At 45.6% G+C, this 72,089-nt stretch overlaps 1 protein-coding gene across 3 annotated transcripts; it reads right to left on the reverse strand.

The window, feature by feature from the left end:
• Positions 1–3,318: 3,318 nt before the first annotated feature.
• CHKA (choline kinase alpha) lies at positions 3,319–58,804 on the reverse strand. Of its 3 annotated transcripts, none has more exons than XM_063945065.1 (12): positions 58,348–58,804; positions 48,894–49,002; positions 39,784–39,837; positions 35,623–35,736; positions 34,772–34,905; positions 19,819–19,923; positions 19,483–19,541; positions 19,125–19,212; positions 6,144–6,252; positions 5,817–5,923; positions 4,351–4,432; positions 3,319–3,613 (listed from the first exon to the last, which is right to left on the reverse strand). In XM_063945065.1, exons 1-12 carry the CDS (start codon positions 58,608–58,610, stop codon positions 3,554–3,556), a joined length of 1,284 nt encoding a protein of 427 aa, XP_063801135.1. In that variant the 5' UTR covers positions 58,611–58,804; the 3' UTR covers positions 3,319–3,553. The 3 variants fall into 3 exon arrangements, with proteins under 3 accessions (XP_063801135.1, XP_063801137.1, XP_063801136.1); XM_063945067.1 differs by lacking the exon at positions 58,348–58,804 and adding an exon at positions 58,033–58,093; XM_063945066.1 differs by lacking the exons at positions 48,894–49,002; positions 58,348–58,804 and adding an exon at positions 39,932–43,045.
• Positions 58,805–72,089: the final 13,285 nt, after the last annotated feature.

Here is a 72,089-nt window from a genome sequence, read left to right on the forward strand (position 1 = left end):
GGGTCTTGCCTGACTTAGGGCATTGTAAATGGCCCTCAGTTCCAGAATTTATATGTAAGGAAGTCTCCTGACTTGACCATAGGCCCTGTAAGTTTCTTCCCTGTGTGACTGCTCCCCAGCCTCGAAGGCTGGCATCCGTGGTCACCAGGACCCAGTCCTGTATGCCGAAACTGCGGCCCTCTAGAAGATGAGCACCCTGCAGCCACCACAGTAGAGACACCCTGGTCCTTGGAGACAGGGTTATCATTTGATGCATTTGAAGATGCGATCCCGACCACTTATCCAAGAGGTCCCACTGGAAAGTCCTCGCATGGAACCTGCCGAATGGAATTGCTTCGTATGAAGCCACCATTTTTCCCAGGACTCGTGTGCAACGATGCACCGATACCCTTTTTGGTTTTAGGAGGTCTCTGACTAGAGATGACAGCTCCTTGGCTTTCTCCTGCGAGAGAAACACTTTTTTCTGTTCTGTGTCCAAAATCATCCCCAGGAACAGTAAGCGAGTGGAAGGAACCAGCTGTGACTTAGGAATGTTCAGAATCCAGCCATGCTGTTGTAGCACCTCCTGAGATAGTGCTACTCCGACCAGTAACTGCTCCCTGGACCTTGCCTTTATAAGGAGATCGTCCAAGTATGGGATAAATAAAAACTCCCTTTTTATGAAGGAGTATCATTATTTCTGCCATTACCTTGGTAAACACCCTCGGTGCCGTGGACAGTCCAAACGGTAGTGTCTGGAATTGGTAATGGCAATCCTGTACCACAATCTGAGGTACTCCTGGTGAGGAAGGTAAATAGGGACATGCAGGTAAGCATCCTTGATGTCCAGGGATACCATGTAATCCCCCTCGTCCAGGCTTGCAATAACCGCCCTGAGCGATTCCATCTTGAACTTTGTTATGTTGGGTCTCACCGAACCGGCTGGTTTCGGTACCACAAACAGTGTGGAATAGTAAACCCCGTCCTTGTTGAAGTAGGGGCACCTTGACTATCACCTGCTGGGAATACAGCTTGTGAATTGCCTCTAGCACAGCCTCCCTGCCTGAGGGAGTTGTCGGCAAGGCAGATTTGAGTAAACGGCGGGGGGGAGACGCCTCGACTTCCAGCTTGTACCCCTGAGATATTACTTGAAGGATCCAGGGATCCACCTGTGAGCGAGCCCACTGATCGCTGAAATTTCTGAGGCGGCCCCCCACCGTACCTGGCTACGCCTGTGGAGCCCCCGCGTCATGCGGTGTACTCAGAGGAAGCAGGGGAAGAATTTTGATTCTGGGAACTGGCTGCTGGTGCAGCTTTTTTTTTTCCTCTTCCCTCGTTTGACCCGCCTGCTTTTTTGAAGCCGAAAGGACTGTACCTGATAATACAGTGCTTTTCTTAGGCTGTGAGGAAACCTGAGGTAAAATATTTTCATCCCAGCTGTTGCTGTGGATACGAGGTCCCAGAGACCATCCCCAACCAATTCCTCACCCTTATAAGGCTCTATGTGCCTTTTAAAGTCAGCATCACCTGTCCAGTGTCGGGTCTCCAATACCCTCCTGACAGAATGGACATTGCAATAATTCAGGATGCCAGCCGGCAAAATATTCCTCTGTGCATCCCTCATATATAAGACGACGTCTTATGTTCGCAAAATAGTATCCCTGTTTGAAAGGGGTACAGACCACGCTGCAGCAGACTGCAGGTCTCAGTCTAGTACCCGAGTGTGTAAATACAGACTTCAGGATAGCCTCCTGCTATTTATCAGCAGGTACCTTCAAAGTGGCCGTATCCTAAGACGGCAGTGCCACCTTGACAAACGTGTGAACGCCTTATCCACCCTAGGGGATATCTCCCAGCGTAACTTATCCTCTGGCGGGAAAGGGTACGCCATCAGTAACTCGTTAGAAATTACCAGTTTCTTATCGGGAAACCCACGCTTTTTCACACTTCATTCACTCATTTGATGGGGGAACAAAACACTGCCTGCTTTTTCTCCCCACACATAAAACCCTTTGTTTTTAGTGGTACTTGGGTTAATGTCAGAAATGTGTAACACATTTTATATTGCTGGGATCATGTAACGGATGTTCCTAGTGGATTGTGTACATGTCTCAACCTCGTCGACACTGGAGTCAGACTCCGTGTCGACATCTGTGTCTGCCATCTGAGGGAGCGTTGATGGCCTTTGAGACGCCTGGGCAGGCGCAGGCTGAGAAGCCGGCTGTCCCATAGCTGTTACGTCATCCAGCCTTTTATGTAAGGAGTTGACACTGTCGGTTAATACCTTCCACCTATCCATCCACTCTGGTGTCGGCCCACAGGGGCGACATCTCATTTATCGGCATCTGCTCTACCTCCACATAAGTCTCCTCATCAAACATGTCGACACAGCCGTACCGACACACCGCACACACACAAGGAATGCTCCAATGAGGACAGGACCCACAAAAGCCCTTTGGGGGGACAGAGTGAGAGTATGCCAGCACACACCAGAGCGCTATATAATGCAGGGACTAACTGAGTTATGTCCCCTATAGCTGCTTTTATATAATTTATACTGCGCCTAAATTTAGTGCCCCCCCCCCTCTGTTTTAACCCTGTTCTGTAGTGTAGACTGCAGGGGAGAGCCAGGGAGCTTCCTTCCATCGGATCTGTGAAGGAGAAAAGGCGCCAGTGTGCTGCAGGAGATAGCTCCGCCCCTTTTCCGCGGACTATTCTCCCGCTTTTTTCTGGATTCTGGCAGGGGTATTTTCCACATATATAGCCTCTGGGGCTATATATTGTGGTATTTTTGCCAGCCAAGGTGTTATTATTGCTTCTCAGGGCGCCCCCCCCCAGCGCCCTGCACCCTCAGTGACCGGAGTGTGAAGTGTGTATGAGGAGCAATGGCGCACAGCTGCAGTGCTGTGCGCTACCTTGGTGAAGACTGATGTCTTCTGCCGCCGATTTTCCGGACCTCTTCTTGCTTCTGGCTCTGTAAGGGGGACGGCGGCGCGGCTCCGGGACCGAACACCAAGGACTGGGCCTGCGGTCGATCCCTCTGGAGCTAATGGTGTCCAGTAGCCTAAGAAGCCCAATCCGGCTGCAAGCAGGCGAGTTCGCTTCTTCTCCCCTTAGTCCCTCGCTGCAGTGAGCCTGTTGCCAGCAGGTCTCACTGAAAATAAAAAACCTAAATCTATACTTTCTTTCTAAGGGCTCAGGAGAGCCCCTAGTGTGCATCCAACCTCGGCCGGGCACAAGATCTAACTGAGGCTTGGAGGTGGGTCATAGTGGGAGGAGCCAGTGCACACCAGGTAGTCATAAATCTTTCTAGAGTGCCCAGCCTCCTTCGGAGCCCGCTATTCCCCATGGTCCTTACGGAGTTCCCAGCATCCACTAGGACGTTAGAGAAACAAAGTTATTTATACTGGTTTATGGACATTTAGAATCTGTAAACTGAGCGACGTTTCACAGCAATATTACATTCATACATGACAGTAATGGCCCAAAGAACACTGTATTGTATACGTAGAGAGAAAAACAAAAAGCTTAAAAGCTGGGATATTTTTCATGTCATTGTCCATGTAGGGAGGAATCACAATCCTAACTTCCTCTTCTGTTGGAAATAAGCATCAAATCTAGACACTGCGTATTCCTAAAAGAGAAAGCGAAACAAACGTTAAGTCTCAAGTTATCATTAGAGCGCTCTTGGTTCTCAATCATTATTGGACAACGCTACATAGTTCAAGAATTATTTGTTGAGCTTTTACACTAACACCATGCAGCTAAAAATATTATTTTTGGATTTAAGTAAAGCAAAACCTTATACAGGTTGAGTATCCCTTATCCAAAATGCTTGGGACCAGAGGTATTTTGGTTATCGGATTTTTCCGTATTTTGGAATAATTGCATACCATAATGAGATATCATGGTGATGGGACCTAAATCTAGGCACATAATGCATTTATGTTACACATACACCTTATACACACAGCCTGAAGGTAATTTTAGCCAATATTTTTTATAACTTTGTACATTAAACAAAGTGTGTGTACATTCACACAATTCATTTATGTTTCATATACACGTTATACACACAGCCTGAAGGTCATTTAATACAATGTTTTTAATAACTTGGTGTATTAAACAAAGTTTGCGTACATTGAGCCATCAGAAAACAAAGGTTTCACTATCTCACTCAAAAAAGTCCGTATTTCGGAATATTTGGATATGGGATACTCAACCTGTAGTCACTGGTAACAAGTTATAATTCCTAGCATGCAGCTCTCAGGCACACACGCTAGGAGCTGAACACCACAACCACAAAACGGTTGTTTTCAGAACCTGCAATGTAAAGCTTTCTTCCTAAAAGAAAAGTCAAACGGTGCTCACCATATAGCCAAACTCAATGGAGGAGATTTTTGCCTGTACAATAGCCCAAAGACCCCACAAGAAATGTGACGCAAGTGCAAACCTAAGAGAAAAAGACCAGAAACTCAAGTTATAGAACTATTTTTTATATGACAGTTATTCACTAATATTACTGTGCTAACAGTGGTGTCGCAGATGCATGACAGTAAAACAGTGTTCTGTGTATCCCGTTGCGTGTCACTGCTAGTGCCAGGAAGAAGTAAATAAATTGGTGGTTTTATAACTGCAAAGGGGGTTGAAGATTCTAGATCAGTGGCTCCCAACCTCGGTCCTCAAGTACCCCCAACAGTTCATGTTTTCCAGGTCACCTAGCAGTTGAACGGGTGTATTAATTACTGACATTTTAAAAGACCCACAGGTGGATCAAATTATTTCACTTGCAATCTTGTGAGGATACCTGGAAAACATGAACTGTTGAGGGTACTTGAGGACCGAGGTTGGGAACCACTGTTCTAGATAACCAATGTTTATAGAGTCCCACAGCAACATCCCCTTATTTATCAATTTACACTGGACACACAACTTCTATAGCATTCAGACTCTTGCCTTCAGGTAAAACATGGTAGCCAAAGCAGTTTACAGAGTGGGAGGAATCAGTCTTCAATGCCGATTCAATCAGGGCAGACTAAATCAATGGAACACTTGGCTAGACATGAACTGCAAACATTCCCAGAGGTGCTACACTGGGAGGAGGGGGTGCTAAACTGAATCCGCAGTAACGATGGCAGGAACCAGCTCCTAATTTCAGGTAGCAGTGATGACCCCTGTACAATTCTCACTTTTATTTATACAGAGGAGCAGAAAATTAAGTGGAAGAGGGATGGTAAAACTGGACAACCCCTTTAACTGGTTTGTTCAGTTCCGTCATTTTCTCTAGCCTAAAGCTGTGTACACGCGGTGAGATTTCTCCTTTCGATTTTGACTATATAATCAAAATCACAAGGAAAGTTAGTGCAAATCGCTAGGTGTTAGCCACCTTGCGATCCCAATGCGCACTCCCGCGGGTCGATATCGCATGGCTAGATAGACTGTGCACTGTGTGCAGGCAAGTCAGTCTTGACCATCTAGTACAAAGTATAGTCAAAATAATACATAGACAAAATCGAAAGTACAGATAGTCAAAATCTGTGCTATCTGGACTCCGGGGGAGTTCAAGGGAAATCGCATAGTCAAACTCGGCATAGCAAGGATCTCACCGTGTGTATGCACCTTTAGGTCTATAGCAGGTAGGAGACTAATTCGAGAAGTCTGCTCATATTTGGAATACAAGAAGCCACAAGCTGCCAACATGGAGGAAATGCTACAACTGAAATGAAATGCTCACTAACAGGATAACTACTAATATTCCATGGTTAGCTCGGCGAGATTACCCTACCATTAAAGATTTGTCTTTCCTTCCAAGAATAACAAACCACTATCACACTCACCTGTTTACTTCAGTTAGAATTTCATGCTCAACTTTACTTCTCTCTTCATTGCTCATGTTCTGAAACCCAGGCTGAAACTCCGCCATGTAGTTGGATATGAAATGAAGCTAGAAATCAAGACACCGCCAAGTTATTTGTCAGTGGCGGACAGACTATTTACAAACCCACCCACTTCCAAAAGCTATGACCCCAACCTGCTAATCCCAATCACATGTAGTGTGCCCCCATTTCCCAGGTCTTAGAACACACTGGAATATGCAGATGACAACTGAAAGCTTCTAACCCTTACCCCTCTATACCATGTTTCAGATATCGTCATATTTGTACCTGTTGTTTCTTTGAGGGATAATTTGAAAAACTGGCTTTGAAGAATGGAAATTTCTCACAGGTGTAGTCGTATGTCCATTCACAGAAATGATTCCCAATGTCAAATCCCCTAGACAGACGAAAATAGTCAGGTTAATAAAACCGGTTCTGGGCCAATATTACATAATATAATGCCGCTCAGATCTACTTCTGTGGTCACAGTATAGTGTGAAATAAGAATTACTACAGGTCACCAGCTGCAGCAATCACAAAAGGTGACGAGCTAGCATGCACTCCTTTGGCTTTATAGCCTACTGTGCGCAGCAACACAGCAGTTCTTAATCCTATTCAGATGATATGTGCTTTCTTAACCAATCAGAGCACTGAAGCCTGCTCAATAAAATATCCAGCACAACAAGGTCCTTCGTGTAAAGTGCAGTTAAGGTTCTTAGGGACTGTTCAATACAGCAATATCTAGTCCTCATATATAGTACACAATATAAGGAGCTCTGTGCATTTATCCAACTGCAAAGCCAGTGTGTTTAATGCACTTCCATTCTGATTCATTAGAACATTACATGTGTGTGTTATGACCAGATCAAATATCTCAATAAAGAGGGTTCCAGATTGACCTAGTTCAGGAAGATGGACTTTGTCTACACACAGGCAAGCTGTTCGCCAAACCACATGTAAACCTGCAGAATCAGTAGCCAATACACTTAGGAAAAATATCTACAAGTGAAGTTCCTGATGTTGCACATCACATTTAAAAAAAAAAAAAAAAAATACAATAAAAACAGATTTGTACTTTTATTTCCCCAGTCTAGTTCAGTGATTACTAACCTTGACACTCCAGCTGTTGTTGAACTACACATCCCAGCATGCCCTGCATCAGTTTTAGCAAGGCCAAATAGCAAAACTGTAGCAGGGCATGCTGGAATGTGTAGTTCAACAACAGCTGGAGTGTCAAGGTTAGCCATCACTAGTCTAGTTCAAAGTTTTTAAAGTTTTCGTTTATGGTCATCAGTTTGACAAACAAAAATTGCAAAAGTACATAGCACCCAGTAGCAGACAACACAAATCATAACATACATAAAAACACATATAAATAATACACTCACACAGTTAGCATCCATACTGCAGATGGGAGAAAGCCATTTCTAAAGCGACTTGTGTGTGCTAGCAAGGTAAACCTCTTTTGGGATGGTGACCTTGTCAAAAACACTCAGTAAAAGGATGGCCACGTTCTGATAGGATACTTCTAGCTTTCGTTAAGCCCCCGAGACTATAAAAGCTCACAAAAGGTAGGCAACAGCATGCCAATGATTTTACTAGCAGTCCTACTAATCTGCTCTAAAGCACTCTGATCATTGGCAGTGCAGCTGCATACCATGTAACTATTCCATAAGTTAGGATACTCTCAATCGAGCACCTGTAGAAGTTTAACATGGTCTGCACACTAACACCTGCGGCTCTTAAGTGTCGCAGGAAAAAAAGTAACTGCTGAGCTGTTTTAATGATCAACTTCAAGTGTGTAGACCATATAAAACAAGACGAGACCTGAATGGCCCGAAAACGGAATGTTACAACCATTTCAACACCTTGAATGCGGATAAACACTGGTGGTTTCTGCGATAACCCTCTTTCTAAAATCCACAATTAGTTCCTTGGTCTTCCCACCATTTAAGAATAAATGATTTTCAATACTCCAAACAGCTAATTTCTCAACTTCTGTCCTGTAAGCGGACTCATCATGATCATTAATTAACCCCACTACAGCAATGTTGTCTGCAAATTCAATCATTTTTACAGATGTATCCGCCGACACACAATCGTGGGTAAACACTGACTATTAAAAAATAAGAATTTACTCATCGGTAATTCTATTTCTCGTAGTCCGTAGTGGATGCTGGGGACTCCGTAAGGACCATAGGGAATAGACGGCTCCGCAGGAGACTGGGCACATCTAAGAAAGATTTAGGACTATCTGGTGTGCACTGGCTCCTCCCCCTATGACCCTCCTCCAAGCCTCAGTTAGGAACTGTGCCCGGAAGAGCTGACACAATAAGGAAGGATTTTTGAATCCCGGGTAAGACTCATACCAGCCACACCAATCACACCATATAACAGTATGATAACAAATGGAGCCTCTGAAGAGATGGCTCACAACAAAACCCGATTTTTGTAACAATAACTATGTACAGGTATTGCAGACAATCCGCACTTGGGATGGGCGCCCAGCATCCACTACGGACTACGAGAAATAGAATTACCGATGAGTAAATTCTTATTTTCTCTGACGTCCTAGTGGATGCTGGGGACTCCGTAAGGACCATGGGGATTATACCAAAGCTCCCAAACGGGCGGGAGAGTGCGGATGACTCTGCAGCACCGAATGAGAGAATTCCAGGTCCTCCTCAGCCAGGGTATCAAATTTGTAGAATTTTGCAAACGTGTTTGCCCCCGACCAAGTAGCTGCTCGGCAAAGTTGTAAAGCCGAGACCCCTCGGGCAGCCGCCCAAGATGAGCCCACCTTCCGTGTGGAATGGGCTTTTACAGATTTACACTGCGGTAAGCCTACCGCAGAATGCGCCAGCTGAATAGTGCTACAAATCCAGCGCGCAATAGACTGCTTAGAAGCAGGAGCACCCAGCTTGGTGGGTGCATACAGGATAAACAGCGAGTCAGTCTTTCTGACTCCAGCCGTCCTGGAAATATAAATTTTTAGGGCCCTGACTACGTCCAGCAACTTGGAATCCTCCAAGTCCCTAGTAGCCGCAGGCACCACAATAGGTTGGTTCAAGTGAAAAGCTGAGACCACCTTTGGGAGAAACTGAGGACGAGTCCTCAATTCTGCCCTATCCATATGGAAAATCAGATAAGGGCTTTTACAAGACAAAGCCGCCAATTCTGAAACCCGCCTGGCCAAGGCCAACAGCATGACCACTTTCCACGTGAGATATTTTAAATCCACAGTCTTAAGTGGTTCGAACCAATGTGATTTCAGGAATGCCAAAACCACATTGAGATCCCAAGGTGCCACTGGGGGCACAAAAGGAGGCTGAATATGCAGTACTCCTTTGACAAAAGTCTGAACTTCGGGCAGTGAAACCAGTTCTTTTTGGAAGAAAATCGACAGAGCCGAAATCTGGACCTTTATGGACCCCAATTTGAGGCCCAACGTCACCCCTGCTTGCAGGAAGTGCAGGAATCGACCCAGTTGAAATTCCTCCGTCGGGGCCTTCATGGCCTCACACCAAGCAACATATTTTCGCCAAATGCGGTGATAATGTCTTGCGGTGACATCCTTCCTGGCTTTGATCAGGGTAGGGATGACTTCCTCCGGAATACCCTTTTCCTTCAGGATCCGGTGTTCAACCGCCATGCCGTCAAACGCAGCCGCGGTAAGTCTTGGAACAGACAGGGTCCCTGCTGCAGCAGGTCTTGTCTGAGCGGCAGAGGCCAAGGGTCCTCTGTAAGCATCTCTTGAAGTTCCGGGTACCAAGCTCTTCTTGGCCAATCCGGAACCACGAGTATGGTTTTCACTCCTCGCCTTCTTATTATTCTCAGTACCTTGGGTATGAGAGGTAGAGGAGGAAACACATAAACCGACTGGTACACCCATGGTGTCACTAGAGCGTCCACCGCTATCGCCTGAGGGTCTCTTGACCGGGCGCAATATCTTTTCAACTTCTTGTTGAGGCGGGACGCCATCATGTCTACCTGTGGTTTTTCCCACCGGTTGACCAGCATTTGGAAGACTTCTGGATGAAGTCCCCATTCTCCCGGGTGGAGGTCGTGCCCCGGAATGAACACTGCCGTCAGTGCTAACACATGATTCTCTGCCCATCTGAGAATCCTTGTGGCTTCTGCCATCGCCATCCTGCTTCTCGTGCCGCCCTGTCTGTTTACATGGGCGACCGCCGTGATGTTGTCTGACTGGATCAGTACCGGCTGGTTTTGAAGCAGGGGTCTTGCCTGGCTTAGGGTATTGTAAATGGCCCTTAGCTCCAGGATATTTATGTGAAGAGAAATCTCCTGATTTGACCACAGTCCTTGGAAATTTCTTCCCTTTGTGACTGCCCCCCAGCCCCGAAGGCTGGCATCCGTAGTCACCAGGACCCAGTCCTGTATTCCGAATCTGCGGCCCTCTAGTAGATGAGCCCTCTGCAGCCACCACAGCAGCGACACCCTGGTTCTGGCTGATAGGGTTATCCGCTGTTGCATCTGGAGATGGGACCCGGACCATTTGTCCAACAGGTCTCACTGAAACGTCCTTGCGTGGAACCTTCCGAATGGAATTGCTTCGTACGAAGCTACCATTTTTCCCAGGACTCGTGTGCATTGATGTACCGACACTTTTCCTGGTTTTAGGATGTCTCCGACCAGAGATGACAATTCCTCGGCTTTTTCCAGTGGAAGAAACACTCTTTTCTGGTCTGTGTCCAGAATCATTCCCAGGAACAGAAGACGTGTCGTCGGGACCAGCTGTAACTTTGGAATGTTTAGAATCCAGCCGTGCTGTTGTAGCACTTCCTGAGAAAGTGCCACCCCCACTATCAACTGTTCTTTGGACCTCGCCTTTATCAAGAGATCGTCCAAGTACGGGATAATTAAAACTCCCTTCTTGCGAAGGAGTATCATCATTTCGGCCATTACCTTGGTAAAGACCCTCGGTGCCGTGGATAACCCGAACGGCAGCGTCTGGAACTGATAGTGACAGTCCTGTACCACAAATCTGAGGTACTCCTGGTGCGGAGGGTAAATGGGGACATGCAGGTACGCATCCTTGATGTCCAGGGATACCATGTAATCCCCCTCCTCCAGGCTCGCAATAACCGCCCTGAGCGATTCCATCTTGAACTTGAACCTTTTGATATAAGTGTTCAAGGTTTTTAAATTTAAGATGGGTCTCACCGAACCGTCCGGTTTCGGTACCACAAACATTGTGGAGTAGTAACCCTTTCCTTGCTGAAGGAGGGGTACCTTGACGATCACTTTCTGTGAATACAGTTTTTGAATAGCCACCAACACTGCCTCCCTGGCAGAGGGAGTTGCCGGCAAGGCAGATTTTAGGAAACGGCGGGGGGGAGACGTCTCGAATTCCAGCCTGTACCCCTGAGATACTACTTGAAGGACCCAGGGATCCACTTGTGAGAGAGCCCACTATGTGCTGAAAAACCTGAGACGTGCCCCCACCGTTCCCGATTCCGCCTGAGCAGCCCCAGCGTCATGCTGTGGACTTACCGGACGCAGGGGAGGACTTCTGCTCCTGGGAACTAGCTGTGCCGACAGGGAGTCTGACAACGCAGCAGCAGCACTGCACATCCAAGCTGATGCAATAGCGGGTCTCAATATAATGCCAGTGTGTGTGTATATAGCTTTTAGGGTACTTTCCAGCTGTCTATCAGCAGGTTCTTTTAGGGCGGCCGTATCCGGAGACGGTAGTGCCACCTTCTTTGATAAGCGTGTCAATGCTTTATCTACCCTAGGGGGTGTTTCCCAGCGTGACCTATCCTCTGGCGGGAAAGGGTACGCAGCCATTAACCGTTTAGAAATGATCAATTTCTTATCTGGGGAAGTCCACGCTTCCTCACACACCTCATTTAATTCGTCAGATGCAAGAAAAACTACTGGTAGTTTTTTCTCACCAAACAGAATACCCTTTTTTTTTTTGTGGTACCTGCGGTATCATCAGAAATGTGTAAAACATTTTTCATAGCCTCAATCATATAACGGGTGGATCTATTGGAGGGTACACTCGTCTCATCATCGTCGACACTGGAGTCGGTATCCGTGTCGACATCTGTATCTGTCATCTGAGGTAGCGGGCGTTTTATAGCCCCTGATGACATTTGAGACGCTTGGACAGGCACAAGCTGAGTAGCCGGCTGTCCTATGTCGTCAAACCTTTTATGTAAGGAGCTGACACTGTTACGTAATTCCTTCCATAAGTCCATCCACACTGGTGTCGACCCCGCAGGGGGTGACATCACATTCACAGGCATTTGCTCCGCCTCCACATCATTATCCTCATCATACATGTCGACACAGCAGTACCGACACACAGCAGACACACAGGGAATGCTCTTACAGAGGACAGGACCCCACAAAGCACTTTGGGGAGACAGAGGGAGAGTATGCCAGCACACACCAGGGCGCTATATAACACAAGGATATCACTATACAGAGTGTTTTCCCCTATAGCTGCCTATAATATATATATACTGCGCCTAAATTGTGCCCCCCCCCCTCTCTTTTTTACCCTTTCTGTAGTGCAGGACTGCAGGGGAGAGCCAGGGAGCTTCCTTCCAGCGAAGCTGTGAGGGAATAATGGCGCCAGTGTGCTGAGGGAGTTGGCTCCGCCCCTTTTTCGGCTGGCTTTCTCCCGCTATTTTATCGTTTCTGGCAGGGGTTAATATACACCTATATAGCCTCTGGGGCTATATATGGTGTTAGTTTTGCCAGCCAAGGTGTTATTATTGCTGCTCAGGGAGCCCCCCCCCCCCCCCCCCCCCAGCGCCCTGCACCCATCAGTGACCGCAGTGTGTGGTGTGCATGAGGAGCAATGGCGCACAGCTGCAGTGCTGTGCGCTACCTTGGAGAAGACAGAAGTCTTCAGCCGCCGATTTTCCGGACCACCTTCTTGTTTCTGGCTCTGTAAGGGGGACGGCGGCGCGGCTCCGGGAACGGACGACGAGGTCGGGTCCTGTGTTCGATCCCTCTGGAGCTAATGGTGTCCAGTAGCCTAAGAAGCCCAAGCTACCACCACTTAGGTAGGTTCGCTTCTTCTCCCCTTAGTCCCTCGTTGCAGTGAGCCTGTTGCCAGCAGGTCTCACTGAAAATAAAAAACCTAAACTATACTTTCTTCTAGGAGCTCAGGAGAGCCCCTAGTGTGCATCCAGCTCAGCCGGGCACAGAAATCTAACTGAGGCTTGGAGGAGGGTCATAGGGGGAGGAGCCAGTGCACACCAGATAGTCCTAAATCTTTCTTAGATGTGCCCAGTCTCCTGCGGAGCCGTCTATTCCCCATGGTCCTTACTGAGTCCCCAGCATCCACTAGGACGTCAGAGAAAAAAATAAGATTTTACTTACCGATAAATCTATTTCTCGTAGTCCGTAGTGGATGCTGGGACTCCGTCAGGACCATGGGGATTAGCGGCTCCGCAGGAGACAGGGCACAAAAATAAAAGCTTTAGGACTAGGTGGTGTGCACTGGCTCCTCCCCCTATGACCCTCCTCCAAGCCTCAGTTAGGATACTGTGCCCGGACGAGCGTACACAATAAGGAAGGATTTTGAATCCCGGGTAAGACTCATACCAGCCACACCAATCACACCGTATAACTTGTGATCTGAACCCAGTTAACAGTATGACAAACGTAGGAGCCTCTGAACAGACGGCTCACAACAATAACAACCCGATTTTTTTGTAACAATAACTATGTACAAGTATTGCAGACAATCCGCACTTGGGATGGGCGCCCAGCATCCACTACGGACTACGAGAAATAGATTTATCGGTAAGTAAAATCTTATTTTCTCTGACGTCCTAGTGGATGCTGGGACTCCGTCAGGACCATGGGGATTATACCAAAGCTCCCAAACGGGCGGGAGAGTGCGGATGACTCTGCAGCACCGAATGAGAGAACTCCAGGTCCTCTTTAGCCAGGGTAACAAATTTGTAGAATTTTACAAACGTGTTCTCCCCCGACCACGTAGCTGCTCGGCAGAGTTGTAATGCCGAGACCCCTCGGGCAGCCGCCCAAGATGAGCCCACCTTCCTTGTGGAATGGGCCTTGATAGATTTAGGCTGTGGCAGGCCTGCCACAGAATGTGCAAGTTGAATTGTGCTACAAATCCAACGAGCAATCGTCTGCTTAGAAGCAGGAGCACCCAGCTTGTTGGGTGCATACAGTATAAACAGCGAGTCAGATTTTCTGACTCCAGCCGTCCTTGAAATATATATTTTCAATGCCCTGACAACGTCCAGCAACTTGGAATCCTCCAAATCGCTAGTAACCGCAGGCACCACAATAGGCTGGTTCAGGTGAAACGCTGAAACCACCTTAGGCAGAAACTGAGGACGCGTCCGCAGTTCTGCCCTGTCCGAATGGAAAATCAGATATGGGCTTTTATACGATAAAGCCGCCAATTCTGACACTCTCCTGGCTGAAGCCAGGGCCAGTAGCATGGTTACTTTCCATGTAAGATATTTCAAATCCACCGATTTGAGTGGCTCAAACCAATGGGATTTGAGAAAATCCAAAACTACATTAAGATCCCACGGAGCCACTGGGGGCACAACCGGGGGCTGTATATGTAGTACTCCTTTTACAAAAGTCTGGACTTCAGGAACTGAAGCCAATTCTTTCTGGAAGAAAATCGACAGGGCCGAAATTTGAACCTTAATGGACCCTAATTTGAGGCCCATAGACAATCCTGTTTGCAGGAAATGTAGGAATCGACCCAGTTGAAATTCCTCCGTCGGGGCCTTCCTGGCCTCACACCACGCAACATATTTTCTCCAAATGCGGTGATAATGTTGTGCAGTCACCTCCTTCCTGGCTTTTACCAGGGTAGGGATGACCTCTTCCGGAATGCCTTTTTCCCTTAGAATTCGGCGTTCAACCGCCATGCCGTCAAACGCAGCCGCGGTAAGTCTTGGAATAGACACGGTCCCTGCTGAAGCAGGTCCCGTCTTAGAGGTAGAGACCACGGATCTTCCGTGAGCATCTCCTGAAGTTCCGGGTACCAAGTTCTTCTTGGCCAATCCGGAGCCACGAGTATCGTTCTTACTCCCCTTTGCCGTATAATTCTCAGTACTTTTGGTATGAGAGGCAGAGGAGGAAACACATACACTGACTGGAACACCCACGGTGTTACCAGAGCGTCCACAGCTATTGCCTGAGGGTCTCTTGACCTGGCGCAATACCTGTACAGTTTTTTGTTGAGGCGGGACGCCATCATATCCACCTTTGGTTTTTCCCAACGGTTCACAATCATGTGGAAGACTTCTGGATGAAGTCCCCACTCTCCCGGGTGTAGATCGTGTCTGCTGAGGAAGTCCGCTTCCCAGTTGTCCACTCCCGGAATGAACACTGCTGACAGTGCTATCACATGATCTTCCGCCCAGCGAAGAATCCTTGCAGCTTCTGCCATTGCCCTCCTGCTTCTTGTGCCGCCCTGTCTGTTTACGTGGGCGACTGCCGTGATGTTGTCCGACTGGATCAACACCGGCTGACCCTGAAGCAGGGGTTTTGCCAGGCTTAGAGCATTGTAAATCGCTCTTAGCTCCAGTATATTTATGTGAAGAGACATCTCCAGGCTTGACCACACTCCCTGGAAGTTTCTTCCCTGTGTGACCGCTCCCCAGCCTCTCAGACTGGCATCCGTGGTCACCAGGACCCAGTCCTGTATGCCGAATCTGCGGCCCTCTAACAGATGAGCACTCTGCAACCACCACAGAAGAGACACCCTTGTCCGTGGAGACAAAGTTATCCGCTGATGCATCTGCAGATGCGATCCGGACCATTTGTCCAGCAGATCCCACTGAAAAGTTCGTGCGTGGAATCTGCCGAATGGAATCGCTTCGTAAGAAGCCACCATTTTTCCCAGGACTCTTGTGCATTGATGCACAGACACTTTTCCTGGTTTTAGGAGGTTCCTGACAAGTTCGGATAACTCCCTGGCTTTCTCCTCCGGAAGAAACACCTTTTTCTGAACCGTGTCCAGAATCATTCCCAGGAACAGCAGACGTGTCGTCGGGGTCAATTGAGATTTTGGAAAATTCAGAATCCACCCGTGCTGTTGCAGCACTACTTGGGTTAGTGCTACTACGTCCCCCAGCTGTTCTCTGGACCTTGCCCTTATCAGGAGATCGTCCAAGTAAGGGATAATTAATACGCCTTTTCTTCGCAGAAGAAACATCATTTCGGCCATTACCTTGGTAAAGACCCGAGGTGCCGTGGACAATCCAAACGGCAGCGTCTGAAACTGATAATGACAGTTTTGCACCACGAACCTGAGGTACCCTTGATGTGAAGGGCAAATTGGGACATGCAGGTAAGCATCCTTGATGTCCAGGGACACCATAAAGTCCCCTTCTTCCAGATTCGCTATCACTGCTCTGAGTGACTCCATCTTGAACTTGACTTTTTGTATGTAGAGGTTCAAAGATTTCAGATTTAGAATAGGTCTTACCGAGCCGTCCGGCTTCGGTACCACAAATAGTGTGGAATAATACCCCTTTCCCTGTTGTAGGAGGGGTACCTTGACTATCACCTGCTGAGAATACAGCTTGTGAATGGCTTCCAATACCGTCGCCCTGTCTAAGGGAGACGTTGGCAGAGCAGACTTTAGGAACCGGCGAGGGGGAGACTTCTCGAATTCCAACCTGTAACCCTGAGATACTACCTGCAGGATCCAGGGGTCCACCTGTGAGTGAGCCCACTGTGCGCTGAAATTCTTGAGTCGACCCCCCACCGCCCCTGAGTCCGCTTGTAAAGCCCCAACGTCATGCTGAGGGCTTTGCAGAAGCCGGGGAGGGCTTCTGTTCCTGGGAGGGAGCTGCTTGGTGCACTCTCTTACCCTTTTCCTTTGCCTCGGGGCAGATATGACTGTCCTTTTGCCCGCTTGTTCTTATAGGAACGAAAGGACTGCGGCTGAAAAGACGGTGTCTTTTTCTGTTGGGAGGGGACCTGAGGTAAAAAGGTGGATTTCCCGGCTGTTGCCGTGGCCACCAAATCCGATAGACCGACCCCAAATAATTCCTCCCCTTTATACGGCAATACTTCCATATGCCGTTTGGAATCCGCATCACCTGACCACTGTCGCGTCCATAAACTTCTTCTGGCAGATATGGACATCGCACTTACTCTCGATGCCAGAGTGCAAATATCCCTCTGAGCATCTCGCATATAAAGAAAAGCATCCTTTAATTGCTCTATAGTCAATAAAATACTGTCCCTATCCAGGGTATCAATATTTTCAGTCAGGGAATCCGACCAAACCACCCCAGCACTGCACATCCATGCAGAGGCGATGGCTGGTCGCAGTATAACACCAGTATGAGTGTATATACTTTTTAGGGTAGTTTCCAGCCTCCTATCAGCTGGATCCTTGAGGGCGGCCGTTTCAGGAGACGGTAACGCCACTTGTTTTGATAAGCGTGTGAGTGCCTTATCCACCCTAGGGGGTGTTTCCCAGCGCGCCCTAACCTCTGGCGGGAAAGGATATAATGCCAATAACTTCTTTGAAATTAGCAGTTTTCTATCGGGGTTAACCCACGCTTCATCACACACTTCATTCAATTCCTCTGATTCAGGAAAAACTACAGGTAGTTTTTTCAGACCCCACATAATACCCCTTTTTGTGGTACTTGCAGTATCAGAGATATGCAAAGCCTCCTTCATTGCCGTGATCATATAACGTGTGGCCCTACTGGAAAATACGTTTGTTTCCTCACCGTCGACACTAGATTCGGTGTCCGTGTCTGGGTCTGTGTCGACCGACTGAGGTAAAGGGCGTTTTACAGCCCCTGACGGTGTCTGAGACGCCTGGACAGGTACTAACTGGTTTGCCGGCCGTCTCATGTCGTCAACTGATTTTTGTAACGTGCTGACATTATCACGTAATTCCATAAACAAAGCCATCCATTCCGGTGTCGACTCCCTAGGGGGTGACATCACCATTACCGGCAATTGCTCCGCCTCCACACCAACATCGTCCTCATACATGTCGACACACACGTACCGACACACAGCAGACACACAGGGAATGCTCTTATCGAAGACAGGACCCCCACTAGCCCTTTGGGGAGACAGAGGGAGAGTTTGCCAGCACACACCCAAGCGCTATAAATATATAGGAACAACCCTACAGAAGTGTTGTTTCCTTTATAGCAGCTTAATATATCAATATCGCCAAAAAAGTGCCCCCCCTCTCTGTTTTTTTACCCTGTTTCTGTAGTGCAGTGGAGAGTCCTGGGAGCCTTCCTCGCAGCGGAGCTGTGCAGGAAAATGGCGCTGTGTGCTGAGGAGATAGGCCCCGCCCCCTATTTCGGCGGGCTCTTCTCCCGGTGTTTGTGAGACCTGGCAGGGGTTAAATACATCCATATAGCCCCAGGGGCTATATGTGATGTATTTTTAGCCAGAACAAGGTATTATCATTGCTGCCCAGGGCGCCCCCCCCCCAGCGCCCTGCACCCTCAGTGACCGCTGGTGTGAAGCGTGCTGACAACAATGGCGCACAGCTGCAGTGCTGTGCGCTACCTCATGAAGACTGAAAAGTCTTCTGCCGCCGGTTTCTGGACCTCTTCACTTTTCGGCATCTGCAAGGGGGTCGGCGGCGCGGCTCCGGACTCCATGGCTGGGCCTGTGTTCGATCCCTCTGGAGCTAATGGTGTCCAGTAGCCTAAAAAGCCAATCCATCCTGCACGCAGGTGAGTTCACTTCTTCTCCCCTAAGTCCCTCGTTGCAGTGAGCCTGTTGCCAGCAGGACTCACTGAAAATAAAAAACCTAATAACTTTTCTAAGCAGCTCTTTAGGAGAGCCACCTAGATTGCACCCTGCTCGGACGGGCACAAAAGCCTAACTGAGGCTTGGAGGAGGGTCATAGGGGGAGGAGCCAGTGCACACCACCTAGTCCTAAAGCTTTTATTTTTGTGCCCTGTCTCCTGCGGAGCCGCTAATCCCCATGGTCCTGACGGAGTCCCAGCATCCACTAGGACGTCAGAGAAAAAAGGGCTGAGAACACAGCCCTGAGAAGAAAAGATTTAGACTTAAGATGGAGTCACACTCTTTCGGCAACACATCTTTCGGAGACAAATTTTCCATGGGAATAGGGGGGAGTACTGTATTTGTTAAATGACTTGGTAGGTATGTTAATACTAGTAAGTGATGGAATCAGTGCCGAGGATTCCCAAGTCTGATCTTCATTCAGATAGTCACCAGTAATAGACGGTATTGTCCTAGTAGCAGCAGTCTAGAAGCATCATCTCATACCTATAATTGTAACTGCTGTATTCAAAGTCTATCAGCATAAGCTTCTGCTTTTCAGAATTCTCTCTTCCATCCAGTAATAGAATGTTTCCTGCAAGTCCAAAAGAAGATGTTCAAGGTTTTATTGACACCGACATTACTATTAACAGTTACAAGGCTGAACGACACTGGAGGTTAATAGTGCTTGATTTTATACTGCTATGCCAATGCCTAGACCATTCTCTCTCTTTTACAGTAACATATCCCAATGGTCAATGCTGGGTTCTAATTTCAATAGCAGCAACTGTAGTAACAAAACCGTGCAGTGCCCCATTGCACAGCCAAAGGACACCATCAGGAAATCAGATACTTCAAGCCTTACCTTCCTGGCAGTCATTGTGACAAAAAACAACAGGTGATGGGGTTGTTTCCAATAGAGCCCTAAAACAAAAAAATTCAAGCTTTTAATAACATACTTATAACAGTACATTACAATAATTCAAAACTATTCTCAAAATTAATCAATCAGGAACTTAAACGTTAAAGTCAACTCCTCTTTATTTAAACGAAGAGTCCTATTACATCCCCCCAGAGTCATTACAAAGCAGTCGTTCTTTACCTGCACAGGTTAAGTTTGGTTTCAATCTCTAACACATGTACAAACATGAAATTCAGTGCAAGCCCTTTTAATCGAATGGTTACCTGTAATGTAACTTACTTCAGACCTGTCATTTCTTTGGGGAGATTGTAGCTTAACAACTTATTCAGTTTCCTGGTATGTGACTCTCTTGTGAACTTCATTTTCAGCACTTGCTTCAAGTACCTAGAAATAAAGTCAGAACCATTTAACATGCTGTATGTATCGTGACAAATGCTCTATATGGTGCATGTCGCCATACTTTCCAGCAAAAATGGTGACAGGGATAGTTAAGACAATAGTAAACAAAGCTGTCCATGCGCTGATTATGCAGCCTATATTTTACAATTGGTGTGTTGTTATTGGGCAGGTTTATATGGGTCACAAGAGGACAGAAATCACTAGCACTAACAGGCCTCAGTCTTGCCAAGCAGGGGTTTGTCCTGATATCCCGGAGCACAGAATCCTAACGGTCAGAATTCTCATCCCATCTAAATTGTTCCTGGGAGGTGGAAAATGTGCCCCACTGAAAGTTTAATCTGATACCTGGTTTCCCCTTCTGAATAGTTTTCAAACTAGTAACTTGCCTGAGGAAAATAGCCCCAAGACACCTAGACCGTGGGAAGCCTTGTTCACAAATTGAATGTTCTTTAAATAAAATTTAGCAAAAACAAAATTACATCTTGATTTGCTATGTGGGTAACTGGCAGTAGCCGACACTCAAGATCAAATTGTATATACCTGGATGCTCAGACTGAGTGGCCAGAGGTGTGTATAGGAACCATTTAGCAGTTTGGCAGCTGCCAATATATTTGTACTATTAAAAAAAAATAACAGACTCTAAAAAAATAAGCACACATTCATACATTATATATATATATATATATATATATATATATAGTCAAAATGTGTAAGTGTGCGCTCATGTGGATCAAATATAATCTGTAGTAAAATATTTTCTTATAATTAAAATATTTTCACATGCATTCCTCACAAACGTGGGTGGCAGCTGATAAATTATGGCGATTAGAATGTGTAAAAAACAGAAGTAATCAGCGCCTAATAATGCCTAGAAAATGACGGTGGGGACATAGAATGATATTAAGTAAAAAAAATGGGACAAGCACTTATCTCAGATAGGAATCTTCGGTCCTCAGACCAATATCATCACAGTAATATCCAAAAGAGAAAAAGAAACAACCAATAGTGTGTACCGTTTAAACCTATATGTACTTATAGCATTTTTCTACTTAGTGAGTGTTATTTGGAAATGCTCCCAGGATATCACACTCCACAATAGCGTAGTAGAAAGATAATTTTTCACATTTAATTAAGTACATCCACGGTTTAAAACGAGCAGGTATCGCACGTACAAGAAACAAATGATATAAAAGCTTATCTGTCCATCAAAATAGGGTCCAGGATATCTCCCTTCACATTTACTTTAGTACATAAATTAAACCACGGTTTAAAACGAGCAGGTATCACACGTACAAGAAACAATAGATATAAAAGCTTATCTGTCCATCAAAAGAGGGTCCAGGGTAACTCCCGACGCGTTTCGTCCCAATGCAAAGGACTTCATCAAGGTGGACGGACAGATAAGCTTTTATATCATTTGTTTCTTGTACGTGCGATACCTGCTCGTTTTAAACCGTGGATGTACTTAATTAAATGTGAAAAATTATCTTTCTACTACGCTATTGTGGAGTGTGATATCCTGGGAGCATTTACAATTAACACTCACTAAGTAGAAAAATGCTATAAGTACATATAGGTTTAAGCGGTACACACTATTGGTTGTTTCTTTTTCTCTTTTGCATATTACTGTGATGATATTGGTCTGAGGACCGAAGATTCCTATCTGAGATAAGTGCTTGTCCCATTTTTTTTACTAAATATCATTCTATGTCCCCACCGTCATATTGTAGGCATCATTAGGCGCTGATTACTTCTATTTTTTACACACACACATTATATATATATATATATATATATATATATATATATATATATATATATATATATATATATATATAGCATGGAAATGAGCTGGCACTCACAGAGACTTGTTATAAAACATGCAAACAACACGGTTTGATGCCAACGTTTCAGGGTGTTACCCCTTTTATCAAGACAACCATGTAATTACAGAATAAGAACATTTATACATTACCAAACACCGCGTGTGTAGTCCGTCCACGGTGCCCGCAGAGACCCGATGACGTCATTGGCGCTGGCCAGCGCCGGCGACCCGGCGTCAGAGGGGGGCGTGGCCGGAATGTAAAATAGTGACCCATCACCATGGAAACCAGAATCGGCTGTAGGAGAACGTAATGGATATCCAATTAGTAATATGAAGTTTGCTGTGCAAATCACTTACTGGTATGTAGGGAGGACAAATACCCTCTGCATAATGGGAACTCAATGCTTTATACTATAAGAGGAACCATGAGTTCATAGTTCATATGTATGAATCGTTAAGCAGGGGGCATACCCTCACCAATTAAACAACAACAAATGGCAAACTGTACTGAATATAATCAATGGCTATTAAATATACTAAACCATGAACATCCGACCATATTATCTCCCTGAAGTATACTAGATATATCTATCTGTTTAAATCATAAAAAACAGGTATAAGATAATAAGTCATTGAGTCCCAGAGGTTTCACAGTCTGTAAAGTATGGATCCACCGAGCCTCCTTTTGCAGTAGAATACGGCCTCTGTTGCCCCCTCTTGAAGACTCTGGCACCCTGTCTATAATTTTATATCGAATAGAAGAGATGCTGTGGTTGAATTCTTTGAAATGTCGGGCCACCGGTTGATCTCCCCCTCGACCTTCTATGGCTGCTCTTATACTAGATCGGTGTAGGGCAATTCTTTCCTTGAATTGTCGGATGGTCTTTCCGATGTATAGGAGACCACAAGGGCACTTGATATAGTAAATCACATACCGACTGGAGCATGTGAATGATTGCTTGATCTTGAATTCCTTGCCCGACCTTGGATGGTAAAAGGTGGCACCTGGTTCCAGGCTGCTACATGTTGTGCAGCCGAGACACTTAAAGTTGCCCGGTTTCCGGGTTAAAAAATGTGTAGCCGGCGGAGATTTAAAGTTGGTGATGTCATTATGTACCACTGCATCTTTAATATTCCGCCCCCGACGATAGGAGGGCAGAATGGAGGTGTCCTTAAGGGCTCTTAGTTGTTTATCTTGGGTGACAATCGGCCATATCTGTCTTGCTTTACTTACGCATGACCTCCGTATTTGATGTGGAATAATCCTGTGGCCATACTATACAGTTGGTCTTCTGTGCGGAATGAGATTTTAATAATAGACTTGAGCGATCCTGCATTAGCGCTCTTTCTTTAGCTTTCCTTAAATGTTTTAATTTGTAACCTCTGAGAATGAATTTGCAGGTCATGATGTCCATTTGTTTAATCGCTTCCAATGGATCACTGCAAATACGCTTGATCCTAATGAATTGCGAATAGGGTAATCCCCATTTGAGAGCCGGAGGATGATAGAAATACAACTTTGCATGCTAATAGCTATCAGTGTCCTTTACAAAAAGGGAAGTGTGTAATTGATGAGAAGTATCTTGTCTGACAGACACATCTAGGAAATGAATTTCTTCAAAACTGGATGAAAAAGTGAACTTGATGGAAGTATCACGGATGTTAATATCTTGCATAGCTTGCTGGAAGCTTTCTTCAGTGCCTGACCACAACACAAAGATGTCATCTATGTATCTATAATATGCCTTAATGTTATCCGATACCTTGGGATTAAACAAAAAAAGGTCATTTTCAACTTCACGCATAAAGATGTTGGCAAAGCTCGGAGCTACGCAAGACCCCATCGCGCAGCCCGAGCTTTGCCTATACATCTTCCCGTCAAACAAAAAATAGTTGTGGGTCAGGGTCAGCTCTAAGAGCTGAATAAAGAAATCTGCATCTGGACCAGAATATTTCTGGGTACTTGTGATGCAACGCCTGACAGCCTCAATACCTCTACGATGGGGGATGTTGGTATATAGGCTTATCACATCTATCGTGCACATCAGATATTTATCTGGTAAAGGAGATAATTTTTCAATCTCTACCAAAAATGCAGTCGTGTCCTTTAAACATACTGGCTGATCTTGTACAATGGGTTGTAGGTAAAAATCCAAGAATTTGGATATATTATAGAAAAGAGAATCCCGGGCTGCAATAATAGGCCTACCGGGGGGGGCATGTTGGATTCTTGTGAAGTTTGGGAATGGTGTATAAAACGGGTATTACCGGCCAATCCTCTGTAAGTAATTCTTTGGTCTTGGAATTGATGATGTTCTCCTTGACAGCCTCATCCAGGATATCATCAATTTTTGTTTTATAAACTGCCGTTGGATCTGTAGGCAACAGTTGATAGGTAGCTGCGTCCGCCAATTGGCTGTAGATCTCTGATTTATACGCCAGTAGGTCTTGAACCACTATACCTCCGCCCTTATCCGCCGGGCGGATGACGATGTCCTTATACTTGGCGAGGTTGTTCAATGCTGTGTATTCCAAAGAAGATAAATTACTATCTTTGGATTTAAGCTGTGGCTGGAAGTCATCATAGACACTGTTCATGTGGTTGATAAAACATTTGATGTTCAAATTAGTGGAAACCGGATCAAAATTCGAAGGTTTGTGTAGAGGAATGTCACGAACCAATGTAGATGCATCATCTCCAAAGTGTTCCTTCAGCCGGTACATTGGTTCGTGACATTCCTCTACACAAACCTTCGAATTTTGATCCGGTTTCCACTAATTTGAACATCAAATGTTTTATCAACCACATGAACAGTGTCTATGATGACTTCCAGCCACAGTTTAAATCCAAAGATAGTAATTTTTCTCTGACGTCCTAAGTGGATGCTGGGGACTCCGTCAGGACCATGGGGAATAGCGGCTCCGCAGGAGACAGGGCACAAAAGTAAAAGCTTTAGGATCAGGTGGTGTGCACTGGCTCCTCCCCCTATGACCCTCCTCCAAGCCTCAGTTAGATTTTTGTGCCCGGCCGAGAAGGGTGCAATCTAGGTGGCTCTCCTAAAGAGCTGCTTAGAGTAAAAGTTTTGTTAGGTTTTTTTATTTTCAGTGAGTCCTGCTGGCAACAGGCTCACTGCATCGAGGGACTTAGGGGAGAGAAGTGAACTCACCTGCGTGCAGGATGGATTGGCTTCTTAGGCTACTGGACACCATTAGCTCCAGAGGGAGTCGGAACACAGGTCTCACCCTGGGGTTCGTCCTGGAGCCGCGCCGCCGAACCCCTTGCAGATGCCGAAAAGTGAAGAGGTCCAGAAACCGGCGGCAGAAGACTTTTCAGTCTTCATAAGGTAGCGCACAGCACTGCAGCTGTGCGCCATTGTTGTCAGCACACTTCATAGCAGCGGTCACTGAGGGTGCAGGGCGCTGGGGGGTGCGCCCTGGGCAGCAATGATAGTACCTTATTCTGGCTAAAAATACATCACATATAGCCCCTGGGGGCTATATGGATGTATTTAACCCCTGCCAGGTCTCAGAAAAACGGGAGAAGAAGCCCGCCGAAAAGGGGGCGGGGCCTATTCTCCTCAGCACACAGCGCCATTTTCCCTCACAGAAATGCTGGTGGGAAGGCTCCCAGGCTCTCCCCTGCACTGCACTACAGAAACAGGGTTAAAACAGAGAGGGGGGGCACTTATTTGGCGATATGACTATATATATTAAAATGCTATAAGGGAAAAACACTTATATAAAGGTTGTCCCTGTATAATTATAGCGTTTTTGGTGTGTGCTGGCAAACTCTCCCTCTGTCTCCCCAAAGGGCTAGTGGGGTCCTGTCCTCTATCAGAGCATTCCCTGTGTGTGTGCTGTGTGTCGGTACGTGTGTGTCGACATGTATGAGGACGATGTTGGTGAGGAGGCGGAGCAATTGCCTGTAATGGTGATGTCACTCTCTAGGGAGTCGACACCGGAATGGATGGCTTATTTAAGGAATTACGTGATAATGTCAACACGCTGCAAGGTCGGTTGACGACATGAGACGGCCGGCAAACCAATTAGTACCTGTCCAGGCGTCTCAAACACCGTCAGGGGCGTTAAAACGTCCTTTTACCTCAGTCGGTCGACACAGACACAGACACGGACACTGACTCCAGTGTCGACGGTGAAGAAACAAACGTATTTTCCTTTAGGGCCACACGTTACTTGTTAAGGGCAATGAAGGAGATGTTACATAATTCTGATACTACAAGTACCACAAAAAAGGGTATTATGTGGAGTGTGAAAAAACTACATGTGGTTTTTCCTGAATCAGATAAATTAAATGAAGTGTGTGATGATGCGTGGGTTTCCCCCGATAGAAAATTATTGGCGGTATACCCTTTCCCGCCAGAAGTTATGGCGCGTTGGGAAACACCCCTTAGGGTGGATAAGGCGCTCACACGCTTATCAAAACAAGTGGCGTTACCGTCTCCAGATACGGCCGCCCTTAAGGAGCCAACTGATAGGAGGCTGGAAAATATCCTAAAAAGTATATACACACATACTGGTGTTATACTGCGACCAGCGATCGCCTCAGCCTGGATGGGCAGCGCTGGGGTGGCTTGGTCGGATTCCCTGACTGGAAATATTGATACCCTTGACAGGGACAGTATTTTATTGACTATAGAGCATTTAAAGGATGCATTTCTATATATGCGAGATGCACAGAGGGATATTTGCACTCTGGCATCAAGAGTAAGTGCGATGTCCATATCTGCCAGAAGATGTTTATGGACACGACAGTGGTCAGGTGATGCAGATTCCAAACGGCACATGGAAGTATTGCCGTATAAAGGGGAGGAGTTATTTGGGGTCGGTCCATCGGACCTGGTGGCCACGGCAACAGCTGGAAAATCCACCTTTTTTACCCCAAGTCACATCTCAGCAGAAAAAGACATCGTCTTTTCAGCCTCAGTCCTTTCGTCCCCATAAGGGCAAGCGGGCAAAAGGCCAGTCATATCTGCCCAGGGATAGAGGTAAGGGAAGAAGACTGCAGCAGGCAGCCCATTCCCAGGAACAGAAGCCTTCCACCGCTTCTGCCAAGTCCTCAGCATGACGCTGGGGCCGTACAAACAGGTGCGGTGGGGGGTCGTCTCAAGAGTTTCAGCACGCAGTGGGCTCACTCGCAAGTGGACCCCTGGATCCTACAAGTAGTATCCCAGGGGTACAGATTGGAAATTCGAGACGTCTCCCCCTCGCAGGTTCCTGAAGTTTGCTTTACCAACGTCTCCCTCCGACAGGGAGGCAGTATTGGAAACAATTCACAAGCTGTATTCCCAGCAGGTGATAATCAAAGTACCCCTCCTACAACAAGGAAAGGGGTATTATTCCACACTATATTGTGGTACTGAAGCCAGACGGCTCGGTGAGACCTATTCTAAATCTGAAATATTTGAACACTTACATACAAAGGTTCAAATCAAGATGGAGTCACTCAGAGCAGTGATAGCGAACCAGGAAGAAGGGGACTATATGGTGTCCCTGGACATCAAGGATGCTTACCTCCATGTCCCAATTTGCCCTTCTCACCAAGGGTACCTCAGGTTCGTGGTACAAAACTGTCACTATCAGTTTCAGACGCTGCCGTTTGGATTGTCCACGGCACCCCGGGTCTTTACCAAGGTAATGGCCGAAATGATGATTCTTCTTCAAAGAAAAGGCGTCTTAATTATCCCTTACTTGGACGATCTCCTGATAAGGGCAAGGTCCAGAGAACAGTTGGAGGTCGGAGTAGCACTATCTCAAGTAGTTCTACGACAGCACGGGTGGATTCTAAATATTCCAAAATCGCAGCTGTCTCCGACGACACGTCTGCTGTTCCTAGGGATGATTCTGGACACAGTCCAGAAAAAGGTGTTTCTCCCGGAGGAGAAAGCCAGGGAGTTATCCGAGCTAGTCAGGAACCTCCTAAAACCAGGAAAAGTGTCAGTGCATCATTGCACAAGGGTCCTGGGAAAAATGGTGGCTTCTTACTCAGCGATTCCATTCGGCAAATTTCACGCAAGAACTTTTTCAGTGGGATCTGCTGGAAAAATGGTCCGGATCGCATCTTCAGATGCATCAGCGGATAACCCTGTCTCCAAGGACAAGGGTGTCTCTTCTGTGGTGGCTGCAGAGTGCTCATCTACTAAAGGGCCACAGATTCGGCATTCAGGACTGGGTCCTGGTGACCACGGATGCCAGCCTGAAAGGCTGGGGAGCAGTCACACAAGGAAAAAATTTCCAGGGAGTGTGATCAAGTCTGGAGACTTCTCTCCACATAAATATACTGGAGCTAAGAGCAATTTACAATGCTCTAAGCTTAGCAAGACCTCTGCTTCAAGGTCAGCCGGTATTGATCCAGTGGGACAACATCACGGCAGTCGCCCACGTAAACAGACAGGGCGGCACAAGAAGCAGGAGGACAATGGCAGAAACTGCAAGGATTCTTCGCTGGGCGGAAAATCATGTGATAGCACTGTCAGCAGTGTTCATTCCGGGAGTGGACAACTGGGAAGCAGACTTCCTCAGCACGACCTCCACCCGGGAGAGTGGGGACTTCATCGGGAAGTCTTCCACATGATTGTGAACCATTGGGAAAGACCAAAGGTGGACATGATGGCGTCCCGCCTGAACAAAAAACTGGACAGGTATTGCGCCAGGTCAAGTGACCCTCAGGCAATAGCTGTGGACGTTCTGGTAACACCGTGGGTGTACCAGTCGGTGTATGTGTTCCCTCCTCTGCTTCTCATACCTAAGGTACTGAGAATTATAAGACGTAGAGGAGTAAGAACTATACTCGTGGCTCCGGATTGGCCAAGAAGGACTTGGTACCCGGAACTTCAAGAGATGCTCACAGAGGACTCATGGCCTCTGCCGCTAAGAAGGGACTTGCTTCAGCAAGTACCATGTCTGTTCCAAGACTTACCGCGGCTGCGTTTGACGGCATGGCGGTTGAACGCCGGATCCTAAGGGAAAAAGGCATTCCGGAAGGTCATTCCTACCCTGGTCAAAGCCAGGAAGGAGGTGACCGCACAACATTATCACCACATGTGGCGAAAATATGTTGCGTGGTGTGAGGCCAGGAAGGCCCCACGAAGAAATTTCAACTCGGTCGATTCCTGCATTTCCTGCAAACAGGAGTGTCTATGGGCCTCAAATTGGGGTCCATTAAGGTTCAAATTTCGGCCCTGTCGATTTTCTTCCAGAAAGAATTGGCTTCAGTTCCTGAAGTCCAGAAGTTTGTCAAGGGAGTACTGCATATACAACCCCCTTTTGTGCCTCCAGTGGCACTGTGGGATCTCAACGTAGTTCTGGGATTCCTCAAATCACATTGGTTTAAACCGCTTAAATCTGTGGATTTGAAATATCTCACATGGAAAGTGACCATGATGTTGGCCCTGGCCTCGGCCAGGCGAGTGTCAGAATTGGCGGCTTTGTCTCACAAAAGCCCATATCTGATTGTCCATTCGGACAGGGCAGAGCTGCGGACTCGTCCCCAGTTTCTCCCTAAGGTGGTGTCAGCGTTTCACCTGAACCAGCTTATTGTGGTACCTGCGGCTACTAGGGACTTGGAGGACTCCAAGTTGCTAGATGTTGTCAGGGCCCTGAAAATATAGGTTTCCAGGACGGCTGGAGTCAGGAAAACTGACTTGCTGTTATCCTGTATGCACCCAACAAACTGGGTGCTCTTGCTTCTAAGCAGACGATTGCTAGTTGGATGTGTAGTACAATTCAGCTTGCACATTCTGTGGCAGGCCTGCCACAGCCAAAATATGTAAATGCCCATTCCACAAGGAAGGTGGGCTCATCTTGGGCGGCTGCCCGAGGGGTCTCGGCTTTACAACTTTGCCGAGCTGCTACTTGGTCAGGGGCACACCCTGGCTGAGGAGGACCTGGAGTTCTCTCACTCGGTGCTGCAGAGTCATCCGCACTCTCCCGCCCGTTTGTGAGCTTTGGTATAATCCCCATGGTCCTGACGGAGTCCCCAGCATCCACTTAGGACGTCAGAGAAAATAAGAATTTACTTACCGATAATTCTATTTCTCGTAGTCCGTAGTGGATGCTGGGCGCCCATCCCAAGTGCGGATTGTCTGCAATACTTGTACATAGTTATTGTTACAAAAATCGGGTTATTATTGTTGTGAGCCATCTTTTCAGAGGCTCCGCTGTTATCATGCTGTTAACTGGGTTCAGATCACAGGTTGTACAGTGTGATTGGTGTGGCTGGTATGAGTCTTACCCGGGATTCAAAATCCTTCCTTATTGTGTACGCTCGTCCGGGCACAGTATCCTAACTGAGGCTTGGAGGAGGGTCATAGGGGGAGGAGCCAGTGCACACCACCTGATCCTAAAGCTTTTACTTTTGTGCCCTGTCTCCTGCGGAGCCGCTATTCCCCATGGTCCTGACGGAGTCCCCAGCATCCACTACGGACTACGAGAAATAGAATTATCGGTAAGTAAATTCTTATTATCTTCTTTGGAATACACAGCATTGAACAACCTCGCCAAGTATAAGGACATCGTCATCCGCCCGGCGGATAAGGGCGGAGGTATAGTGGTTCAAGACCTACTGGCGTATAAATCAGAGATCTACAGCCAATTGGCGGACGCAGCTACCTATCAACTGTTGCCTACAGATCCAACGGCAGTTTATAAAACAAAAATTGATGAGATCCTGGATGAGGCTGTCAAGGAGAACATCATCAATTCCAAGACCAAAGAATTACTTACAGAGGATTGGCCGGTAATACCCGTTTTATACACCATTCCCAAACTTCACAAGAATCCAACATGCCCCCCCGGTAGGCCTATTATTGCAGCCCGGGATTCTCTTTTCTATAATATATCCAAATTCTTGGATTTTTACCTACAACCCATTGTACAAGATCAGCCAGTATGTTTAAAGGACACGACTGCATTTTTGGTAGAGATTGAAAAATTATCTCCTTTACCAGATAAATATCTGATGTGCACGATAGATGTGATAAGCCTATATACCAACATCCCCCATCGTAGAGGTATTGAGGCTGTCAGGCGTTGCATCACAAGTACCCAGAAATATTCTGGTCCAGATGCAGATTTCTTTATTCAGCTCTTAGAGCTGACCCTGACCCACAACTATTTTTTGTTTGACGGGAAGATGTATAGGCAAAGCTCGGGCTGCGCGATGGGGTCTTGCGTAGCTCCGAGCTTTGCCAACATCTTTATGCGTGAAGTTGAAAATGACCTTTTTTTGTTTAATCCCAAGGTATCGGATAACATTAAGGCATATTATAGATACATAGATGACATCTTTGTGTTGTGGTCAGGCACTGAAGAAAGCTTCCAGCAAGCTATGCAAGATATTAACATCCGTGATATTTCCATCAAGTTCACTTTTTCATCCAGTTTTGAAGAAATTCATTTCCTAGATGTGTCTGTCAGACAAGATACTTCTCATCAATTACACACTTCCCTTTTTGTAAAGGACACTGATAGAAATACAACTTTGCATGCTAATAGCTATCATCCTCCGGCTCTCAAATGGGGATTACCCTATTCGCAATTCATTAGGATCAAGCGTATTTGCAGTGATCCATTGGAAGCGATTAAACAAATGGACATCATGACCCGCAAATTCATTCTCAGAGGTTACAAATTAAAACATTTAAGGAAAGCTAAAGAAAGAGCGCTAATGCAGGATCGCTCAAGTCTATTATTAAAATCTCATTCCGCACAGAAGACCAACTGTATAGTATGGCCACAGGATTATTCCACATCAAATACGGAGGTCATGCGTAAAGCAAGACAGATATGGCCGATTGTCACCCAAGATAAACAACTAAGAGCCCTTAAGGACACCTCCATTCTGCCCTCCTATCGTCGGGGGCGGAATATTAAAGATGCAGTGGTACATAATGACATCACCAACTTTAAATCTCCGCCGGCTACACATTTTTTAACTCGGAAACCGGGCAACTTTAAGTGTCTCGGCTGCACAACATGTAGCAGCCTGGAACCAGGTGCCACCTTTTACCATCCAAGGTCGGGCAAGGAATTCAAGATCAAGCAATCATTCACATGCTCCAGTCGGTATGTGATTTACTATATCAAGTGCCCTTGTGGTCTCCTATACATCGGAAAGACCATCCGACAATTCAAGGAAAGAATTGCCCTACACCGATCTAGTATAAGAGCAGCCATAGAAGGTCGAGGGGGAGATCAACCGGTGGCCCGACATTTCAAAGAATTCAACCACAGCATCTCTTCTATTCGATATAAAATTATAGACGGGGTGCCAGAGTCTTCAAGAGGGGGCAACAGAGGCCGTATTCTACTGCAAAAGGAGGCTCGGTGGATCCATACTTTACAGACTGTGAAACCTCTGGGACTCAATGACTTATTATCTTATACCTGTTTTTTATGATTTAAACAGATAGACATATCTAGTATACTTAAGGGGATAATATGGTCTGATGTTCATGGTTTAGTATATTTAATAGCCATTGATTATATTCAGTACAGTTTGCCTTTTGTTGTTGTTTAATTGGCGAGGGTATGCCCCCTGCTTAACGATTCATACATATGAACTATGAACTCATGGTTCCTCTTATAGTATAAAGCATTGAGTTCCCGTTATGCAGAGGGTATTTGTCCTCCCTACATACCAGTAAGTGATTTGCACAGCAAACTTCATATTACTAATTGGATATCCATTACGTTCTCCTACAGCCGATTCTGGTTTCCATGGTGATGGGTCACTATTTTACATTCCGGCCACGCCCCCCTCTGACGCCGGGTCGCCGGCGCCAATGACGTCATCGGGTCTCTGCGGGCGCCGTGGACGGACTACACACGCGGTGTTTGGTAATGTATAAATGTTCTTATTCTGTAATTACATGGTTGTCTTGATAAAAGGGGTAACACCCTGAAACGTTGGCATCAAACCGTGTTGTTTGCATGTTTTATAACAAGTCTCTGTGAGTGCCAGCTCATTTCCATGCCATATACTGATTCCAGAGGGCAGGGCACCGGAGCAGATTGACGTTATTCACAAGCTTAGAGTGCCGGACTTCTCTTAATCATATATATATATATATATATATATATATATATATATATATATATATATATGTATATGTATGTATCTATGTATGTGTGTATGTGTATATATATATATATATATATATATATACACACACACACACACACACACACATATCGTAGTTACATAGTTGAGGTTGAAAAGAGACAAATACATTTTATATTCGTTAAATGCTATATCCCTGGATATTTCTTTCTGCTAGGAATTTATCTAATCCATTTTTAAACTTATTGATTGAATCCACCATTACTACCTTCTCTGGCATAGAATTCAAAATCCTTACTGCTCTTACTGTGAAGAACCCTTTTCTCCATTGTGTATGAAGTTTTGTTTTCTTCAAACCTTAGGGGGTGTCCTCATGTCCTATGTAGCGTTTTTTTGTTGTTAAACAGATCGTTTGATAAATCCTTGTATTGTCCCTTTATGTATTTATTAATATTAATAATGTCCCCTCTCAAACGCCTCTTTTCCAGTGTAAACAAATCTAACCTTTAAGTCTTTCCTCATAATTCAGTGCCTCTAACCCCTTAACCAATTTGGTGGCTCGCCTCTGAACCCTTTCAAGTTCCAAGATATCTTTTTTATAGTGGGGTGCCCAGAACTGTACACAATATTCCAGGTGTGGCCGCACCAATATTTTATACAGTGTCAGGATTACACTCTCATCCCTTGTTCTCCATTCCCCGTTTTATTCATGCTAACACCTTATTTGCTTTTGTTGCTGCATTCTGACATTGCGTACTACTACTAAATCTATTATCAATGAGCACCCCCAAATCTTTTTCATCTACCGTTATCCCTACATTTTCCCCATTTAGTTTATAGGCTGCACGATTGTTCTTAATCCCAAAGTGCATAACTTTACATTTTTCTATATTGAACCTCATTCTCCATTTGTCTGCCCAGACCTCAAGTCTAGATAAGTCATTCTGTAGAGACTCAACATCCTTGTCTGAATTAATTACTCTACATAGTTTAGTATCACCTGCGAAAATGGACACTGCTTTCTAGGCCCACTCCTAGGTCATTAATGAATATGTTAAACAGCAATTGCTTGAGTACTGAACCCTGCAGTATTCCATTGAGCACTGAGGCCCATTCAGAGAACATCCCATTAATCCCCACTCGCTGTTCCCTGTTGTACAACCAATTACTCACCCAAGTACAAATAGTGTTTCCCACCCCAAGCTCTCTCAATTTGAAGATTAGTCTCTTATGTAGGACTTTGTCAAAGGCCTTAGTGAAGTCCAAAAAGCTCACATCCACTGCTTTGCCCTAATCAATATTATTGCTCACTTTCTCGTAGAAGCTTATTAAGTTAGTTTGACATGACCTGTCATTCACAAAACCATGCTGATTCTTAGTAATAACCTTGGAGGTATCCAAGTACTATAGTATGCTATCCCTTAATATACCTTCCAGTATTTTCCCCACTATAGATGTCAAACTTACCGGTCTATAGTTTCCAGGATGAGTTTTAATAGCCTTTTTATATATTGGTACTACCTCTGCTATACGCCAGTCCTTCGGTATCATTCCTCATGTAATTCACTTGCTGAAAATAAAATATAGGGGTCTCGATAGTTCTGCTTTAAGTTCCATTAGAACCTTGGGGTGAAGTCCATCCGGCCCAGGAGATTTATTTATCTTAATTTTACTTAGTCTCTCCCGGACTACTTCTTCGTTTAACCAAGTACTTAGCACCGGGTCGGTATTATAGTTTATGTTGTGTTCTACTCTCGTCAACCTGTCCTCTGTCGTGAATACGGATGAAAAGAATTTATTCAATAAATCTGCTTTTTCCCTATCTTCGTTAATCAAGAAATCCAACTCGCCCTTTAATGGTCCAATATTCTCCTTTTTTAACCTCTTACCATTTATATACTTAAAGAACTTTAATATATATATCATACTTCTCCATTGTCCCAAAGAGCCACTTGGGTTCCTTGTTGAAAGGCATGCTCATCCCATGAAACTGTGCCATCTTCTCTGCTATTTCAGCAGATATATCTTGCATGCTCAGCTCTTCAGTCTCAAGTTTTCGACTCTGAAAATAAGAACTTTTCATTAGGACAAGTAACTCCCGACTAGTCTCATTTATATATGTAGCCTGGAAATAAAATGCAATGATCAGTTTTACACACAGTACAGTATGCCAGTCTGTTTCTGTGCTGCCATGAGAGGAACAATAACCTCTGCTAGTTATGTACAGACGCCTGCATAGAGCAGAGATCCATCGGCATTACAGATAAATCAGTACTTCAGGTATCCCATCTTGTAGTTCTCATTCCCTTTTCAACCATATTTCAATAAGTCTAACTTAGCTTTTCCTGACCCATACTACTTTCTTTCCATTAAACGTCTTTTCCTGCAATTCTGTGCTCAACACTAAACAAAGGGGTCTTAAGACTTAAGAAAATGTGGTTAGTAATAGAATCTGAAGTAATATCAGCCATTTGTATCTGTACAGATTACACTGGTCTGATACAAAGAACATATAATCCAGAAAGTACCCAACATTAAAAAAGAGGAATGATATCAGGCTCGTGTGATATAAAATGAAACCAGACAAGCAACTTAATACTAAACGGAAAACAGGTTCCGCTGCAGCCGAAGCCATAAAGCTTCCTGTTTAATTCCAGTCTGTCACAAGCCAGAAAGTTGCCAAATGCAGTTACATAATCCTCTATTAAAAAGAATGTTGCACAACAATGATTTACACAGCACAAGCCAAAGAGTAAGGCACCGTCCTAGCTGCACTCACCGGGATGAATTGCTCTAGACGTCCTTGTGGAAATACCCCATACAGCTTAGGACCGAGGGACCTTTCTGCCAAGATTGCAAACATGACACTCTCCATTACCATGGCTGCAGCACCCTGTTTGAGAGACACTAGTTTAGAATCAGTCTAGCAGCATAAATCAATAGCTACAAGGATTTGACCAGTTCATGACATTGTCACCATGCCTCTGTTATCAGTAAAATCTAATACCAGAGTTATACAGAGGAGTGGTGTAACGTGTCTAGTCCACTTACCATAGTCCAAACAGCGGAGCTAAGCAGTGCACTGCATTAAAGACAAGTCACCTTTATTATCAGATAAGTATTTACCCTTCTTACAGCAAGCATGGAGGCTACTTGAAGATAAAGGCCATTTTATATATCAACACAATATCTAGCATACATAATACCTAACATATATAAAATAGATGAATAAAGTGGGAGAGATGTATCAAACTTTCTAAAGAGGACAAGTGGAGAAGCTGGCCAAAGCAACCAATCAGGTTCTAGCTATCATTCATCTAGTACACGCTAGTGTTCACTCTAAGCTTCTTTCGCAGGGCGCTGCGCCCTGCCCCTTTTTTGAGTGACAGAATGCGCCCTGCCCGTTTGCGCCCGCCCTGCTAAGAGCTGTCTTCTCCCCCCGCCGCGCTGTCACTTCTCCCCCCATGTGATTGCAAAATACGCGCTGCTATATCCAATCGCCGCCAGCAGCGCCTCCTCATCCAATCACCGCCAGTGTCTCCTCATCCAATCACCGCCGGCAGCGCCGCGTCATCCAATCGCCGCCAGCGTCTCATCATCCAATCGGTGCCGGCAGCGTCTCCCCATCCAGTTGCAGTGTCTCGCTATCGAAGCCCGCCTGAGACGTCCCTCCCTCCTCCCTGCCCGCCAGCATGCTGCTCCAGGGACTGACTACACTACTTGTTTGCTGGTGCGAGGTCGCTTGGAAAATAGCGGAGACGCTGGAACGGGTTAGGTTCTCTGCTTCCGCCCTCCGGAACCTACTGACAGCGGGTAACATTGCTGTTACTAAAGGTACGGCAGGGCTGGGAGACTGTTCTGGTAGATACTGTATGTCACTTGTGAGCAACGCGCGCCCTCACCCAATGCATCTATTGCTGAGCTTCACCATCTTGTAGCCATGTCTCTGTCCCCATGGAGTACAGCCGCCCCCCACCCCGCTCCGTTAGTTGCTTACAAGTTTAACTTTGTCCCCATGGAGTACAGCCGCATGTAGCCAAAGTTAAACTTGTAAGCAACTAACAGAGCGGGGTGGGGGGCGTAATTCGGCTAATGATAGAAATGGTCGGGGCTGGGGCAGTGCCCATTATTTACTTCACCCATGCCACCACACTGCCCAACATAAACACACCCAATACCCCCACAGTGGACAACATACACCCACACGGTGCCCAGCATATGCACACCACCACAGTGCCCAGCATACACACCCCACAGTGCCCATAACACCCTCCATACCCACCCAGTGCTCATTATAAACCCACAGTACCCAGCATATGTACACCACCACAGTGCCCAGCATACACACCCCACAGTGCCCATAACACCCTCCATACCCACCCAGTGCTCATTATACACCCACAGTGCCCAGCATATGTACACCACCACAGTGCCCAGCATACACACCCCACAGTGCCCATAACACCCTCCATACCCACCCAGTGCTCATTATACACCCACAGTGCCCAGCATATGTACACCCCCACGGTGCCTATAACACCCTTCATACCCATACTGTGCTTATTCTACACCCTTCATGCCCACACAGTGCCCAGCATATGTACACTCCCACATTGCCAGCATACACACCCCACAGTGCCCATTACACCCTCCATACCCACATAATGCTCATTATACACCCCACCTCTCCCATACACAGTGCCAAGCATACATACAATCCTATGTCCACACATAGTGCCCAGCATACACACATCTCAGAGAGGAGCTGATCTTAAAAGGTAATTGGGGAGTGGGTATCCTGGGTACTAATGCCTCCATACCCCTAACACTGACTACAGTACTACCTGCTCCTAATCCCCTTGCCCCCCAGCACTGTCCCAACTGCTATCTCTCCCTTGTGCAGTGTGCCCCAGTGCTCTCTCCAATATGCGCAATATGTAGAACATGCTCTACCTGGCGCAGTGTGTATAGGAGATTCTACCTGGTGCAATGTGTATGAGCGGCACTATTGTGTGGTATAATGTTATTTAGTACTATTATGTCGTCATGCCCCTTCCCCACGAAACAACACCCCTAAAAAAAATTCCGGCGCGCACTGTCCATGCTTTCACCTATAGGAATGGGCGCACCAAGCGATATAGTATGTACCTATTTTTGCCCTTCTAACTTAAAAATGTGCCCTCACGAATGAAAAATGTGCCCTACCCGTGATCAGCACCCTGCCCTAAAAAATTCCTAGAGTGAACACTACACGCTATAAAATGATAGCGAGAAGATGATTGGTTTCTATGGGTAATTTCCCAACTTGTCCTCTTTAGAAAGTCTACTTATGTGCGGAGGTACAGAATACAAAATGAAAAAAGTAAAATGGATATAAACTTGAATTAAATGAATTTAGTGGGACAAATAGACTATCATAGAGCTATGTCCTTTCTCACAAATTACAGGATCTAGGTCACTTAGGGGTTAGATTTATTAACATCTAAACAGAAAAAGTGGAGAGGTTGCCCATAGCAACCAATAAATCTGACTACCAGATTAAGGAAAGCCAAAATCTGTATGATTTCTGTAGGCAAAACTTCCACTCTTCCTTTTTAGATATTAGTAAAACCACTCTTTACACAGACAAAAATGCTGGGTAAATGGTGTTAACGGCCACTCCAGTGGAACACAGTTAGATTGTCTTGGGTGGTAACAGAAGATTTCAGGGTTGTATTTATCAAAATCCAAAACATACTACTTCCCTCCCAGGATATGTTATTGGGATCAATAACTTATTTACAGCTGAAGCATGAAGTACACACTAAAACAATTTTCAGAAATAAGGATCACTGTCTATCCGACTGCTATAGGGCAAGTCACATAGAAGACTTAAGATAAACAGGCCTGTTAGCTGTCCCCCAATCTTTTTTTCCCGTTGCATTGCAGGAGGTCCGAATTGTTACTTTGGCAATGGAGCTTGGACATGCAAGATCCCCCTCATTAGTTACTTACACTGAACTGTATGCACACAGTACAATCCTAGGGCAAAGCTTGTTTATTAGGTCCTGCTGTGTAAGCTACAACAAACTCAATGCTACTTGCTGTGATTTTCCACAGCTCTGCTGCCTTTGCCAAATATGCTCATGAATTTCACACAGCTCAGAAAACGCTGGAGTGCGATATCAGCAGTCAAGCAGCAAAAAAATAAATAAGCCAGCAATGTGTGATTTAGCATAGAGGTTACAGAGTAACCAGCCTAGCTGCTTTCACTTCACACATCGTGGAGATACACAAATAGACAACCTGATTTTATGAGCTTAAGCAATAAGCATATCTGGATGATAGGTCAACACCAAATGGTCGACTTTGTTTTAAATGGACTACAATTGGGAATAGTAACCTGTGGCAAGCGCAGCGCGACACCTTGCCCAAAGCACAGAAAGCAAAATGAGCTATGTAAGGGCACAAGGTGTACTAATTGGGGGACCACGTGCTGAAAAGAACATTTTAACATGAACAAAAACATTAAAAACTCATGTCAACTTTTTCATGTGTCGATTATTTACATGTCAAACTGTTGAGATTTTGACCATGTCGACCATTTGGTGTCACCTTCTGACTGTCGACCAACTGGCCCATAACCACCAATAAGAAGATAAGGAAACCAGGCATAGGAAATCCTGCTATAGCTTGCATATGGAGCTTGCCATACAGATATCTTCACTGACCAAATGGCAAATGACTAGAGTAATCCAATTTGAAATCACCACTAATCAATTTGGTTATCACAAAGCCCCGGCATACTACTACAGTTCTTATCATTCACAACCCTAAAAACCTTGCTGGCAACTGGGCCACGGTAGCCAATCACTCATTCCAAAGTAAACAGAGAGTGTGTGTGTGTGGGAGAGAACGGATCATTCTATATCAGGGAAAAGTTCCCATTTCGAATACTTACTCGAAAGAAATTCTCCCTTTGTGTCTCTTGGTTGTCACCTTTGTTGCATGACATCTGTTAAGATTATAAATAGTAGTTTTAACAAGCAGTAAAATATACAACAGCGAGTAATTTATGAAAACAGTAAAGGCATAAAAGTTCCACTCACATCAGCCGGCAAGTACATCTTTGTCAAATATGAGACTTGGGCTGCTGCAATCGCAAAAAAGTTATTTGACTTTGAACTTGCACAATGCCCCACACATTTACATGAGCAGTATGCAAAGTTCAATGTAAGATCAGACATACTTCAAGACTTCTATTTCTTGTGAACAGGTTAGAAGTCCTGTATATGGCTATACTACGTCACACCTATTTTGGGGTTGCATCCCCCTATTTCATATACATTCGTTTACTGACTGACCTCCTACGAACTTAAATGAGTTGCACTTACTGAAAAGTCAATGATTGGATGGAAACTATAAAATAAAGGAATGATTTCCCTTAATACAAGACACGTGGTGTCACTGGCCTTTAACTCCGCAGCAGTAGTTAACTAGCTTCAGGAGAAGCCAGGTATACTTGTTTATCATTTGGCAACCTGATAGTCTTACATAACTGACAAGTTCTGTAAAAATGTTGTTATTCATTTTGTAATAGAAACCAGAGCTTGTATTGGTCTACTTCTGTACCTGCTACAGCTAGAGGCGGAGAGAGCACAGGCCACACACAGGGAAGATTCCCGGTGGGCCGATGTACGCGTGCGTGTCTGTTTTGTTTGTTGACATGTGAGGGGTGGTGCTGTCCATGTGAGGCCACTTCTACAAATTTTCCCAGGGTCACTTTCAGTCCCCAATCTGCCCCTACCCAACTTTGAAAGAAACTGTGATGGAATATGCTAGTACTAAATGTTAATAAATATATCGATGTTACAGCCAATATTGATAAAACCTCTTGTGGTGAATAGGCCTTTCAAACAGCAGTGAAAATTTGAAACAAATTGTAATACCAAAAGCTGTATTATACATTTAATTTTCCCTGTGGGGACCAATTTACTTTATTGTTTTCTGTGGGGGCCAATGTGTGTGTTTTTCCTGTGGGGGGCATTAGGGCTGCTTCCATAAATTTCCGGGGCTGCTTTTCCATCCCAATCCGCCCCTGGCTACAGCCAACTCATTAGCAGTTCTCTTGGTAGAAACACAAAGGGACCATCTAACAAAATATATATAGAACCCATAACAAACAGTTAGATGATAGCTTTCTATCATTGGCTGATGCGTTATAGCTCATCATTACACCTTACAACCTGGCAATAATCTTTAACCTCCAGAAGCTAATATAGTGCAATATTCAAGGTGGCAAGACATACCTTATTCTAAAGTTTACCCAAATTCCTGTATGGGAACACATGAAGATACAGAGTAATGCAAAACAAGCAGAAAAAAATCTTATACCCAGGAAATTCATTAAACCAGCTACAATAGAAATCAGTTATCTGAAACAAAAATGATTTAAATGAAATAGTTGGGCTGTGTAACTGATACAAAATGTAACGCAATGCGTTTGTTACTTGGTTGCTTTAGAGAAGTATAAATGTGGTAAATGTGGTCAAATTACAGGACTAACCTGCAATGTCATCTTTTCAGGACAACAATGCACCAGGCAATGGAACTATTTTTACATCGTAAAATAAAATATAATTTTAGTAGCCATGCTAGATACTTTGCATTAGAAAAAATTAGATTAGTTAAGAATAATTTAGTCAAATATATGTTTATAGTATTGCGTAGGTTTTTAGAATGATTGTATACAGGCCGAATAGTTGAACGATAGAAGTAAACTGTGTACAAAAAGAGGAAATAAGTTGTCTACTTTATACTTTAGTGGCATACAGGACTCCATGTTCTGGATCAATAAAATTTTACAAATTGCATTTCAAAAAACCTGCTTTCCAATTATAGCTGGCATCACTTATCTTATGGGGCATGTGCTGGACCAAAATGAACTAAGGAATTGAAGCAGTATTTTAGTGTGATATGTCACATTGCATTTTAAGTTTATTAAGCCATCTGCAAAAAGCTCCATAATGCATATGTGGTAGTAAGACATTTAGGATAAACATTAAGGTTCATAAAGGTCATGGTAAATAGGACAGAAGTTCATGAAGAGTATTAATTTAGGATTAAGTTATATTTAATATATATTATATAACCCTTCAACCAGCTACATACAGATCAGCATCTTAATTGTCAGTACCTTATTCTACCAAAGGGAACTGTTCTGAAGACTATTCTATATAGGTTTTGTTAAGTACACATATGGGTACTTTTACTGTATTGAAATTCAGCTTTATGTTTCTGCTTTATTTCCCATGTATGTAATCTAGGAAAATGGGAAATAATGGCTCATTGGCTCCAAACTGAGTGTTCAGCTTTCTCAGGGGCCAGTTTTCTTCCTTTTCTCTTTACTAGGCCTCGCCCCATTTCCCAGGGACCAGAGGTGACTGCACTATGTAGTGTCAGCAACAGGAGCTTGAACAAACTGTTGTCAAAACAGACACTAGAGCAGCAGTTACCAAACTGAGTCACGGCACCCTAGAGTATCAGAATTTTTACCACGGCACCCCTAGGCTAAAAGATTCCTATTGAGAGATTTGGAAAGAAATATTAAATTAAGTTCTTTGTGCTTATATGTCATCCATAGGTTTGGTTGTGTGGTGAGGGACACGATTTGCTACTATTTGGCCACATATAGGATAAAATAAAAAAGGGGCAGACTAGATGGGCCAAGTGGTTCTTATCTGCCGTCAAATTCTATGTTTCATATATAACATTGGCAGCCTCCAGCACTGGTTTTGCCTATTATACTGACCATAAATAATTAGAATTGGTCCTGGACCACCAACCCATGGCACCCCTGCAAGTGTCCCGAGGCACCCCAGGGAGCCACGGCACACAGTTTGGGAACCACTGCACTAGAGGGAAACAGCTCAGATGGCAAGGGAACTTACACTCCCTGATGATGTTATGTAAAAAGGTCATAAAAGGAAGGAGGACAATTTTTATTGTGAATGGACAGCAATAGTATATGTAACCTTTACACAAGTGGTCTTAGGCTTTATACCTTCTGTAAAAAGTTATTACCTTATTAGTTCATTTTGGTTCTAAGCACAGCTGTTACATAAAGGCTAAAAAAAAAAAAAAAAAAGACTGACGCATGCACAATAAAGCATAGCTTATAAAAATGAAAATGTAAACCTTTACATAATGCTCCGACTCCAAGGTCGCATACTATACCGTGTATCGTGTCTGTCACCTGGAAACCAGAGTGTGCAAGGCACGATCGCATGGGTACGCCTGCAGCAAAGAACACATGCACATACAACTAAAGAGGTATAACACCCCACCCCAACAATTATTCTCCACCCACACGACCCACCCACTGAGCACTAGAGAAGACGTCACAAGACCAGGTCATACTTCTCTATTAAGTATTGTTATACTGACATTTCATGTTATTGTTCTACACATTATAGTCTAATGAAGAATGTTGGAACTTTAGTAGATAGTCAGTATAAAAGAAAGTTAAGATTTCCAACAACTCAGCTTAATAAGTAAAATAAATGTGGTCAACACATTATATCAAGCAACTAATAACTAACTGTTCTGTTGTATGCATGACTAATAATAATCATAAGCATGATACACCAAGCTTAAAATATGTTAAAAAGTTAAAAAATGCCAAAATAAGTAGTCCTACACATTAAGAGTAAAGTTTAGCATTACCAGCCACAACAGTTTTCACCTTCAGTTTCTTCACATAAAGTGATCTAGTCCGTAGTCTTTACACAATTCCTAGTACAAAAAAAATAAACATTTGCCTGGCATCCTACTATATAAAAAAAAACAGCACATTCGCTCTTAGAAGGCGTGCCAAGGTAAGTGCTGCTTCTAGCAAAAATGCAGTACAGCTAATCATTTAAGAAAAAGTTGTTGCAAATATCAAATAAGCTACAAATATAAAGCCAAAATAATTGAATGTGCATGGTTTAACATTTAGCATGATAATATAGCTCAAGGGAGAAAAAAAAAAAAGATGATTGTTTAGCTTTAAATTAAAGTGCTGTATGCAATTAAATAATGCAAAGAATCATGATCTGAATGCATAAGATTTACATTATAATGTGTTTATAAGGAGGAAGCTAGTTCTTTCTAAGTGTAAAGTTCCAGCACTAAAATATGTGCAACAGTATTCTTCTCTCTTATCAACCTATGAATTTTACACATACCACTATCAAATCTAATACAATAATGACTCCCAATATAACCACTATAAAAGTATTGTTCTTTTATTTTGTTATGGTGAATCAGATCTAGGTAACCAGTGGTGTCTGACTGGTAGGGTGTGACGGTGCCAGGATATAATTCAACAATTCAAGTGACACTAGATGTCTACCAATGCACATTAATGGTGGTTATGTTATGAGAACCAACAGATCAATTTGGACATCCTATTTATTTTAGAAGTGGATTTAAAAGTGATTAGGCAGAGTTTAGGGGAATGACGTTTACTCTACAAGTCTCTTCATCTATTCCCAGGTGCGGTTCTACAGTATAAATGGAAAAATACCAGGCAGAGAGATTAGTTGATGATAGTAAGTGGATCCTTTGTGTGAACATTAGCAAAGTCCATGCCACGTTACTCTGTAGGTTTGGACTTTGAACATGACTGGGGAATGCATGGAGGTAAACACAGAAGCTATCACTCCAATTATTAATAGGTTTAAAATTTGATCAACAGGTCTTAATAGGTTTGCTTTATAATTTTTTTTTATTAATTTTTTTTTTTTTTTTTTTGGGGGGGGGGGGGGGGGATATCAAAATATATTCCTTATGTCAAATGTTTAGTTATGTGGAGGGTCCGGCATTCATAAGGTTCAGGGGGGTGGGGGTCTCTTCTGGCACATGTCTGGCTCTTTCTTACTTTGTCTGACAACAAATGGAAAACAAGCTGCCTATGGTAACAAGCAGATGGCATGCATAACAGCACTTTACATGCTCCTGCCCAGTACTGGTCCTGACAGAGTTAGTGCCCAAGACAGGATTTTAGCTGGAGCCCACCCCCATGTAGGACCTTCTGGGCATGCCTGAAAAGGGGGCTGGCCTCAATGTGCTGTGCTCACCCATCACCCATTATGCTGCGCCCCCCCCCCTTTCCTCCCCAAGCCCACATTGTGCTCTAGGTTAGAGGCAGTTGGGGGGGCCCTGATCAACATTTTCTGGAAACTGATATATACAGTAACAGTAAAAGACATAAAAACAACAACATAGGAATAGAACTATTGGCCAAGCTGTATCAGGGTCCATAATAACCCTAAAGAATAACAGTACAGGTTGAGTATCCCTTATCCAAAATGCTTGGGACCAGAGGTATTTTGAATATCGGATTTTTCCGTATTTTGGAATAATTGCATACCATAATGAGATATGGTGATGGGACCTAAGTCTAAGCACAGAATGCATTTATGTTTCATATACACCTTATACACACAGCCTGAAGGTTATTGTAGCCAATATTTTTAATAACTTTGTACATTAAACAATGTGCGTGTACATTCACACAATTTATTTATGTTTCATATACACCTTATACACACAGCCTGAAGGTCATTTAATACAATATTTTTAATAACTTTGTGTACTAAACAAAGTTTGTGTACATTGAAACATCAGAAAACAAAGACTTCACTATCTCACTCAAAAAATTCCGTATTTCGGAATATTCCGTATTTCGGAATATTTGGATATGGGATACTCAACCTGTATTACTGTTCGACTGACTATAGTACAATAAGTTGCTGAGTGTTAGAGGACAAAACCACATTAAAAACATTTTTACAATTTTGATATGTCAATTTGTAATGGATCTCTATATGATGGGGCCTATTGGTTCCTTAAGTCATTGGGGTATATGCAATTGCGGTCGAATTCGCGGCAATTTTCGCCGTTTTTTAATTCGACTCAATTCGACAGGTGAATCCCGGAAGGTGGCTTCCGGAATTCACCATATTCAATGAAAAACGGATTCGCCAGAGTCGCGGGCGAAAATCGGCCGATTTGGCGGATTTTGCCGCGATTTTAAAAAACGGGAAAAATCGTGAAAAACCTGGAAAAAAAAATGGCGTGGGGTCCCCCCTCCAAAGCATAACCAGCCTCGGGCTCATCGAGCTGGTCCTGGTTCTAAAAATCCGGGGAAAAATTGGCCAGGGATACCCCGTATTTTTAAAACCAGCACCGGGCTCTGCGCCTGGTGCTGGTGCCAAAAATACGGGGGACAAAAAGAGTAGGGGTCCCCCGTATTTTTAACACCAGCATCGGGCTCCACTAGCTGGACAGATAATGCCACAGCCGGGGGTCACTTTTATGCCGTGCCCTGCGGCCGTGGCATCAAATATCCAACTAGTCACCCCTGGCCGGGGTACCCTGGGGAAGTGGGGACCCCTTCAATCAAGGGGTCCCCCCCCGCCAGCCACCCAAGGGCCAGGGGTGAAGCCCGAGGCTGTCCCCCCCATCCAATGGGCTGCGGATGGGGGGGCTGATAGCCTTTGTGAAAATAAAAAGATATGTTTTTTCCAGTAGTACTACAAGTCCCAGCAAGCCTCCCCCGCAAGCTGGTACTTGGAGAACCACAAGTACCAGCATGCGGGAGAAAAACGGGCCCGCTGGTACCTGTAGTACTACTGGGGAAAAAATACCCAAATAAAAACAGGAGACACACACCTTGATAGTAAAACTTTATTTCATACGCCGACACACACATACTTACCTATGTTGACACGCCGACTGCCACGGTCTCCGACGATCCGAGGTACCTGTAAAAAAATTATACTCACCTTCCAGCGTCCAGAGGTACATCCAGGTCCAGAGAGTAATCCACGTACTTGGCAAAAAAAAAAACCGAACACCGATCCAGCGGACTAATGAAAGGGGTCCAATGTTTTCACATTAGACCCCTTTCCCCGAATGCCGGGACATCACGTGACTCCTGTCACTGATGTCCCTTCAGCCAATCAGGAAGCGCTACTGCCGTGGCGCTCACCTGATTGGCTGAGCGCTGTCTGTACTGTGACAGCGCCTCGCAAAGCCGCTCCATTACTTTCAATGGTGGGAACTTTGCGGGTAGCGGTGGGGTCACCCGCCGGTCAGCCGCTGACCGGCGGGTGACCTTACCGCTAGCCGCTAAGTTCCCACCATTGAATATAATGGAGGGAGCTGTGCGATGCGCTGTCACAGTACAGACAGCGCTCAGCCAATCAGGTGAGCGCAACGAAGTTGCGCTTCCTGATTGGCTTAGAGACCTGTCTGTGACAGCTGTCACTGACAGGTCTCATTCGTGGAAAGGTGTCCCATGTGTCAGCATGGGACCCCTTTCAGTCCGGTGGTCGGGTATTTGCGGTTTGTTTTGTTGCCAAGTACGTGGATGTATCTCTGGACCATGGCTGAGGTGAGTATATTGAACTTTTCTTTTCAGGTATCCGTGGATTCTACATGGAGAAGAGGACCGATGTCGGCGTGTGAACATAGGTAAGTATGTGTGTGTCGACGTATGAAATAAAGTTTTACTGTCGACGGTGTGTGTGTCCTGTTTTTATTTGGGTATTTTTTTCCCAGTAGTACTACAGGTACCAGCGGGCCCGTTTTTCTCCCGCATGCTGGTACTTGTGGTTCTCCAAGTACCAGCTTGCGGGGGAGGCTTGCTGGGACTTGTAGTACTACTGGAAAAAACAATATCTTTTTATTATCACAAAAGGCTATCAGCCCCCCCATCCGCAGCCCATTGGATGGGGGGGGACAGCCTCGGGCTTCACCCCTGGCCCTTGGGTGGCTGGGGGGGGGGACCCCTTGATTGAAGGGGTCCCCACTCCCCCAGGGTACCCCGGCCAGGGGTGACTAGTTGGATATTTAATGCCACGGCCGCAGGGCACGGCATAAAAGTGACCCCCGGCTGTGGCATTATCTGTCCAGCTAGTGGAGCCCGATGCTGGTGTTAAAAATACGGGGGACCCCTACTCTTTTTGTCCCCCGTATTTTTGGCACCAGCACCAGGCGCAGAGCCCGGTGCTGGTTTTAAAAATACGGGGGATCCCCTGTCAATTTTCCCCCCGCATTTTTAGAACCAGGACCAGCTCAATGAGCCCGAGGCTGGTTATGCTTTGGAGGGGGGACCCCACGCCATTTTTTTTTTAGATTTTACCGTTCCAGCATATAAAAAAAAAAAAAAAATAATAATAATATTTAAAAAAATATATAAATAATATTTGTGCCTCCCAAAAAAAAAAAAAAAAGTACCTAATCCCTTCTAATATAAATAGATCTGCTATTCCCAAAAAAAACATGTTTAAAATTTTTTTATTTGTTTTCACCCTCCAAAGTGTGGCGGATTGAAAATGACGAATTTGCTGTCTAAAAGCCCTGCTGTCGAATTTCCAAACTTGAATTGAATATGCTTTGGTCGAATTGCAGCACTTGTATCATTGCAGAAAAGTCGAATTTGCAAAAATTCGAATTTCAAAAAGTCGAATTTTGAAAGTCCGTTTTTTGGTCGGAAAGCACTGAATTGCATAGGCGATTTTTTTTTTTGGTCGAAAATGACCCGAAATTCGACAATTTCGGGAATTCGACCGCAATTGCATATACCCCATTGTCTTTATGACACTATGTATCATATGTACTATTACACTATTGTGCACTATAATATCTGTATATGTGACACTTGATGTTACAATAAAACATGTTAAAAAAATAAAAATAAATATATTTTATATTAGTATAGTTACAGTTGTAGCACAGACTTCTGTAAATGTTATTTATACCGTACTATCCATTAAAGCTAGTGTAGAATAAAACAGAATTGTTGAATGTAGACAATCTTTCGTAACTTACCCCATGACTATACCTGTGAACATATATAGTTCATTTATTCTACATACAGCAGAAACCTCTGGAGGTGGTAGTACAGTTAGCAGTCACGCTATACTAGTTTAAAGTCGATCAGAGAAAAATATTTAAATGAAAGTGTTTGCCTTTCCTACAATGACAGTTACAGTAAGATAACTTTTTGAGCTAACCCACCTGTAGGATGGCACCATATAACCGTAGCAGGACGTTTCGTGGCTCGTTAGCTATAGACATCTCATCTTCTGGTAAGGAGCAGAGAAATAGCATGTTGCTTAGGCCACCTCTGCAGTAAAAATGCAACAATTTGTTATACACATTGACATTAACTACACTGACAGTTTCTCCAGAACAGTCATTTACAAACAAAGGCCCAGATTTATTAAGCCTTGGAGAGTGATAAATAGCACGGTGATAAAGTACCAGCCAATCAGCTCCTGACTGCCATGTTACAGGCTGTGTTTTAAAAATGACAGTTAGGAGCTGATAAATTGCACGGTGATAAAGTGCCAGCCAATCAGCTCCTGACTGCCATGTTACAGGCTGTGTTTTAAAAATGACAGTTAGGAGCTGATTGGCTGGCACTTTATCACCGTGCAATTTATCACTCTCTAAGGCTTAACCACTTGCCTGGCATGCCTGCAAGTGCTTTATCTGACCTGGTCGCGCAGGATGGGATGAGACCAGTCAGATAAACAGTGTTAGCAGCAGCAGGGAAGGGAAACCTCCCTCCGCTGCTGCTGTCAGAGGGACAGGCAGGTCCCTCTGCCTCCCTGCACTCTCCCCTACTGATTGCCGTACTTCCGATCACTGCTTATCAGTCAGCATGGCAGGATCCCCCTCCTCCAGCGGCTGCAGACAATGGCAGCCGCTGGGGAGTGTAAATTAACCCTCCCAAGCCACTCCCCCCCTGTACACCTGGATGCTGTCCCAGCTTTCAAAATGAAAGCCACGATGGTTCCAATGCTCCCGATCGATGTTTGAAAAAAAATATTAAAAAAAATCTATCTTTTTTTTTTTTTTTTAACTATAGTCATTTTGGATTCCTCTTCTTCACCTAATTCACTCATAAAAAAAACAAACGACAATTGCGGAGCGGTTTTTGGCAAAATAAATAGTCTGTTAAGTGGTTAATAAATCTGGGCCACAATTTAGATTATATCACCAACAAAATATAAATGGGTGAAGCAGCCAGGGAATACAAAAGCCGATTGGTTGGTACTTTATTTCCAAGCTTTGATAAATCTCCCCCTTAGTGTAGTGTCCTCTTCCAAGTCACCCATTGCTGCTCATTCTATGCGCTAAATGACCACATCAAGTCCATTTTGGCCACCAATGTTTCTGGACAGCGGTCCTATTGCTTGGCAAGAACAGAACTAGCCTATGTGTCCATCTTTAGTGATACTAAAGTGGCTCAATCTGCTCGAGATTATAGATGTGCAAAATAAAATTCACAATTTACCGGTAAGCAATTAAAAAATAAAAAAGCACAATATTAAAACACCTTTTAAAAAGGACTTTCCTGTTTATTACTCTGAATTTTCATTCATGAAGTGTAAAATTCCTGCAGCTTTCTCTGTGTATAAACAGTTGTGAACTTTAACCCACTATGGTAGTAACTCATTAAACCGGCCACTACATAGGCTTACCTTGGCAGCACAATTAGGTCTTTTGACCTTAAAAATACAGTTTCAAGGCCACTGTTCTTTTCTAAAGCTAACCCACTTAATCAAAAGTACACTTAAGCAATTGTGCATGAAGAGTTTATTTTAAGAAGGGGCATTTGTTTTCAGATTAAGGAAGAGGATTATTTTTTGGAATAGAAATCACGAGTTAATCAACAATGTCCAGACTTTGCATATGTCATTATGTCTGCAGCTTTTATAGTTACATCATTTTTTATGGTATTTTACTATTCCGAACAACACATCCATAGGGGATATTTGCCAATATTTTTTGGCCTGTGCCACGGTTCATGAAATCACGTGACTGTAATTATCAAGTGATTGACTACATGACGGGGAGAAGCCTGTGCCTCAGTGATGTCACTGATTAAATGAATTGATTAACTTTTATAACTTAAAACCTAGATCCAAACACAAAAAATAAGAATTTACTCACCGGTAATTCTATTTCTCGTAGTCCGTAGTGGATGCTGGGACTCCGTAAGGACCATGGGGAATAGCGGCTCCGCAGGAGACTGGGCACAACTAAAAGAAAGCTTTAGACTACTGGTGTGCACTGGCTCCTCCCACTATGACCCTCCTCCAGACTTCAGTTAGGATACTGTGCCCGGAAGAGCTGACACAATAAGGAAGGATTTTGAATCCCGGGTAAGACTCATACCAGCCACACCAATCACACCGTATAACTCGTGATACAATACCCAGTTAACAGTTTGATAACAACTGAGCCTCTCAACAGATGGCTCAACAATAACTATATACAAGTATTGCAGACAATCCGCACTTGGGATGGGCGCCCAGCATCCACTACGGACTACGAGAAATAGAATTACCGGTGAGTAAATTCTTATTTTCTCTGACGTCCTAAGTGGATGCTGGGACTCCGTAAGGACCATGGGGATTATACCAAAGCTCCCAAACGGGCGGGAGAGTGCGGATGACTCTGCAGCACCGAATGGGCAAACTCTAGGTCCTCCTCAGCCAGGGTGTCAAACTTGTAGAATTTAGCAAATGTGTTTGACCCCGACCAAGTAGCTGCTCGGCAAAGTTGTAGAGCCGAGACCCCTCGGGCAGCCGCCCAAGAAGAGCCCACCTTCCTCGTGGAATGGGCTTTTACTGATTTAGGATGCGGCAGTCCAGCCGCAGAATGTGCAAGCTGAATCGTACTACAGATCCAGCAAGCAATAGTCTGCTTTGAAGCAGGTGCACCCAACTTGTTGGGCGCATACAGGATATAGCGAGTCAGTCTTTCTGACTCCAGCTGTCCTGGAAACATACATTTTCAGGGCCCTGACTACGTCCAACAACTTGGAAGCCTCCAAGTCTTTAGTAGCCGCAGGCACCACGATAGGTTGGTTCAGATGAAAGGCTGATACCACCTTAGGGAGAAATTGGGGACGAGTCCTCAATTCTGCCCTATCCATATGGAAAATCAGATAAGGGTTTTTACATGACAAAGCCGCCAATTCTGATACACGCCTGGCCGAAGCCAAGGCCAACAACATGACCACTTTCCACGTGAGATATTTCAATTCCACAGTCTTAAGTGGCTCAAACCAATGTGACTTTAGGAAATCCAACACCACGTTGAGATCCCAAGGTGCCACTGGAGGCACAAAAAAGGGCTGAATATGCAGCACTCCCTTAACAAAAGTTTGAACTTCAGGTAGTGAAGCCAGTTCTCTCTGGAAGAAAATCGATAGAGCCGAAATCTGGACCTTAATGGAACCCAATTTTAGGCCCATAGTCACCCCTGACTGTAGAAAGTGCAGGAAACGGCCCAGCTGAAATTCCGTTGGGGCCTTCCTGGCCTCACACCACGCAACATATTTACGCCATATGCGGTGATAATGGTTTGCCGTTACTTCTTAACTAGCTTTAATCAGCGTAGGAATGACTTCCTCCGGAATGCCCTTTTCCTTCAGGATCCGGTGTTCAACCTCCATGCCGTCAAACGCAGCCGCGGTAAGTCTTGGAACAGACAGGGCCCCTGCTGCAGCAGGTCCTGTCTGAGCGGCAGAGGCCATCGGTCCTCTGAGATCATTTCTTGAAGTTCCGGGTACCAAGCTCTTCTTGGCCAATCCGGAACAATGAGTATAGTTCTTACTCCTCTTCTCCTTATTATCCTCAGTACCTTTGGTATGAGAGGAAGAGGAGGGAACACATAAACCGACCGGTACACCCACGGTGTCACTAGAGCGTCCACAGCTATCGCCTGCGGGTCTCTTGACCTGGCGCAATACTTTTCTAGCTTTTTGTTGAGGCGGGACGCCATCATGTCCACCTGTGGCCTTTCCCAACGGTTTACAATCATTTGGAAGACTTCTGGATGAAGTCCCCACTCTCCCGGGTGGAGGTCGTGCCTGCTGAGGAAGTCTGCTTCCCAGTTGTCCACTCCCGGAATGAACACTGCTGACAGTGCTAACACGTGATTTTCCGCCCATCGGAGAATCCTTGTGGCTTCTGCCATCGCCGTCCTGCTTCTCGTGCCGCCCTGTCGGTTTACATGGGTGACCGCCGTGATGTTGTCTGACTGGATCAGTACCGGCTGGTTTTGAAGCAGGGGTTTTGCCTGACTTAGGGCATTGTAAATGGCCCTTAGTTCCAGAATATTTATGTGCAGGGAAGTCTCCTGACTTGACCATAGTCCTTGGAAGTTTCTTCCCTGTGTGACTGCCCCCCAGCCTCGAAGGCTGGCATCCGTGGTCACCAGGACCCAGTTCTGTATGCCGAATCTGCGGCCCTCTTGAAGATGAGCACTCTGCAGCCACCACAGCAGAGACACCCTTGTCCTTGGAGACAGGGTTATCAGCCGATGCATCTGAAGATGCGATCCGGACCACTTGTCCAACAGGTCCCACTGAAAGGTTCTTGCATGGAACCTGCCGAATGGAATTGCTTCGTAGGAAGCTACCATCTTTCCCAGGATCCGCGTGCAGTGATGCCCCGACACCTGTTTTGGTTTTAGGAGGCCTCTGACTAGAGATGACAGCTCCTTGGCCTTCTCCTCCGGGAGAAACACTTTTTTCTGTTCTGTGTCCAGAACCATTCCCAGGAACAGTAGACGTGTCGTAGGGACCAGCTGTGACTTTGGAATATTTAGAATCCAGCCGTGCTGTTGTAGCACCTCCCGAGATAGTGCTACCCCGACCAACAACTGCTCCCTGGACCTCGCCTTTATCAGGAGATCGTCCAAGTACGGGATAATTAAAACTCCCTTTCGAAGGAGTATCATCATTTCGGCCATTACCTTGGTAAAGACCCTCGGAGCCGTGGATAGACCGAACGGCAACGTCTGGAATTGGTAATGACAATCCTGTACCACAAATCTGAGGTACTACTGGCGAGGATGGTAAATGGGGACATGCAGGTAAGCATCCTTGATGTCCAGTGATACCATGTAATCCCCCTCGTCCAGGCTTGCAATAACCGCCCTGAGCGATTCCATCTTGAACTTGAATTTTTTTATATATGTGTTCAAGGATTTCAAATTTAAAATGGGTCTCACCGAACCGTCCGGTTTCGGTACCACAAACATTGTGGAATAGTAACCCCGTCCTTGTTGAAGTAGGGGCACCTTTACTATCACCTGTTGTGAATACAGCTTGTGAATTTTCCTGTAACACTGCCTCCCTGCCTGAGGGAGTGGTTGGTGAGGCAGATTTGAGGAAACGGCGGGGAGGAGACGTCTCAAATTCCAGCTTGTACCCCTGAGATACTACTTGAAAGATCCAGGGATCCACCCGTGAGCGAGCCCACTGATTGCTGAAATATTTGAGACGGGCCCCCACCGTACCTGGCTCCGCCTGTGGAGCCCCAGCGTCATGCTGTGGACTTAGAGGAAGCGGGGGAGGACTTTTGCTCCTGGGAACTGGCTGTATGCTGCAGCTTTTTCCCTCTACCTCTGGGCAGAAAGGACGCGCCCTTAACCCGCTTGCCCCTATTGGGCCGAAAGGACTGTACCTGATAATACGGTGCTTTCTTTGGCTGTGAGGGAACATGGGGTAAAAATTTAGACTTCCCAGCTGTTGCTGTGGAAACGAGGTCCGAGAGACCATCCCCGAACAACTCCTCACCCTTATAAGGCAGAACTTCCATGTGCCTTTTAGAATCTGCATCTCCTGTCCACTGCCGAGTCCATAACCCTCTCCTGGCAGAAATGGACATTGCACTAATTTTAGATGCCAGCCGGCAAATATCCCTCTGTGCATCCCTCATGTATAAAAGTGCATCTTTAATATGCTCTACGGTTAGCAATATAGTGTCCCTGTCTAGGGTATCAATATTTTCCGACAGGGAATCTGACCACGCAGCTGCAGCACAGCACATCCATGCTGAAGCAATAGCTGGTCTCAGTAGAACACCTGTGTGTGTATATATAGACTTCAGGATAGCCTCCTGCTTTCTATCAGCAGATTCCTTCAAGGCGGCTGTATCCGGAGACGGTAGTGCCACCTTCATTGACAAGCGTGTGAGCGCTTTATCCACCCTAGGGGATGTTTCCCAACGTGCCCTATCCTCTGGCGGGAAAGGGTACGCCATTAGTAACCTCTTAGAAATTACCAGTTTCTTATCAGGGGAAGCCCACGCTTCTTCACACACTTCATTTAACTCCTCAGATGGAGGAAAAGCTACTGGTAGTTTTTTCTCTCCAAACATAATACCCTTTTTTGTGGTACCAGGGGTAACATCAGAAATGTGCAACACATTTTTCATTGCCTCAATCATGTAACGTGTGGCCCTACTGGAAGTTACATTAGTCTCATCGTCGTCGACACTGGAGTCAGTATCCGTGTCGACATCTGTGTCTGCCATCTGAGGTAGCGGGCGTTTTAGAGCCCCTGATGGCTTTTGAGACGCCTGGGCAGGCACAGGCTGAGAAGCCGGCTGTCCCACATTTGGTATGTCGTCAAACCTTTTATGCAAGGAGTCGACACTGTCGCGTAATTCCTTCCACAGCACCATCCACTCAGGTGTCGACCCCGCAGAGGGTGACATCACATTTATCGGCATCTGCTCCGCCTCCACATAAGCCTCCTCATCAAACATGTCGACACAGCCGTACCGACACACCGCATACACACAGGGAATGCTCTGACAGAGGACAGGACCCCACAAAGCCCTTTGGGGAGACAGAGAGAGAGTATGCCAGCACACACCAGAGCGCTATATAACACATGGATCCCACTATAAATGAGTGTTTTCCCTTATAGGTGCTTATTTTATATATACTGCGCCTAAATTTAGTGCCCCCCCTCTCTTTTTTACCTTGACAACTGCAGGGGAGAGCCAGGGAGCGTCCTTCCAGCGGAGCTGTGAGGGAAAAATGGCGCCAGTGTGCTGAGGGAGATGGCCCCGCCCCTTTTCCGGCGGACTTCTCCCGCTTTTTCTGGAATTCTGGAACGGGTATTTTTACACCTATATAGCCTTCCTGTCTATATATGGTGTAGATTTGCCAGCCAAGGTGTCTTATATTGCCCTCAGGGCGCCCCCCCCCCCAGCGCCCTGCACCCATCAGTGACCGGAGTGTGAGGTGTGCATGAGGAGCAATGGCGCACAGCTGCAGTGCTGTGCGCTACCTTGTTGAAGACAGAAGTCTTCTGCCGCCGATTTTCAGGAACACTTCTTGCTTCTGGCTCTGTAAGGGGGCCGGCGGCGCGGCTCCGGGACCGAACAGCGAGGTCGGGTCCTGTGGTCGATCCCTCTGGAGCTAATGGTGTCCAGTAGCCCAAGAAGCCCAAGCTACCACCAGTTAGGTAGGTTCGCTTCTTCTCCCCTTAGTCCCTCGTTGCAGTGAGTCTGTTGCCAGCAGATCTCACTGTAAAATAAAAAACCTAAAATATACTTTCTTTCTAGGAGCTCAGGAGAGCCCTTAGTGTGCATCCAGCTCAGCCGGGCACAAGATTCTAACTGAAGTCTGGAGGAGGGTCATAGTGGGAGGAGCCAGTGCACACCAGTAGTCTAAAGCTTTCTTTTAGTTGTGCCCAGTCTCCTGCGGAGCCGCTATTCCCCATGGTCCTTACGGAGTCCCAGCATCCACTTAGGACGTCAGAGAAAGGCAGTTTATGAGGGCCTTCTGTTTATGCCATCAAGGCAGTATATACAGCAGCTACATAAGTTTAGAATGTGGTTTGCACTACTTCTACATATTCAAAAAATGTGGATTCAATAATACTTGGTAATCTAATATCAGTGTCTGACAACATGAGCCTGGTTTCCAATTGCTCTTATAGGTCTAGAACAGGGGTCAGGGAACTTTTTTTACCCCAAAATACATTTAGATACGCCGACAGATGGTCACACCCTCACCTCAGTAACGTCAGTGGGAATTTCCCACTGTTATGTGGGCCACTGTCTGATCCTGTGGAACTCCGTCAGCGATCAGCCACAGAATACTTCAAGTTCTTTGCGTGGGTTGGAGGGCCGCGGGTGGGAGGACAGGACAGAGCAGGACGGGCGGGCATGAGGGAGCGCGGTGTGACATCAGCATCTCACACCGTGGCAAGGAACACAGCGTCATGTCAGCACGTCACATCGCGAGCCGGCCGCTGCTGCTGGACGGGGCTGTGTCTCGGCAGCGCGACCTTCCATTACCCCCAGGAATTTCATTTTTACCCCATTTGGGGTAATTTACCCCTGTTCCCTGACCACTGGTCTAGAATATCTGAAATGTAGTAGCTCTATATAAGAGCAGCAAATGACATCCATGAAATACATATAACGCAACTGGGATTTTAGATTAACTGGTCATTTAAGGGCCATTACAAAACACAAGCCCAGATTTATCGAGCCTTGGAGGAGAGATGAATTGTACGGTGATAAAGTACCAGCCTATCAGCTCCTGTCAGGTTACAGGCTGTGTTTGAAAAATGACAGTCAGGACATGATTGGTTGGTACTTTATCGCCGCAATTTAGAACTCTCCAAGGTTTGATAAATCTGGGCCTTAGTTTGGGATAGTATTTAGATATGCTGTTCTTCACAAGACAAGTATAGAAAAAACACCCTCAGTCAACAACCCCAAATATATCTAGAAACATATAGTATTCTCACAAGTCAACGCATAGTTTTAAGATAATTGGTCTTTTAATGACAAATTTACTAGTACTTATATTAGTTACAATAAACTCAATAAAAGATTGTTCTATTTACAGATTACTACATTTATATAATACAAATATTTTATTATGCCAACTCTAATATACACACACACACACACACTATAAAACAGGGCGGCATGTTAACCGGAAAATACCACAATAGCGAAAATTCTAGAATGTTATCAATACTGCTTCTAGGTGTGCCACAACCTGCCAAACCAAAGAGTCTGTCACACCAACAGAATCTGCATGACTCATTTATATCACACATTAATACAGAGTCACCAGATCTACTGACTCATCTTATCACAACTACGGAAATACTGCACAAAGTTAACAAGTAATGTGACCCCACTTTAAATAAAAAAAAAAAAAAAAACACAGGCCCCAGAAATGCTGCATAAGGAGGATGCTGAAATAAGAGAACACGCTTCAATGAGACCTAGCATATTTAACAGGTTATTGGCAAGGAACCAACACTGGATCATAATGGAATGAAAGGATATAACAGAAATAGCAGGGACAGTGTTACCAAGAGGATAAGGGCCTCAGGAGATGCTCCGTCGCCATTCACTCCGACTCACAGCACGAATCAGCTGTTGTGGGGCTAGAAGTCCCACCATACGTAGCAAGAGCATGGCTGGGACTTGTAGTTCCACAACAGCTGCATATACATGCGGCTATGGTGGCAGAGTGGCAATCCCCAGCATTAATATTAACAGCATTGGCACCAGTAGAGTCCCTGTAGTATGGTATATAGATGTTTTCTAATGATATATGTATGTGAATGAATCTACTGGGTGTAGCGCGGCACGATGTGACGCCCTGAGCCCTGGCCAGCACTGACCGTATCACACTGATTTGGAAGCGCTCCTCCTCCAAGAACCTCCATGCACCGGGCAGGAACTCCTTACACCAGCGGTAAGCCTTGCGCCTGGTGCGCTGGTCCGGCTCGTCTTCCTGCGCCCTGCAGCTATCTTGCTCCGTCTCCCGGTTGTCCACCACAGCTGACTCCACAAGTCTTTGACCGGTCACTAGCCCCCCAGCCGAGCTGATGATCAAGCCCAATGAATTAGGCAGCTCATCCCCGCAGGCGAACTTCGTCTTCATCCTAGTAATAGAAACGGTCCTAAACGAGATGGTGAATTATACTCAGGGTAGTGGGCACTGTGCTTAGAATGAACAGTATGGGATTATAGTAGTAGTTAGTTATAACACATGCGTATGACGGCCGTACAGTCTGCACCTCTTACTGCTGTAACACACTCGATTATGCAGCACGTACGCTCGTCTAACGTTTCAGTCTCTGATTACTGCCTTATATAGGCTATGGCTACGCAACAAAGGACAGTTGCACTTCCTGAAATGCCCCGCCCACTATTTCTGCGCTCTGATTAGCTGAGAAATGCAGCATTACAGTCCGTTTGATTCTGTTCGACTGTAGCTCACGGTTGCCGTAGTGACACGTGTGGCCTCCGCTAGTATTGCACAGAAGCTCCATTATTACGTAGGGCTGCAGTTGCTATAGTTACATACTTCAGTCAGCCAAGAAGCTGACTGCTGGGTTAGGTACATGCTAGTTTTTACCAGGCACTTAAACTCAAAGGAAAGAATGCATTCAGACGTCCCGTGTCATCCCATGTGAACATAAATCACAAATCAAAAATCTAAAGGGAAATTTATCGAACATCCATAAAGCAGTGACACGAGTAGAAATGGACATCGGAAGCCCACCTTTAAATGATGGCTGGGCTTCTGCCATCTAAATTTTTGATGCAGTGGTAACTAACCATTGCACTAAAATAATTCAATGGAAATCATATTCATATGAATTGTGCATAAGCAAAAAATCCTTTTCTCATACGTCCTAGAGGATGCTGGGGTCCACCTCAGTACCATGGGGTATAGACGGTTCTGCAGGAGCCATGGGCACTTTAAGACTTTTCAAGGGTGTGAACTGACACCTCCCTCTATGCCCCTCCTCCAGACCTCAGTTTTAGAAATGTGCCCAGGCAGACTGGATGCACTCCAGAGGAGCTCTACTGAGTTTCTCTGAAAAGACTTATGTTAGGTTTTTTATTTTCAGGGAGAAATGCTGGCAACAGTCTCCCTGCTTCGTGGGACTGAGGGGGCAGAAGTAGGAACCAACTTCCTAAAGAGTTTCATGGCTCTGCTTCTGGCTGACAGGACACCATTAGCTCCTGAAGGGAACTGAACGCTAGCCATGCCTAGATGCTCACTCCCACAGCACGCCGTCACCCCCCTCACAGAGCCAGAAGTCAGAAGATAGGTGAGTGTTAGAAGACAGATCTTCAATCAAGAAAGTGTAGGCTAAAGGTACCGCGTGGCTGGCGGGAGCGCAGCGCGCCATGTTGCCCACACATACACAGGCACTACTGGGTGCAGGGCGCGGGTAGGGTGGGGGGGGGCTCCATGGGCAGCATGAAACCTATGGAAACTGGCATAAATAAGGGGTATTAGTTGCTGAGGCACAGTCCTACCCCCGCCAGTATAAAAAATTACCTCATAAAAGCTGAGGAGAAACACGCCATTGAAGAGTGGAGCTTCCTCCTCAGTCAGCCAGCACACTGCTCAGCGCCATTTTCTCTCTCTCCTCAGGCTGCAGAGACAACGCTGGTCCTCCACCACTACTGAACAAGTATCAGGGTGCAAAACAGGGGGGGCCACAGTGAATTTGGTGCTATATAATTGTGTGATTAACATTATAAAAGCGCTGCATGCCAGTGGCCATTTTGTGTTCACAGACATTGTGTAACTGGCGCTGGGTTGTGAACTGGCATAATCCTATTTGTGTCCCTCTGACAGATTTTACTGTGGGTCTGTCCTCTATAAGTCCCGGAGTGTATGTGTTGTGGTTGTGCACGTGTGTGACATGTCTGTGGCAGGGAATTCTTCCTCTGTGGGAGACATGTTAGGGACACAGAGGTGTAATATGACACCAAGAGCCTGACTGGGTGAAAGGTTACATGATAGTGTGAATCATATCAGTAAGAGGTTGGACTGAATCTCATACAGAAAACTGAAAATAATCTGCTGAAGATGTGATTTTTAATAGTTCTGCCTTTCATCCACAGGGACCCCTCTGGGTCACATACAAATTTGCACAAGTAGTACAAACTGATGCCGACACGGACTCTGATTCCTGTGTCGACACTAGTGATTCCAGGGAAGTAGGTCCTAAGTTAGCAAAAAAGCATTCAAAACATGTTTTAGCTATAAAGGTGGTGTTAAAAGTTACGAAGCCCCCTCTTTTACCACAAGGAGAGGGTTTACTTTAGTAAAGAAGTAATGTAATTTTCCCTCCACCTCAGGAGTTGAACAGTCTCTTGGAGGGAGTCTAATTTAACCTGAAAAGAAATTTCAGATTCCCAAAAGGAATTCAGGCAGCTTACCTTTTTCCAAAAGGTGGGAGTCACCCCGCATTTTAGACAGGGCCCTGTCATAAAAGAGAAAAGGTGTTTCTCCCTGCGCCTGGAATGGCTTCACTTAAGGAGCTGACAGACCGCAAGTGAGTGAGGTGATCTATTGATGTGGCCAATGGGACACTACTCAGGCCTACCATTGTCTGTGCGTGGGTGAGTAGTGCTATTGAAAAGTGGTCAGAAAACTTGTCATTAGACATTGACACAATAGATGGAGACGAGATACTCCTAACGTTAGGTCATATCAAAGACGCTGCTGCGTACATACTAGAAACCATGAAATATATTGATCTCTTGGGATCAAGAACCGCTACCATGGCAGTAACGGCTCGGAGGGCGTTGTGGATTCGCCAGTGGAATGCTGATGCAGATTCCAAAAGAAATATGGAGGCTCTCCCGTATAAAGGTGAGGCCTTGTTTGGTGATGGGCTGGATGCGTTAGTCTCGGCGGCTACCGCAGGTTAGTCGACATTCTTGCCTTATGCTCCTACACCGGTGAAAAAGACACATCACTCTCACATGCAATCCTTTCGACCCAACAAATACAAAAAGGCCAAAGGTTCCCCCTTTTTTGCAGGTAGGGGAAGGGGAAAAGGAAAGAAATCCGCAGCGTCTCCCGGATCGCAGGAGCAGAAGTCCACCCCTGCTTCTGCCAAATCTGCAGCATGACGCTGGGGCTCCCTTGCGGGAGTCCATTCGGGTGGGAGCACGTCTGAAACTTTTCAGTCAAATCTGGATTCAATCTGGCCTGGACCCATGGGTCTTACAAATAGTGTCCCATGGGTACAAACTAGAGTTTCAAGACGTCCCACCATGCCGATTTTTCAAATCGACCATGCCAGCTTCTCTTCCAGAAAGAGAGGCAGTAACAACGGCAATTCAAAAATTATGTCAGGATCAGGTCATTGTCCTGGTACCCTTGTCACAGCAAGGAGAAGGTTTTTAATTCAAGCCACTTCGTAGTTCCGAAGCCGGACGGCTCGGTCAGACCGATTTTAAACCTGAAAAATCTGAATCTCTACCTGAAAAGGTTCAAGTTCAAGATGGAATCCCTGAGGGTAGTGATTTCCAGTCTGGAGGAGAGGGACTTCATGGTGTCAGTAGACATAAAAGATGCTTACTTGCATGTTCCCATTTATCCTCCTCACCAAACTTATCTGATATTTGCAGTACAGGATTGCCATGACCAGTTCCAGACGTTGCCGTTCGGACTCTCCACGGCACCGAGGGTATTCACCAAGGTGATGGCGGAGATGATGGTCCTCCTTCGTCAAAAAGGAGTCCTTATCTGGACGATCTCCTGATAAAAGCGAGATCCAGGGAACAGTTGGTGCAGAACATCGCACTCTCCCTGTCAATACTCCAACAACACGGTTGGATCATGAATTTTCCAAAGTCGCAGTTGGAACCGACGACAAGATTGTCCTATTTAGGGATGATTCTGGACACAGAAGTACAGAGAGTATTTCTTCCAGTGGAAAAGGCTCTGAAAATCCAGAAAATGGTCAAATATTGAAACCAACAAGCGTGTCGATCCATCAATGCATTTGGTTGTTGTGGAAAATGGTAGCGGCCTACGAGGCCATACAGTTTGGCCGATTTCATGCCAGAGTATTCCAGTGGGACCTGTTGGACAAGTGGTCCGGATCCCACCTACACATGCACCGGAAAATAATCCTGTCCCCCAAAGCCAGAATTTCGCTCCTGTGGTGGCTACACAGTTCTCACCTACTAGAGGGACGCAGGTTTGGGATTCACGACTGGGTCCTTATAACCACGGATGCAAGTCTCCGAGGCTGGGGAGCTGTCACACAGGGGGAAAGCTTCCAAGGAAAATGGTCAAGTCAGGAAGCCTGCCTTCACATAAACATTCTGGAATTGAGAGCCATTTACAATGGCCTTCTACAAGCAGTACATCTTCTTCAAGATCATCCCGTGCAGATCCAGTCGGACAATGTAACAGCAGTCGCGTACATAAACAGGCAAGGCGGAACGAAAAGCAGAGCGGCAATGGCAGAGGTGACAAGGATTCTCCTCTGGGCAGAAAGACATGTAAGAGCTCTGTCAGCAATTTTCATTCCAGGAGTGGACAACTGGGAAGCAGACTTCCACAGCAGACACGATCTCCATCCAGGAGAGTGGGGCCTCCACCAAGAAGTCTGCACAGAGGTGACAAGTCTTTGGGGAGTTCCTCAAGTAGACATGATGGCATCTCGTCTCAACAAGAAGCTTCAGAGATATTGTTCCAGGTCGAGAGACCCTCAAGCAATAGCAGTGGATGCACTGGTGACCCAGTGGGTGTTTCGGTCGGTATATGTTTTCCCTCCACTTCCACTGATTCCAAAAGTTCTCAAAATAATAAGAAGAACAAGAGTTCGAGCAATCTTCATTGCCCCAGACTGGTCAAGGAGGGCTTGGTATCCAGATCTTCAGAAGTTGCTCATAGGAGATCCTCAGCCTCTTCCTCCTCGAGAGGATCTACTACAGCAGGGGCTGTGTGTGTATCAAGACTTACCGTGGCTACGTTTGACGGCATGGCTGTTGAGCGTCGGATCCTAGCCCAAAAGGGTATTCCCAAGGAAGTCATCCCCACTCTTATTCAGGCCAGGAAAGGAGTAACGTCTAAACATTACCACCATATTTGGAGAAAATATGTGTCTTGGTGTGAATCCAAGAAGGCTCCTACGGAAGAGTTTGAGTTGGGACGTTTTTCTCCATTTTCTGCAGGCTGGTGTGAATGCTGGCCTTAGATTGGGGTCAATCAAGGTCCAGATTTCGGCCTTATCAGTTTTCTTTCAAAAACAATTGGCCTCCTTTCCAGAAGTTCAGATGTTCGTGAAAGAGGGTTCTGCACATCCAGCCTCCATTTGTGCCTCCAGTGGCACCATGGGATCTTAATGTGGTGTTGCAGTTCCTTCAATCAGATTGGTTTGAACCTCTGCAGGAGATAGAATTGAAAGTTCTCACTTGGAAAGTGGTGATGCTTTTGGCCTTGGCATCCGCAAGGCGGGTGTCTGAGTTGGGGGCCTTGTCTCACAAGAGCCCTTACCTGATCTTCCATGAAGATAGGGCAGAGTTAAGAACTCGTCAACAATTTCTTCCAAAGGTGGTTTCGTCTTTCCATATAAACCAACCTATTGTGGTGCCAGTGGCTACTAACACTTTAACTGAGTCACAGTCTCTAGATGTGGTTAGAGCTTTGAAGATTTATGTCGCAAGAACAGCTCGGTTACGGAAAACAGAGGCTCTGTTTGTCCTGTATGCTCCCAGCAAGATTGGGTGTCCTGCTTCTAAGCAGACTATTGCGCGCTGGATCAGAGGGACAATTCAGCATGCTCATTCTACGGCAGGCTCGCCGGTACCGAAGTCGATGAAGGCCCATTCTACTAGGAAAGTGGGCTCATCCTGGGCGGCTGCCCGGGGTGTCTCGGCTTTAAAACTTTGCCAAGCAGCTACTTGGTCAGGGTCAAACACATTTGCTAAATTTTATAAGTTTGAAACTTTGGCCTATGAGGACCTCAAGTTTGGTCAATCGGTACTGCATGGTCATCCGCACTCTCCCGCCCGTACTGGAGCTTTGGTATAACCCCATGGTACTGAGGTGGACCCCAACATCCTCTAGGAAGTATGACAAAATAGGATTTTAATACCTACCGGTAAATCCTTTTCTCCTAGTCCGTAGAGGATGCTGGGCACCCGACTCAGTGCGTACTTTACCTGCAGTTTGTTCGTTATAGTTACACAAGTTGTGTTTCATTTGTTTTCAGCATGTTGCTGTAAATGGTTCATACCTGTTGGCGTGTGTCATGTTGAATGCCATGTTGTTCGGCATGGTTGAGGTGTGAGCTGGTATGAATCTCACCATTAGTATAAAAGTAAATCCTTACCTCGAAATGTCCGTCTCCCTGGGCACAGTTCCTATAACTGAGGTCTGGAGAAGGGGCATAGAGGGAGGAGCCAGTTCACACCCTTGAAAAGTCTTAAAGTGCCCATGGCTCCTGCGGAACCGTCTATACCCCATGGTACTGAGGTGGACCCCAGCATCCTCTACGGACTAGGAGAAAAGGATTTACCGGTAGGTATTAAAATCCTATTTTTGCGCATGCACAAAAGCAACCTGTGGTCGATCCTGATGTTAAACAGCTAAACTCAGCTGTATTTTAAGTTTGGATGGCCATCGTATCCACACCATTTAATGGCGGCTGCCATTGGAAAGCCGCCATCAAATGGTAAAAATACTATCAGAAGAAAAACATTGATGGTTATGAACCATCGGAAACCGATGTCCATCCATACAGGCAACCTGATAGACTTAGGAGACCACATAGGGCAGCCCTCTAACCTTCAAAAGTGCTACACATTACTTTTAGTCTAAGTAGTAAGTAAAATTAATATAATTGTCAGGGAAACACTAGCTGGGACTGGTGATTCAGAACTGGGTTCAGGTTGGGAGGCTGACTCTCTGGGATGGAAGGTCCTGATTGGGCGAAGTTCTTTGTTAGCACTGAGGTTTTGGCTGGTACTGGTACTTCGGGCTTGCTGAATAAGTTCCTTCTCATGAAGTGTATTGCTTAAAATGAAGATTTTAAAGAAGAAGAAAAAGAATAGGATGTAGGTACTGAAGATCTGAGTTGACTCTACTGGGGAAGGCGTAGAAGCCGGTTTACCGTGATCAGAGGCTGAATTGCACACTCGCAGACTGAAACGGTGATGGGGATGGCTGAAACGGGATGACGCCAGCCGTTGGACTACTCGGAGCCGTTCAGGTCTGGGAGTGTGAGAGTTAGGAAGGTAGAGACCCAGGAAGCGGGACTGCAATAACAACAAGAACCAGGAGCAAGGTCACACTCTGGAAACTGGGAGCACAGAGCACTAGCATGCAGACTAGCTGCAGAAGATGTTGCACTGGCATCAGAATGTCCCAGAATGTGCCCAGATATACTCTGCCCCTTCCAAGCACTGGCTGCTGCAGTATTTGTCAGAATCAGGCCTCTAATTGGCCTCTGCTGATCAAGTGACCCATACCAAGATGGTGGCTCCCTGAGCCCATCGCCGCCCGCACTGCAGCCGCGCTGGGCTCCCTCTGCTGCCCACTGACCTCCTCCTGCTCCCTGGACCTCTGCCTGACCGACGGCCGACGGCTCCCGCCAGCCGCCACCACCTGCCACAGCGCCACTGAGGAAGAGACCACAGCACCCGGACGGGTAAGCCTCGGCTACCTGGTGCCAACACTCCCACTGGCCGTGACGATAATTAATGAAAGAGACACATCTTTGTAATAACATCAGGTCTTTTAAACGGTCTTTAAAACTGTTTCAAACAAATTATATGACAACAAAGTTCGAAGGAGCTGCAGGTCTAGCAATGTTGGGAGGGATGCCCATCCCGCAATGCCACATTGCCTCTTCAAGCACGCATGCAGGATCCCGAATTTTAATTCCCATATGTTGGTAGGCACTGGTGTAAGTTCATTCTCGTTGCCTAGAGGCAAGTTAGAGTTCGGTGCATCCCCACCCCCAAGAAAAAGGGAGAGAGAGAGAGCATAGATAGGTTTGGCACTCCCCGCTTGAATAGTTAAATGGCTATGTGCCCTTGCAGAGAAAATACAAAGCCCAAATGTGTGTGAGTGGAAGGCACTCCACACAGGCACGGCACTGCAGCACTTGAAAAATGATTAAAGTTTAATCCTTCAACGTTTCAGGGACACATCGTCCTGTCATCAGGAAGACATATTCATAATAAACTTCACAGACACTTACCTAAATAAGCCCATCACCCCGTGCTCATATAGTCAGCAGCTCCATGTGACCGGTCCCCGCGTCCTGTGAGCCGTGCGTCCCGATGATGTCACCCACTCAGCTTCCCTGGTGGTCGCTATGGAGACCATTGACGCATCCTCGGCTTCGGCTGCTGTAAATAATAACCAGGATCACGAGTGCTGAACAGATACATAATGCATAGAGTATTATAATAAATCACCCCAGCATATGAGAACATATGAACATGCAAAATAATGGTTATAAGGGACCTTACAATAATAGAAATGTAATTACGAAGATAGCAGAGTATATAGATGGCTTTCGGGTTTTGAACCACAGAGACGACAATTCTGCCACACAAATCGCGCTGATTGGCGCAAAAAACGGAGCCAGAATGAACATCAAAACTACTTCTCGCATAGCGATAGCGACTTTGTGGTGGTAGAATTAGATGATCCTAGTACCACTAAGCATCCCCCGTTAGGAATGACCACCTGCAAGGGTGTCGCAACAAAAGAACCCATTGAGGGGGCCAAACAGGCGCTTCAAAAGCTCTCACAAAAAATAAGTAGTAGTATTCAATCTATCATCCCATTCGCTATCACAACTGGAGGAACAGGTATTAAGTAAAGGATTATCATTCGTACCTACTTCAACACATAATACTTTTCAATGGGAACTGGACATCCATCTGATGAATCGAAATTTATGCCTCAAAAAATTTTTCTTCCATCCTCCCTCCACCAACGCTTCCATCAAAACATACACGAGACTCCTGGATGAAACCATGAAGAATTATTCCAATACGACAAACGACATTCATCACAACTTTTCCATGGTAGAAATACAAGCGTTAATCCAGTTGGGTTAAAACTATTACTATCCGCTTGGCTGACAAGGGTGGCGGTATTATCATCCAAGATCTACAAAAATATAAACAAAACATTTATTCCCAGCTGGCAGATGATAAAATGTACATACAGTTAAGATTGGATCCTACCTGTCAGGTATCTGCATTTTGCATCACGTCACTCACCGGTGCACTGGCCTCTGGAGGTCACATCCTCAGCATGGCAGCATGTTCCAGTGTGTACCCCGCTTGCCATACAGTGTGTACCCCAATGTATTTCCACAATCTCCGGAGTATGGGTTTCACCATGTCATCTGCAGTCAGTTGACTTGGTGCTATCCACTCCTGAGCATCGGAGCGCTCGCATGACTTGATTCTCCAATCCCTGCTGACTAAGGGGAATATAGTGGAAATTCAGACTACTCTCCAGTGCCTTGAACAATGCATTGCATACTATGCACAGCATCTCCTCGCTCCAGTATCCAGAGACTATACTGTGTCTGTTCTCCATGGAACTGCAGGCACCAGCCATCCAGTTTGGTTGCAGCTCCATCTGCATTCTGCTCCATCATTCACCAGCAGTCTCCTGAGACTCTCCTGTGTCACTGCTCCGTGGAGCTACAGGCACCAGTCATCCAGTTTGGTTGCAGCTCCGTCTGTATTCTGCTCCAGCACTCACTAGCAGTCAGAGACTCTCTCCAGTTTGGCTGCATTATTACTCACACCTGTTTGTTAGCTGCCTGCAGCAGTATCAGTGCCTTTCTATCTGCATTGGGAATCCTGCTCTATTCCTTAACTGTTCCTGCTTAGCCAAACCTGGTTTCATTGCTGCCAAGTGTACCAAATGCCTGTGTAGTTCTAGCACCTGTTCACCATCGGCTTCCAGGCTGATCATCGATTGTTCCTGTTCAGCATAGGTTCCCAGACCAATAATTGTTAACTCCAGTTCATCAATGGTTCCCAGGCCGATACCCATAGATCAAGTACACCATTGAGTTCTAGGCTGATTATCATCTGCTCCTGTTCAACATCAGTTCCCAGACTGACCATTGATTGCTACTGTTCACCATCGGCTCCCAGGCCGACCATCGATTGTTCCTGTTCACCATCGGTTCCCAGGCCGACTATCATTTGCTCCAGTTCACTATCAGTTCCCAGGTCGATTATTATTTGTTTCAGTTTAACATCGGGTCGCAGACCGAACAGTCACCAAGAGACTTTTCTGTTACCAGAGACTCTATGACCTCCCATGCTGATGTATGTACACATACCATCATTGTTCCAGTTTATAATTTTGTGTGTGTTATTAATAAATTTAATTTGCGCACATGCGCAGGAATCTACTCCAGTCTCCTCGCTTTCCCCATTGCACCACCACTGACCCACTGTTCCTGGAGGGGGCCTCCAGGAACAGACACAAATACAGACCTGACAGTTTGTTCAAGGCCCATGGACTCAGACGGTGGTCAGAGTGTGGGGTCAGGGGCCCTCCATGGTCTTGCATTGTGACTCGATGGTCAAGAGGCCGCGCATCAGCAAGTGATCCAGTTTCTACAGGGAATATCTACCCCCTTGTACATTTTGCAGCAATCCCTTCCAAGTTCCATTTCTACTCCAGTTCCTGTTCGAGTCACTCCTGCTCCAATTTCAGTTATTCCAGCTTCTCCTACACTATCCGTTTCTATGGCTGGAACTCGTTCAAGTCAGCCCTATAGTACTCCCTTTAAAGCTTATTCTCCTGAGAGGGCAACTTCCTCTTTCAAAGGTTACAGGACTCCTCTGTCTCCTGCTGTGAAACCTGAACCAATGAGGACTCTGTGTCATCTATTGGAACAACTTCAAAGTCTTCTATCAAGACTTATTCCAATAATACCAGAAATAATAGGAGGTGCTTTAAACACAGTAAAAAGTTCAGCTCAACCTACTGAGACTAATACAACCACTGTGTCAGACTTCCTTAAAACTAAAGTTTTTCCTCCTGTGCAGAGGGAGGGTAGACTCCAGATCTTACAAAAACAATTTGAAGTGACACCATCCTGGATGCTAGTATATACAGAACATATGTTTATACAATACATTCCTTCAGATGAAATTCCAAAGAGTTGCCTTCTATAAAATTTCTTTTGGTGCTTGATTCCCAATTCCAGTGACGTTGTGAACATAAAAAAATAGGATTTTAATACCTACCGGTAAATCCTTTTCTCCTAGTCTGTAGAGGATGCTGGGGTCCACTTCAGTATCATGGGGTATAGACGGTTCCGCAGGAGCCATGGGCACTCTAAGACTTTTCAAGGGTGTGAACTGGCTCCTCCCTCTATGCCCCTCCTCCAGACCTCAGTATAGGAACTGTGCCCAGTGAGACGGACATTTCGAGGAAAGGATTTACTATTAAACTATTGGTGAGATTCATACCAGCTCACACCTCAACCATGCTGCACAACATGGCATTCAACTTAACACATACCAACGGGTATGAACAATTGCAGCAACATGCTGAAAATAATCGTAACCCACACTCGTGTAACTACAAAACTAACACTTGCAGGTAAAGTACGCACTGGGTTGGGTGCCCAGCATCCTCTACGGACTAGGAGAAAAGGATTTACCGGTAGGTATTAAAATACTACTTTCTCATACGTCCTAGAGGATGCTGGGGTCCACTTCAGTACCATGGGGTTATACCAAAGCTCCAGTATGGGTGGGAGAGTGCCGATGACCCTGCAGCACCAATTGACCAAACTTGAGGTCCTCATCGGCCAAGGTGTCAAACTTGTAAAACTTTGAAAACGTGTTTGCCCCTGACCAAGTAGCTGCTCGGCAAAGTTGTAGCGCCGAGACCCCCCGGGCAGCCGCCCAGGATGAGCCCACCTTCCTAGCAGAATGGGCATTTACTGACTATGGTATCGGCAATCCTGCCGTGGAATGAGCGTGCTGAATTGTCCCTCTGATCCAGCACGCAGTTGTCTGCTTAGAAGCAGGACACCCAATCTTGTTGGGAGCATACAGTATAAACAGAGCCTCTGTTTTCAGAATCCTAGCTGTTCTTGGGACATAAATTTTCAAAGCCCTAACCACATCAAGAGACTTTGATGCAGCGAAGGTGTCAGTAGCCACTGGCACCACAATAGGCTGGTTTATATGGAAAGACGAAACCACCTTCAGAAGAAATTGTTGGTGAGTTCTCAACTCTGCCCTATCTTCGTGGAAGATCAGGTAAGGGCTCTTGTGAGACAAGGCCCCCAACTCTGATACCCTCCTTGCGGAAGCCAAGGCCAATAGCATGGCCACTTTCCAAGTGAGAAACTTCAATTCTATCTCTTGTAGAGGTTCAAACCAATCCGATTGAAGGAACTGCAACACCACATTAAGGTCCCATGGTGCCACCGGAGGCACAAATGGAGGTTGGATGTGCAGCACCCCTTTCCTAAATGTCTGAACTTCTGGAAGAGAGGCCAACTGTTTTTGAAAGAAAACCAATAAGGCCGAAATCTGGACCTTGATTGAACCCAATCTCAGGCCTGCATCCACCCCTGTCTGCAGAAAATGGAGAAAACGTCCCAAGTGAAACTCTTCCGTAGGAGCCTTCTTGGATTCACGCCAAGACATATATTTTCTCCAAATACGCTGATAATGTCTAGACGTTACTCCTTTCCTGGCCTGAATAAGAGTGGGGATGACTTCTTTGGGAATACCCTTATGGGCTAGGATCCGGCGCTCAACAGCCATGCCGTCAAACGTAGTCATGATAAGTCTTGATACACACACGGCCCCTGCAGCAGCAGGTCCTCGCGAAGAGGAAGAGGCCGAGGATCTACTACGAGCAACTCCTGAAAATCTGGATACCACGCCCTCCTAGGCCAGTCTGGGACAATGAGGATCGCTCGAACCCTTGTTAATTCTTATAAGCTTAAGAACTTTTGGTATCAGTGGAAGTGGAGGGAAGACATACACCTACTGAAAAACGCACTGTGACACCAGTGCATCCACTGCTATTGCTTGAGGGTCTCTTGACCTGGAACAATATCTCTGAAGCTTCTTGTTGAGACGAGATGCCATCATGTCTACTTGAGGAACTCCCCAAAGACCTGTCACCTCTGCGCAGACTTCTTGGTGGAGGCCCCACTCTCCTGGATGGAGATCGTGTCTGCTGAGGAAGTCTGCTTCCCAGTTGCCCACTCCCGAAATGAAAATTGCCGACAGAGCTCTTACATGTCTTTCTGCCCAGAGGAGGATCTTTGTCACCTCTGCCATTGCCGCTCTGCTTTTCATTTAGCCCTGACGGTTTATGTACGTGACTGCTGTTACATTGTCTGACTGGATCTGCACGGGTTGATCTTGAAGAAGATGCCCTGCTTGTAGAAGGCCGTTGTAAATGGCTCTCAATTCCAGAATGTTTATGTGAAGACAGGATTCCTGACTTGACCATTTTCCTTGGAAGCTGTGTCCCTGTGTGACTGCTCCCCAGCCTCGGAGACTTGCATCCGTGGTTACTAGGACCCAGTCTTGAATCCCGAACCTGCATCCCTCTAATAGGTGA

Source organism: Pseudophryne corroboree, chromosome 11 (genome assembly GCF_028390025.1).
Source record: "Pseudophryne corroboree isolate aPseCor3 chromosome 11, aPseCor3.hap2, whole genome shotgun sequence".
Classification (NCBI taxonomy): domain Eukaryota; kingdom Metazoa; phylum Chordata; class Amphibia; order Anura; family Myobatrachidae; genus Pseudophryne; species Pseudophryne corroboree.

What these genes read in the sequence shown, in the direction of transcription:
- CHKA (XM_063945065.1), bottom strand. Translation starts at nt 58,610, where the DNA reads ATGAAGACGAAGTTCGCCTGCGGGGATGAGCTGCCTAATTCATTGGGC. An exon ending in ATTCTAACTGAAGTAAACAG is followed by an intron (nt 4,433 to 5,816) that starts GTGAGTGTGATA and finishes TTTTTCTCTTAG; the next exon opens with GTTTGCACTTGCGTCACATT. An exon ending in CCATTGAGTTTGGCTATATG is followed by an intron (nt 3,614 to 4,350) that starts GTGAGCACCGTT and finishes TTTCTCTTTTAG; the next exon opens with GAATACGCAGTGTCTAGATT.